Genomic DNA, 72089 nt, shown 5'->3' with positions numbered 1-72089 from the left:
CATTTCATTTCAAAACTTCATGTGGAAATGATAAAACGAAATTCAAATGGTACAGTTTATCTGCAATAGTACAGTATTCCCAGAATCCCCATCTATGGAGTTGAGCATGCGTATTCCAGTGAGAAAGAGCAACGTACGAGAGCGCTAGTAATAATAAGTAGAAACACGCACATTCACACTTCTATAGTGAAGTAAAGACTACAATTTTGATTGATGGCCTTTGCCACAAACCAATTAGATACAATTCGAAACGCATGCAACACATTCCACCGAACTCTAGAACTGTTGTTAGTTGTTAACAAACTCATTTTTAAAAACATTGAACTTGTTTATGAAAAGTCTGGAATTTCATCTACTGGTGGCGGGAAATGTCAACTGAAACCGTACACTACTGTTTGTTTTATTTTTATCTAACTTTAAATTATTATGAAACACTCTCTTTACACCTGTTATTCAACCAATCAATGGAACCAATCGATTTTAATCTCCAATTATGGCAAATATGTCCACCCTTTTTTTATTGGGTGTCATGTTATAACATTTTGAAAATAGGATGCCAGTCAATACAAAAATGATGACGCTGTAGGTTTCGTTTATAAATTCTATGCAATTCTATAAGTTAAACAACAGTTGTCCTTCTTTCAGTGGATCGGTGGGATAAAGAAAATCAGGAGGGGTGATTCTTTAACAACGTCATACTTTTCAATCCAATGCTAGCAAATTTTCTGTCCTTACAATCCAATTGATTTAATTGTTTGCTTACATTATACCACCCCCACCCCCAATTATCTAATATACATGTATTACATACCGGTATATTACATCTTCACTATTGCTCTTGCAATGCTTCCAGATGATTGACGCTAAGATCAATAGCGACATGGTAGGAATATTCTTCTCTATAAGTACATGTATGAGTTCTTACCAAAGCCCGATAAAACGTTAATTCAACCAGCTCAAATATTTCGATGTTGACTAGGCTTCAGGATCATGAAGCAAACTTAGACTTTAGTTAATTAAGGCAAAAATTTTAAACTGTCTTAATGTCTCTTGATTGGAATCACTGAAAAAATAGAAATGGAATTAAAAGGGTCTTGATACAAAATTGTCAGTTAAAAATTTCGATCGTCCAAATATGATAAATGATCATGTTATGACTGAGTGAAATTTTGGCTTAAGTCTGAAATTGCTTCATGATCCTGAGGCGCTGTCTGCCTGTCTAAGACCGCTACGTCACTTGTCCTATCTCGGCGGAACGGAAATAGCCAAACGGCTGTACTGTGCGACATGCCCTCTTGCGTCTGTTATGAAGGGCAAAACAAACCAAATACATTTTGTATTAACTTGGTATGAGGGCAATATAATTTATGATTAATGGGACCCTGAGAGAGAAATTTTGCCTCGGCCTTCGGCAACATTTATGTCTAAAGGTCCAACAAATCATATCTTGCCCTAATACCCAGTCAATATTTGTATATTTTAATATATGTATATCTGCAGTCCACAACCACGTGCTGCACTGCTTCTGTGCAATGCTGAGGTCAAAAGCTAGATAACCATGTTGACTGATCACGTATTAAATAATATGGGGTTGGAAAGTTGGTAATGAAAGCAAAGTTATGGGTTCATGGACAAAACCTAGCCCCATTTTATTTGCTGATATTCATAAAATGAATACTTAATGCTATTACTTAGAATTCAGGTAATATGTGCTAAAATGCTCTTGAAATATACTTTTTCGAAAAGTAAACATATCAGAAATAGGTGTTTCTAAGAATTTGAGAAGAGAAACATTGTTTAAGAAACAAATTAAAATTTAAAAAAAGAGAAAATTCAGATCGATCGACATTGGTTTATACTTTGAACTGTTGTGTGTAAAAATAATTCTGAAAATTGCATATAGACTGAAGCAACAAAAGGTTTACTTGACTTGCTGCATGAATTACTAGTTCATTGACTGTCTAACTCAACCGTTGTTCTATCGTCTTCCTTTTAAGTAATTGTCTGTAGACTTTATTTCAAGGTTGCTACTTTCGCACCTATAAATTTCCAAGGCGATAGTATATTAAGAAGATAACTGTCACGTCCATCTAATTAGATTCAGCTACTGAATCCTCACCAATATTAATGCAATTTGCGTTCGTCTCTACAGCAGAACCAAACATAAGGATACTTCTATTTCATACGATACCTTGTATATGATAAAGATGCCCTTCAGCTGCATGCTAAAGTCTTTTATTTCCCATAAAAATATGATTGCAAAGATAAATGGATCAAGGCCTGGTTCTACAACGATCCCATGCAGAGATGAATTCAAACAAAACATATTAAAAAAAGGTTTTGATGTGATTAACGACTTTTCCGCGAACAATTGGTCTCACCTTGGGCATTGTACAAACTAACATTGGACTGCGGTCACGCTATACCCCGAAACAACCTGATGTATCGCTGTATCGACAGCCCGCAATCAACGATGAGAAAAATACATTCCTCTTTGCCAGTCTCAATTTACAAAACAACATATTATTAAGGGGAGTATATTGACGAAATTCTTGAACTGCATGTTTGTGATAAAAATCTCCGATATTTCAAAATGTTCACAATATAAACATCACGTCAGCAATTCTTTATTTTTGTGGTTAGAGCATTGAGGGAAAATTTTATCTTCGGACATATTGCATCTTTGATATTGATATATTATTAAACAAAATAAATTTGATAGGATAAACATGTCGAATTGGTTTTCTGTTGAATAAAGAATGATACACATTTCGTTTTGAAATTTTAACTTGATTAATGGCCGCACTAGGGAACGAAATCCTACTCTGTTTCTAACTAAAACTTCTCGATATAACGTTTATCAACACTACACCAAAACCATCAATTTCACCAATAACCCTTCGATGGCAGACAGTGTGTTTTCTGTTTACAAATCTTCATCTTGTAGCATAATCATCTCGTCTTCGTGCAGAAAGGTTCTATACGTTTTTTGCCAACTCATCCGTCTACGTCCCTTTTTGATATTGCCATCAATAAACTAAACTGCACACGCTTCAATATTTTATACTTCCTCATTTGACATTAAGTTTTCGGTTATCAAAGAGATGAAGATAGTTTTGATAATCAACCGACGAGTCATTTATCATTGAAAACGGCCATTGCCTTCTGATGCAATTCGTAGTTCAAAAAGTTTGGAATTTTAATCATTATGTTCCTGGGCAAAGCCAACGAAAAGAACTTAGTAGACGTAGCATAAAATATACCTACTTCACAGTAAAAGCAAATGTTGGGTAAAATCACAATAACTTTTTTGATTACAATCGGTAGACTTGTTTAGTGAAGTCGCAATACAAACGAACACTCTGATTCAATTGTACAAATAACCCTACATTTATTCCCCTCTCTCTCTCTCTCTCTCTCTCTCTCTCTCTCTCTCTCTCTCTCTCTCTCTCTCTCTCTCTCTCTCTCTGAAATTTACCTATTCGGGTTATTGATAATCATTATGACATCTTTATATCGAGGCTTTATAAAATTTCGTTTTAAATTACTTGCGGTTTGCTTTCCAAATCGATTTTCCCATTAACTGCCCATATCACACAATCTGTGGCTACATTTCTTTCCTTAAAATATCTTACTACGATAGAGAAAATAATCCGAAGTGATTTTGTCATTCTGATTAATGTAAAAAAACAAATTTTGAAGAACTATAGACCTTTCAAAATGCCTTCATAAAACTTACATGTTTTGGTTTAAAGAATCAAAATTCATCATCGCATCCGATATCTTTATAAAATATACATTTATCACTTTAGAAAACAGTTTTAAGCTGTACACGAAGTGTTGTATTATTAATGCAAACATGGTCACCACACATCCCTTGAGAATTCTTTTAATTTTCCATCCGTCCTTTTTAATGTCCTTTCAAATCCCTCTAAGGACTATATGCAATTTAGAATTAGAAACGCAAATAAAAATCATAGACCAACAGAAAATTTCACGAATAATTTAACATTTTTGAAAAATAGAGACATCTACATGTAATACAGTATTTTACGCCAAATGTTTTCAAAACATGTTTTTATCTGAAAATTAAATTAGGAATACATTCCAGTTAGGAAAAAAAACAATGAATAAGGAATGGGGGTAATTTAAGCATACACTGTGAAATAAAATCGTGCTGTTTCAATATAGGCGATGAAAATAAATCGCCAAATATTGCGATCAGACATGCAAAATTTGATAACCAAAATGGTTCAATTCATGTAATCTGTACTCGTCTGAAAAAAACCTCAAGGCTACATGTACATTGTAGCAATATAATTATATGTGAACAGAAAAGGTGGGTAATGCTGATTTTCCCCAGTGATTGCTCATATACCTCTATTTACTAGTACTTAATAGTTCACTAAACAGATGATTTGTACATAATTCCATTACAAGATTCCTCCACTTCTGTCAACCATACGACTATTAATGTTCCCTTTTTGACGGCGGACCGTCGCCATATTTTTCTAAGCATTCCTCTTTTCCTCTTTGCTTGAGTCCATCTCGTTGTGATCTTACGGATGCAGTCTATGTGTATTCTAAAATCATTGTATATTTACCTCATTTTTTCTTTTTCTCAACTACGTGTAAGTTTTCCGTCCCAGATCCCTCGTACCTAATACAGAAGAATCCACATCCATAGCGGTGTGAGACAGGGATTGTTAATTTCGCCATTCCTCTTCTATGAGGCAGACTAGTTCATGGAGAAATCGCAACTAATTCAAAATATTGTGTTAACTCTTACAGAAATGTTAAAAGTTCTGTACAGACTAATGCGTGGTCCATAAAAGGACTTTCCGGAAAAGAATAACTCTATTTAGACAGAAGACATTATTCAAGAATGAAGTGAAAGTTAAAAAGCATAAATTTTTGATTTTTTTTCACCATGAAAAGTTTATGGCTTAACACACAAAAAAACCTTTTAGATGGACCTGGTGGGTATGTAGAGCCCCCCCCCCCCAACACTCTTTTAGATAACTTTTTATTTGTTCTTTTATGTAATCTGGATTTTTTGTTAAAAAAAAATTCTTAACTAGAACAAATCGTGAAGATTAAGAAATATTATCTCGAATACACCGATCATCACACAGACTTGTAACAATGTGTTATAGTTTTATCCTTTTAACGACTTTCATGGTTGTTTCTTTTTTCATGAAAGAAACAATTATCTTTATCTTATATGGCAAACGTGATCCGCAGAACGTGCACGCTAAACTATTTTAAAACTTAAATATAATTTAACAGCATGCACAAATTGAGAAAAACAATTAACGAGGTAAAATAGATAGTTTGTTCTACGGATGTTATTAATTATGACTAGGTAACTGGTCTTGTGACAGTTTCGGAGAATGAAGAAATATTGTGAAACTTAAATCATTCAGTGTTTAGTGTTCCTACCAATCGATAATTGCATTAACCTTATCAAACAGAACCCTGTGGGGAAATCAGTATTTAATGAACAGCACTGCCATGCAATTCATATTGAAATTATGGAAAACTGTCTATTGTTTGTGTATATGCGAACATCCGAAACAGATTCCAGGATAAATGTAAGCCTAATATGGGCCATAAAAAAGGATAAAGAATATAACATTGCAATTGTATTTAAGCGCTTCTCTGTGTTCTAAAACAATATAAAACACTTACGAAAAATTCTGTAGCAAGTGAAGTATTGTTAACGTTGTTTTGAATGAATAACCAAATAAATAAATATCTGAATGAACAAGGTTAGGTCTACACTAACAATATATGTTCAAATTAAAGAAACAACTGACGATAAGGATACATGTACATAATCTTTGAGAACTCATAGAAAAAAATTATCATAATAACTTCAAAAAACACATGTATTCCATTTTTCTAAGTTGAAATATTTTTGTGGAGAAGCGCATGAGTGAATCATAGAAAGAGACTGATACAAATAGTGGAGCATCAGATCTTGAGAGAGGGATAGTTCTATGCGTACTACACTATCCCTTCGTTTACCATCATCTTAGTGACACCGGATTTTCTCTTCCTTGTTTGCGGTGACATTTAGTCTGAGTTTTTATGCATGTAATTTGACAATGGTCGCAAATACGTGCACATATGTAGATGCAGGCATTTTATACTCTATCCCAAGTTTCTGCTTTTACCACTTTTTGCGTAATATCTCAATGATCATAAATACCTATGCGTCCAAACTGCATCTATTCAATAGAATGAAAAAAGTCCAGATTACCTGTTTTGAACCGCTCCTTCTAACGCATCATTTTTTTTTTTATACACAACCAAAAATAGAAATTTTAAGGGGATTCATGTCATGCAAAAGACATGAACGTACCCCGGATGATAACGTTGAATACTAGTAACAATTTTGCGAGGTGACACAATTACTTCCGAATGGAGAAAAGATGTAAACATTTCCCATATTGAATCTCCGTACAATGTTTGCTTTCGTTCCTGAGAAATTCTTCGGGTATAATTTGAAATGTGATGTTTTGATGAAGAAATCTTGGTTTGTTCCCTTTAAGCGATTTGAATTGTTCTTCATTGACAGCTAGGTCTATTTATTTTAACTAAAAACTATAAAAAAAAAAGTCATGGAAGCAATGACTTGGGACAGACATTAGTTTATTTATTGTTCGTTTGGTATGATTTATGTACAATTCTTGCTTATTTTATATTGCTTACTTTTTTATTTCGATTTTTTCTTTCCCTTTTGTGTATCTACTTGTGGTAGACATGTTGCGATTGTAGTGCATACATATTTTATTCCATTTGGGTAAGGCAAAGTACAGTATCTAAAATAAGGATGGTATTCTGATAGGCTGGGTAATTTCAATTTGATTATTTCTCTATTTCCCTGGAAAAAAAAATTACATTTTCTACACAGACAGCGGAAAAACCTTGTGCGAAAATTATACAATATATCTTTAGTCTTCGACGAGGAGTCATTATCCTAGCAGAAAATAGGGAAGACACTAATCGAAGTCGTAAATCGGCCTAATCCAACGGTCGACCTTTACTTATTGGGGAACGCCAAAGAAGCGTGCAGAATATTGATGGTTCCCCGCCTTGTGACCAAGAAACTTCCTGTCAGGCTGTTCTTTGTGACGTCAGCAATCCCTGCACCGGGGTGACATGCCGGTAGATGTATTGTGTAATACGTCCGGCCATTTTGTTCCTAGTGAAAAGAGCTCAATTCGTTATTTATTGCTTCATAGAGAGAAGTCACAGAGCAAAAACACACAAAAATTAGACAGAAGACATAAAAATGGAAATGTTTTTCCTTTATACTTGTTTTATTCCTCGATACAATGAAAAACACGTCTCTCTTATCACAGAGTACAAAGTTTATATAAAATATTGATTTTTTAAATGTATCTTCTTCCAGTTAAGGGTTGGATTGTCACTGGAAATGTTTCGATTCCTAGACCGTTGAGACGCCTAAACTAATAAATCATGGCTGTGTACCGACAAAACGTTATAACGTTTCATTGAATTTCCAAATCCAGCGTTACACCATGTAAACCAGTAATGCAAAAACAGCAGGGGAAATTAATAGAGAAACATAATTATTTCTGGAGAAAGATATCAAATATAAAATAATCGTGCATTGCAGAGTTTGTCCTTGCCTTATATTCGACTCAGTTATGTTATTAAATCATATGAAACATTAATACTAAGTAATTGTATAAGACTGTCATTAAGACAAATGCCATTCATACAATTATAAATTCAAAAGAGCGTTAAGAGTGTCAGACTTCATGTCGCATATTAATTTTTGTTATCATGTCAGAGTCTGACATTATTCTGTTTAATCCAAAAAGTAGCCATCTAGAATATATGCTTTCTCGTATTTTGCTTTCTTCTACACGAAAGCTGCAAATTGAATCAGAAAGGGGATAAAGATGCTAAGAATTAATCCATTTAAAAAGTCCTCTTTGGTTAACCAAAACTCACAAAGCTGTGCAGATTCAATAGGCTCGCTGCACAACCATTGGCAGTGCATTCTGTCATTACTGCAGTGAACTCGATGAAATGGAACGATGTATCATGTGCAGATTCAAAGCATAGTGCCCCCTCCCGATCTTTACATCGTTATGCGGTCCGCACTTTGTAACTTCTGTTATGAAGTTATCAACATCACATGCAAAGGTTACTGATCCTTACTGAATCCTTTAATTCATCATAAAATATATTCATATGGAGTTGATGAAAGGATTGGATTAACCTTATTTTGACTAACAAGGTTTGCAATAGCCAAACTGGTAGAGTACCATCTTTTAATTCAAAGTTGGAAAGTTGGTAACAGCCATTCCAAGCGATTTAATGTGATTGTTAGACTATTTAGTATGATATCATGCCAAAAGAATGATCATTGTACGCAATGACAATCTATATTTGAAAAATGATAATCATCTAGAATGCAACCTCAATATGCATGGACATGTTACGGATATATACTTGACAAAAGTACACAAGACAGGACTTGCAAAACGGCATAATCAAAAGGCCGACGCCACCAACTGTTAGCAGTCCACAATAAGGCTTAGGCTGTCCAAATCAAGTCTGCCGACAAAAAAGATGGGGGCTGAACATCAAGATGCTTGTCAAAATACTAAATTAGGAAAGAAATGAGCTGGTAATTACTGAAAGTAGGGGGAAAATAATGAATAAACATTTCACGTTTTGCTTTTGTTTTACGTACATCGGATAGATAGGATACGTTATGTAGAGACAAGTACAACGGATACCAATGAACCTAATCAAGCTTTCTATGCACAAAATGAACCTGAAACATGGAGAAAAAATATTTTCTTCGATTAAGGATAATAGCGCATAAGACGTTCAATTTCTACTAACGAGACACATGGTAATTGCAAATCCCAAAGTAATTTTAAGGTTAAAATTTGCTCATGGAAGATTGGGTATGATGACAATTTACATCCTGAAGTCGTTACTTCTCATTTAAACTGTGAAATCGGGGGCTGACACTGAATGAAAAGCTTGATCAATATTTAATCTCTTAAAAATGACGGATTGAATGGCCTTCACTTCACTGTTACTGAATCTGAGAAATACATGTATATTTAGGCCTTCATGAAGGAAAGAAGACAACACACAATGTTCGCATCGCAAGGAAGAAAAAATATAAGCTGTTTATAGTGGAAATCAAATTTACTGGACAAAATCACGACTGCGTTTCATGCTCAGCAAAAGTATATTATCATACTCTACATTTATTGAAAACTTCTTCGAAAGAACACTATAATATTTAATTTTATACACTTAGTCTAATTGTTGCAATGCGTTGATATCACTGATATCCATGACCAAATAAGGGAAATGTTTAAAGTATTCTAATATGTTTATAACACATCTAATTCACAAGAGCGGAGGGGTTCTTACATTGGAGGGGGTCGTTCATCGTAAGGGGTATGCCCATTATCATTCATTTATTCGATATTAATTAAGGGTTTAAAAACAAAGTCAATGCCTACATAAATTTTTAAGTGTGAAATACAAGTTTATAAGGGGTAATTCATAGCTTGGGGTAATTGAGGGCGGGAGGGGGTGTCATATCTTGTCTTATATTGGATGGAAAGAGTGCTGGATATAATCCCTTTTCCGCAACTAATTAACACAACATTGACGCAAACTAATTTATTCATGAACTTATTGTGAAGATCAAACCATTTCTAATAAGAAATTTAATCGAAAACAGTATTTGAAAAGTTCAATGAGTATACTGCTTTCGTAATAATTCAGTGATAACTGTAAATGATTCAGTACTTTTTGGTATAAGTTTTATTTTAAATGAATATATCATTTATCAGTTTATAACAACATTTTAAAGATCTTTTTATTTTTTTATCATTATTCATTAGATACAACTGCACTATCCAATAATTATCTTGTTTAGAAGATAAACTTGTACTGCGAATGTGCTCTAGTGTTAATTGTATTTTCAAAAAATTCTTCTAATATTTGACCACTACCTAGCAAGAACTGCTTTGAAAGTAAATGACTGTAAATTTGTCAATGAGTAACTTTACCACGTGAAAATTAAGTCCAGAACGTCTGTATTATCGTTAAGTGTACAGAATAGATTTTGATTTGGCTGGCAATCAGCGGCAGCAGATGAAGTGATGAGTAAATTGCTCATTCGCAGCGAATTAGAAAATTAATAGGTCTCTCCCACGCAAGTTCAAATTACAGTGTACTCGAAATTATACTCTCATTAAAAAACCCAGCCATATTTTGGACATAAAAATGCACTTAGAATGTAAAACAAATGAAAAAAACTCTTTACTATCAGTTGTATTTCAATAAACAATGTGGATTGAAATACATTCGTTTGATGAAATAAAACCATTATGATGGCTTTCAATAAGGGTAAGTTCATTCTCTGTAGGGCCTATCGGATGGGTAACGTCTTGCACAATATTCTCTTAGCATGAATTCACTTATTCGTTATATTTATTTTGATGACAACCCAATTTCCGAAATGCCCACGTAATTAAAGACATCAATTTAAAATTTCCTTTGATCAACCAGAAGCCTGTCGTGTCGCTAGCATCTGACGTCCTGCCATATATAAGTTTACTTTACAACGTTAATCAAAATGATTGTTATACAAGAGATGTTTTTAAAAGTTCGCAATTTATTTTATTATTAGAAAGGTACACAGCAGTTTCCTACAGGGTGTCATTTGACGGGAAAGCTCCACTAACTATGGAAATCAGAAAAAAAAGTAAATAATGATTGCATAATATTCACACAACATATCCTTTTCAGGTATTAGCTTTTATTGATTTTCTGTATGTGCACATTCAAAAATAAAATAGATGCATCATATTACAAATAACGTTTAATGTTTGTGTTCACGTTTAAACTGCACTGGACTGAACCTAAACCCGAGAGAGCGGTAAAAGGTCGTGGTGTTATTTTGAACCCTTTCAATTTTCTAATATTTCGTCACCCTTAAATTTTTCACGTGCCATGATTGTATATCCTTGCATCAATGACAGAACATACTGTTTTTGTATCTTAAAAAAAGAGAGAAATCACATTAGTCTTGAGATTTGTACAGTCATGCAATTCTGATACAATAGTTGGACGTTCTAACATGTGTATTTTCTTTTTAGTGTGTATATATATATATATATATATATATATATATATATATATATATATATATATATATATATATATATATATATATATATATATATATATTATATCTATAACCTTACCTAAAATATGCTTTTATATGGGCGATCCTCATCTAAATAATTGCACAAACCAAATTTGCATACTTTCACTTCAACAAGGTCTGACTCGCCGCCGATTAGCTAGGTTCTTGATCTCGAACGGCAGTGACTGAAGTTTGAAAGTACGCTTATTTCAAATAATGATAATAATTTCTTTTTACCATTTACAGTTTTCCTTCCTAGCATTACAAAATAGACGAACAGGTATTAACTGCATGAATCAAAGTTTGATAACTTCCAGCTGTAAATAATTGTGTGTAACACATGTTGCAAGTATGTTTATTTTAGGACATAAGGTCTAAGATTTTTTCCACACTGAACCTATGAAAATATAAAATAGAGATTAAAACTTTTGATGAGCAGGGGTCTTTGCATTGAATGTTATAAAAATTTAAAGAAACGAAGTTCTATCTCAACATTGTGAGCAAATGCCAATACGTGTGAACAAGTTTTGACCTCTAATGAATAAACATTCATTCACTGTACATGGTTTAATCCGAGATTCCTCTGACTCTAATCCCCGCTTTTATATTGTGACGTAGGACGTGACGCACGTCACAATATAAAAGCGTGGGTTAGAGTCAGAGAAATCTCAGATTATGCATGGTTGAATGACATAAATAAGACGAGAAAACAAGCACAGAGTTATCACATAAAAATCGTGTTGATAAAGTGTTCGGTTTTTTATATACTGATTAATTCTTTGTGTAAATGTTTTTTAAGCTATACGACATTATAAATATGCATCGCAAGGTATTAAAATTACAAAGTTTTGTACCGCAACTCTGGCCTAAAATGTTACATATAAGCTACTCTGTCCCAAGATATGCTCGATTAACATTTTGCTTAATTACCCCATATTCATAAATACCTCAGGGTTCAAATGATGTTCATTCAAAATTATGAAATATCCTAAGATTTCTCAGGTGAGACGCTTCAGTAAGCTTACCAGGTTTCAATACACGGCTGAAAAATGTTATGTCTACGGGGATTCTGTATTGCAGCAAGCCCGGATGATAACGTTGAAAAATTGCGCGAGGTATTCCGAGTGGAGAAAAGATGTAAACATTCCCCATTATAAATCTCCGTAAAAAATCTGTTTTCGTTCCTGTGATTTTTTTTCATGTGAAAAATGAAAATGTGTCAATGAAGATATCTTGAAAATTTTCCCTTTTATCGATTTCAATCGCATTTCTTTCACAGCTATGTATATTTTCATTAAAAATCGCCCAAATGGGCTACATAATATCTTGGGCCAGACTATAGAAAGAACTTACAATGCGTGAAAATATGACGTATTCTGATAAGTCCATAGAAGACAAGGCAAAAGTACATGCAAAAATACAGGTATCTATCAATAATTACTAATGACAATGACCAAAGACAATGTTTTATGTAAAAACAATAACTGTTTTAATGCAGGCACAATACAACATCAAAATGACATGGAGACCTTCCTTTGAGGCTGTGGTCAGGTAGCCTCGTTATTTGGTACCAAGGGTCGACTCCGCGTGTTTCAAAATAAAAAAGATCTTTTGGCTACCGTATTGTCCTATTATTTTAGCAACTTTTTGGTAACTTTCCGACAGTCGTCACCCCCTCCCCCCAACAAAAATCGAATAATATAATTTTCCGAGTTTGATGTCTTCTATATATCGCAACTTGTTGGCAACTTTCCGACAGATACCCCCCCCCCCCCCAAAAAAAATAAATAAATAATAAAATAGAATATGATATTTATCCGAGTTGGAAATGCATAAAAAAGATATATAGTGAGAAACACATGACATGGGTCAGGAATATTTTTCTTTAAATTCCCTGTCTCATTGCACGGAATTGCAGCTAAAAGTTATCGCTTAAGGTGCAAGGTGGGAGACATTCAAGTTTGTTATGGAACAATTTTAAACTTAGTCTTCTCAGAATTTGTACTATTGATTAAATTGATTCCCAAAAGAATAATAGTGCTGAAGGCTTTACCACTGTACATTGATACTGCACACTAAACCAAGCAAATCATTGAAACAAATCCTAGGAAAAAAAGGCTTAGTTAAAAACAAATGAAAGAAGACCATGGTAGCCAAACATAAAAAATCACGACATCATATATATAAGAAAGCAACTTGTGGCGATAAAAGCATGAAGCTCTTTTCAGCCTAGAAGCTTTTATCCCTTTCCAGGCACTGATTATTCAAACTTCTCCATGTAAATAAGGTATCAGCTTTCCTATATATATTCGCCTCTCTTGTCGAATATAGAGAGAAAATAGCTGATCCTGCGGGAAAAATGAGTTTTCTTGATTTAGATAAACAGTTCATTCAATTTCCAACATCCATTACAGAATATAATCCCTCACATTAAGTCATTTGATGTCCATTAGGATAGAGTGTGTATGCATGCCGTGCCTTAAATAAACGAGACCAGTTTCTCATTACAAGCTCTGCTTTTTTCTACTGGTCGTTATCACTTGGAGATTAAATCGTTCTCACAATGGCGAAATGCATATCAATTATTTTTTCCCCAGTCGTTTAGGCTAAAATTCGCACTAAATTTTCCTATTTGTATTTTTTAAGAATACATGTATCTCACTATTAGGGATATTTTATCACCAAACTTACATGTACATGTATGATATCACAATTAAAGAATTCACCTTCCCATTTTCCAACCATGGCAATAATGACACCACACAACATGAAGCAAATGCATTCATTGTTCTATCTCTACAGTTGAAAATATTTATCTTATATAGAACCATTTTAACAAGGCCTTGGTCTTTCAGTAGGATGTAAAAATCTATTTCTTGCGTCAAAACAAGTTAAAAATGACGTTGGTTTCTAGCAAAATAAACACCGATTGTGTAGCCTTTACTCAAAAGCTAGACAAATTGTGTTGATTTCAAAGAGCCGTGACTGAATGGCCAGCAATAAAATAGACAGGCCTACGTCACAATGCTGTTTGACACAACTACCCAAAGTCCAAGCTCTTGTTAAAACGGTTCTAATCCTACCGATGAAGAAAAACTTTCTTTTTTGAAATTTTTAAAACAGGTCAAGAGGAATATCACTGACGTCACGATGATCAAGAAACATGCATATAAGCGACGTAGTTCAATACGTCATTTATCTGTAAATATGATAATTATTTCTTTATTAAATATGCCTATGATCTTCATATTGAGAAATATTTTTATAAGATTCATAATAGTTTCATGCTTTGCTATTACCAATGTTTTCTGCTCGCTTTTACATGTTTTAGGCTTTCTACTTGTCGAAAATGACGATATGATTATGAAGTTTATACAATGTTTTTAGCAGTAAAACAAAATCACGTGACATTTTAAAACCTTACTCATCCGGATTTAATGTTTTGGTAGCCTAGAGCAACTCTAAACAGACCTAATATAAAACTTAAAAACAAGTTGATGAGTTATCATGCTGATATTTCCCCGCTGGTATTTTTCATTAATGAAAACTAAGCGTAATACTTTTATTTGATGACTTTTGGGCCTGGCGTCACCCTAGGTAGTCATCAGTGATGAGGTCACTCCCAGTAATGGCGGGATTTATACAACGTTTTGAAAAACCCTAGTCGAGTAAAAGCAAACTTTCCGGTTATATGCACTGTGTTTGATAGGAACATCATGATAGCCGGAGTTTCCTTTAGTAGCATATTTAGTTCCATCGATCGTACCCCATATTCCGTAGAACGTAAAGGGTTCGCTCGCCATCATTCTAATACATAATTTAAATTTTTAGATGATATCTTCCAGAATTTCATTTTTTCTTTGTTATTAGCATCAAATTAAATTCACTTTGATGAGAGGATATGAGATAGCCCCGCTTAAATTAAGGTAGTATTTAATACACTGATATGGTATCGATTATCTTTGAAGGTCTGCTCATTTCATTACCAATGGTACCATAGAAGGGAAATTGTTCCTTGATGAGCTTAAGTTTTCTGTTCCATGTATCAGCACGCCAGATAGTAAGACTGCATCGACATTTTGGGACTTATCCTCTCTTTACTGATCCTGAATCGTTTCTTCATCTCAAACTGAAATGGTACATGTATATCAACAAAGGTTTATCACACGTATTCATAAAACAAAATAAAAGATTATCTTTTTTACTACTTCGTCGTTGTAGTACATTGTCTATACTATATTGCGGTATAGAGTATTTTGAGATATACAATAAGACATCTGAATTCTTTGATTTGTCAGATAACATATGCGCAGATGACATTTCAAAAGATTCGTTGGAGAGGATTATACCTTTTTTGTTGAATACATGTACTTTAAATCAAACCACGCTGATAGCAAAAATATTTTTATAAAAACAAATCTAATCTTAAATGATTTTATTTTTGATTAAGTGGTTTTTTTTTTATTTATTTATAAGAATTATAACTACAAAATAAAAACACGAAACATGCACATTAGTGAAGTATTTCTGTCAAAATTTAATTTTTTACAAACTTTTTACATACATACATACGTACATACATACATACCACAAGTATTTAATCGTCTGTAGAGAACCAATTTGATAGTATGCGAAATTTCTCGTGGAATTTCATTAAATTATAACATATAAGTAGAAAAGAATCGCAAGCAAATGTGTAATTAAAAATTGGCACAAAGGGAAGGAAAAAACTTCCAGCAATTAATACCTTATTTACTTTAATGCAGGCTTTTAACATGAATGACATGAAGTTTCTAGAGTAGTAAAGTTGATCAATTATCTTCCTCAACACAAATTAAACTAAACCTGATATGGAATATTTATGACGAAACATCTTATTAATTCAACAGACCATAAATCCGCCGAGATTTCCTGCAATTTGTCGCTAAACCTTCCCCGGAAAACTGTTTAAATTAATCGTCTCTTACCCGGATGTTAAAAGCATAATCATTGTCGTTTAACTATTGTTTTGCTACACAAATTATGTCTTGCAGATCTTATGGAACTAAACTTCCTTAGAACAGGGGTACAGGAAAATAGAACTAATCTAATTGTTTCAACATAAAACATCAAATAACAAAATAGCCCACTTTATGGATTTTTCAGATTACATTGTTTATCCCCGGAAATCAGTCGTATTATTTCGGAGATTGTGCTTGATTAATAAGTCGGACTTTTTGTATCAAATCGATGCTAGTATCGCGGTTTTGCCTCGGATTTATTCTGTTATTACATCAAAAAGGGTCAAAGAAAATCCATAGAAAAGTCATGAATCAAAGTATTGGCATTGACAGTTTTAAACGAATTAACCCAACTATTGATCAAAATACCAACAAAAGAAAACACACACAAAAAAAACCCACTAATAAAACCACAAAAAGCAAAAACACACACACACAAATAAAGAGAGAAAATATTTAAAAAAATCGTAAAAGGTATTAACAAATTTATTTTTTTCAGTGGTCTATTATTGAACATAATGTTATTTTGATAAGCTCTATCGTATTATACAATCATGGTTTCTCTAAGAATAAACGACAGAGACCCAAACCCTCTCTTACAAATCTATATAATCAGCAAATTTGCATATGAAATCTGATTAAACCATAACTTAACAACTTATTTTCTGAGTAGATATTATTGACAATTTCGATTTTTTGGATAAATTTTAGTTCCATTAATTGCTCATAAAATTGATAGCTACTAATTAACCTTTATATGGGTATATCCCTTTAGAATGGGTAGGACAACAAAGTAGTGCCTTTAAGCCAAATAGTTCCTATATTTGCAGAGTGTATATACATTTATTGGGACATTTTAAATCAGAATTCTTGATATATGTCAGAAAAGAGGATTTGCAATTTTAAAAACAAGTGTCAAAATTGAATTATTATTTGAAGAAAGGAATTGAAATTGTTTGATGTACACCCTTTCTAAAAATGTGAAATTCCCTACTTTTACTTCCATTTTCAGAGTTTCTAAATACAGACGCATTTTGCGGGATAACAAATCTAACTTCAAACCACGAAATTTTAACAGGAAAGAGACAATTTGATGGGCTTTCAGTTAAGAGGTCCCTCATTGCTGAACGAAAATTAGGGCCGGAGCTATGAACCCTAACGTTAACATTACCGCCTATGGAAAATGCATTAGTGGACTATACCCATATATTTATGTCATTTTTATTATATAATTGGGGAATTCTTAAACCAGTGCCTTATAATTAATAATTAAATAGAGTAGCAATTTGTTAAAGTGAAATGTGAAGAACACCATATAATCTATTTGCAAGAGGGTATAATAGTTTAAAATAATTTTTGTCTACTATTTTATGGCGATTTACCTGCGTTTGAATCTGTGCATTCCACGAGCTTCGTTTTGAAATCTAGTTTTGAAATTTCTTTACAAATGCCATCAAAATATGTTTTCTTGAAGATGTTCCGCGTTTATTCAACAACAATTATAGGATAAATTGTATTTATCATAGGTTAAAATCATCAAACTTGTAAGCTAGTATGTAACATCAATATAAGGAAGATTAAGATTATTTTTTGGGGGTTCCTCTATCTCCATATCGCAATGATCAAAGACACGAGAATTTATTTACTTACTGCAGATATAAAACCACTGATGAGGGTTTAATTTTTTTTGTAAGACCAGCAAACGTTACACCCAGCTAAACCACAAATAGAGAGTATAACTATTTCACTGTTGAAATAATATTCATTTGTACAACATATAGTGTAAGATTGATTGATCTGATTGTAAGTCGATTAGATTTCGTCGAGATTATTTCACTCATATCGTGACGTCCTCATATACTGATGCATGTTAATGTGCGGCCTTTTATGCTGGGCTACTCAGTAAAAGGAGGCCTTTATCGAGCTGGGGCCTACCACTGGTCAATGAGGTCATCCGACTGGAAGCTTAAGACACAGAAACAATTACAGTGTTTCTGTTAAGTTTCTGTTAATTCTTGCCCCCCCCCCCACTCCCTCGGGCATTCGTATCTTCGTACTAAGCCTATTGTGAAATTTCGCTTACAATTATTAGTTGTGTATTGTAGTTCATGCGCGGATATAGAGCGGATGGGAGGAGGGGGTGGTAGGTGGGATGTCTGGACCCTCCAAAAATTCAAATTTCTTAATCGTACATAGTAAAATTATTGAAAATAGGTCTCGGACCACACCCTCTCACTGGAAAACATAGATATCCCTCGAACATCCCTCCCTGGAAAAAAAATTCTGGATCCGCACATGTGGTTACACGCAATGGTTCAGTTACCGAAACAGAAACTCTGTAGATACTATGTACTAAACATCCGTAGAATGCCTGTACTATATGAGGACACCGCTCATTAATTATTGAATAAAATGTTATATTTCAGGGTGGTACCCATGACAATTCTTTTCTGATCGGGGGCGGCTGCACGACCGAGATTGAGGAGACAAAAATCGGTCAGAGCTGTAGACTGAAATATCAAGGAAATTTACCGATTCTCAGAGAGAAAAATGTAGGATTTGTTTACAGTTGCAATCTCTCATAGAGCACAATTAAGTTGCCTTTTCCCAAAGCATTGGTGTAAGGAATGAGGCCAGAGGCTTTTGTCGAAGGTTAATTACAACATCAGAGTAAATGTTTTCGATAAAAAAGCGTTTGATGAATAGTCCGTTTGTAAACAATGTTGTTATTAAAACGAAAAACATATCAGCTGGTCAACAATTAACAAACAACAATCCCTGGAGAAAAGCAAGAGTTGCATCCATATACACTAGACCAGATGTTGCTTTAAAGTAACAGTAGGGATAGGGTAAGAAAAAATAATAATTTTAAATATATATGTGTGTATGAGAGAGAGAGAGAGAGAGAGAGAGAGAGAGAGAGAGAGAGAGAGAGAGAGAGAGAGAGAGAGTCTCTCGTCTCTCTAATAGGGAAATCGGAATGGAATCAAAAAACAGAATTTTAAATTTCTGCAAGTTTAGAAAATCTAAAACGGGAAAAGCTAACAAAATATGACATTTGAGGGTATAATAAATGTAAAGTTTCTCATTCATTCGCAGATGACATGTTTCTTGCCTGCATCTGTCAATACCCTCGTAAAGTCTGGGGACAAAGAGAATATGATACTCTTTTCATCAAATATTTATACACTTTTCAGCACCACATTTTCACCCAATTCAAGCTCACCTGGCTCTGTATTTGAGATCCAATTACAGTGATGGATTCTGACAGCAACCAAAGTTTTTTTTCAAAACCTTTCTATTGATGCATATCCCCCGCTGGAAAGTAAATAATGAATCCAGATAATGGGGACCAATGATTGATTTGACTTAATCAGGCAAAAAATAGACCAGTTGCGCGCCCATTTACAAGGGCATGTGCACTTACTTAAGTTGAAGGTTTCCTTGCTTAAGCCACAGCCTGGTGCTGATAATTCAGTGATTTCCCCGATGTACATGGTTATATAAAACAAATATTCACACAATAATTTTCATAAACATTATGTTTTATGTTAAAAAAAGTTAAAACTACTTGTAGACAAATAAACATTTCTAGCGTCTGCATTTCTAAGAATCCAGCAACTCCAAAAATTGGTATCCGCTTATCGTTCCTGATTTTGTGGTTTAATTACGTCAAAAGTAACCACTGATGTTAATCATACTTTAGATATTGTGTATCTTTACGGGATTTCATATTGCTTATTTCTTGTCGATAAGTATGGAAAGCCAAATGGTTCAAAATTCTATCTTTGTAATTATGTAGTTGTATTCTGTAAATAAAAGAATTTTTGCATATAAGTATAAACGGTTCTCTGATTTCAGATTAGCTGTTTGATTTTGTAGTCCAGTTGACTCATAGGATCAGTTTTATGTATTCGTATTGTCGTTAATGATTAACTTACCAAATATACACCCAAGTGTGATTTAGATGGATTCTATACTGGAGTGAATACCTTCAAAATAATTCTGAACCGTTTGTTATATCTACATATACAAAAAAAAATATGTTCAGACTAAAGAAACTATATCAGTCATTAATAAGTCATTCTGTTTAAAAAAAAATTAAACAGAAACTTCCTACTTGATATTTCAACAAACATAGGGAGTGATGAAATCAAAGCTAAAGCTGGTAATCAGAAAATTAAATTTATCCAAAATTCCATTACATTCTAACGCGCCAATGTCAATTGAATGATTTAATGAGAATGTCAATGTAAATACTAGTATTAGAATCGCTTTGACTTAAAAGGTTTGGTTGTCTGATAGGCTAAGTTAAGTTTTAGAATATCTGTTTTCGAATGCCAAAAATAAAAAAAATAATAATCCTTATAGATGTGAGAAAAGATGTATGTAATGTATATTTCTTATGTTATGTTTATTCTTGTGTGTGTATTTCTAGTGCTTGTTAATCATGTGTAATTAAGTACATGTAATATGAATATTTTTTCAGTATGGCTTAATAGGATTTAAATGTGCAATTTGCTGTGTGAAATATGATATATCATATACTTTTACAGTGTTCATGTATAGCGCACTATTTAGACAAACAACATTTTTTTAATAATTTGTTTGTTATACACAGAAACACACTTTTTGGACACAAAATGAAAACCAATTCACTTGGAGAATACATAAATGTTAGGGAAAACAATGAAAATTTCAGATTGTACAGCAGTTGAAATAAACAAGACACATGGATACCCAAACATGGACGAACCACTGAATGCCACCGGAGTATGGGTTGATTTTCCAGGAGGTGACCCGCAATTTTGAGAAGTCAGCCCATATGTACTTGAAGGTGTCATAACAGTATTTCACTGAAGGTTCACGTCAAAACATGGCTGAGGCAAAATAATTCCCGAATTCCCCTTTGAATTTGGGCGTTTCCGCACGCGACAGGAGCTGGTTTTTTATGAGATGAAAAACAATGTGTAAGAGGTCTAACTATCCCAGTTTTGTAATAATATAATACGAGGTCGTTTGAATTTTTGATTCGTGTTGTTTCCGGAGGGAGGTGTGAAAAGTCCCGGGCTTGATTTTCAAGCACATGTGTAGCTTCGAGGTAAACAAAGTCTCACGCCTTGCTGGATGCACGTGTGTATTTTGCTAGAAAATTGTAAATGAAGCGTTGTTTAAAAAGATGTCAAGAGAATTTTTTCCAGAAGTTCGTTTTGAATTTTTAATCTGTATCTAAAGTTGTGCAATTTTGATAAGAATATGTAGTAAAATTTAATACTGCAGTGGCACCTTCAGAAAAACAGGTTTGCTGTGTTAATAATTGTTTTACTTGTGTTTTAGATGTTGAATCAGTGTGTTTAGACGAAAAATGACAAAAAGAGGGTTTTGTAGCCAGCAGCACGCTAATTTTGTTTTTAATGATGCATACAAAATTAGCCCAGATTTCCTCTGTAATGTTCTGCCACAGGAGTCGGCGATTTTATCAATTTGTTGTAAATAAATGAGAACCAGGCAAAATCCTACCAGTGAGCTTCGCGAGCGTAGCGACAGGATGGCAACGAGATTTGTTGAATTTTTTATTTCGATATTCAACCGATATTGAACACCAGACATCAACTCCGTGGTGTTATTTTTTCAATTCCTTGCATTTCTTTCCCTAAAATTATCCTTCAAAATCATTTTAAATCAATTTCTGCACATCTCGATCTCAAACAGCGGTCATTGCCATTTTCGTGTGACGTCACACTTACTGGACTTGTCAATATTGGTTCTTTTCTCATGCGTTTGACCCGTTTATAATAGATCGGGCTGTCTTAGATTTTCAGCAGATCAAATACGATGTAGTATTCATCGTCGTAAACAATAAAAATCTTCTACGGGGTGTGAATTTCAAATAAAATCGGTTGTTTAGGCTCTTGTGTTACAGTACGAAATGTTCAAATTATGTCCAAAATTGAGAAATATTGATATAAAAGCTGAGATGTATCAATCACGGAAATTAGATTAGAACAAAGGTGCTCGCTATGTTCATAAATTGTATGAAATAATCATGACGTTTTCTCTCCTACCCCCCCCCCCCCCCGGTCATCGGATTTTTGCAGACATAATTTCTTGGGTCCACACGATATTAATTAATTTGCGTCATTTAATTCAATTTCATACATTACTTGTCAATTTAAAACCAAAAAACCACTGAATATGAAAATACCATGTAAATGCATACAGTATAACTTTGATCGTATTTTCATAAATCGGTGGCCACCGTGTACACCGTCGTGTTGAAAAATCGCTCATAACTTTCTGAAATTAGTAGATATCTTCATAATTTTTTTTAGTCACACAACACTATTGAGTGTTAATCAATTTAGTAATGTTAATTTTGCGATAGCAAAAAATGAGTTACATTGCAATCAAATCAAGCTGAATCGCAGCAGAGATAACCCCAAACACAAATCCGTGTTCATTTAGAATTCAACTGAACGTCTCAATAAGTTTGAGAAATTATTATGGTGTAATGTGTCGAGAGGCAGGGTAGGGGCGTAATTAAGTGAAGGAACATTTTTAAGATTATTAAAGGGATATGATGTTGGGGGAAACATCAATTTCACAGATGGACAATGGTTGAAATTGATGAAGATTCGTCCGGAAGCCAAAGTAGTCCACTTGATTAGCACTGTTTGAATAGTAGTCCCTCATCATGAAAACACGTTTATTTATCGGAAAAGCTAACCAAAGAAAAATTCTTGTGTTTTAATTACTTTGGTAACAAGCTCTTCTTTCTTCGCGCATGCGGCAATTACAATCCACACGCACAATTACTTTACACTATCCCGTAATGCTGCTGAATTTTCCTTAAAAGCAAATGATTTGTACAAACAAATCCCAGGGCAAATTCGGCGCAGTAATTTCCCAAGGGACCATACTTTCAAAAGCAGATTAAGATATCTTTCAGCAAATTATTTACCAAAGAAAAAAATATATCAACGTTATTAACGCAATCCATCCCAAGTATATGGGTGCATTTCCCATTATTTTGACTCCAGGGATGCATTAATTTTTTTTTTCAAATGGAAACTGCCGATTCCGCCACTGCATCGATCTCTGTAAAGTTTCTAACAAGAACTTCCACCGAGTTTCAATATCATGAATTTAGTGGTGCCCTTCTAATTCGCGGATTACACATGGTAATATATGTTATAATAGATTGTAGACCACGTATTTACCCGTTTACTTCTAATGAGTCTTAACGTTAGGACGTCTTAATGTTAGGATTTTGTTTTAATCAGATTGAAACGCATTAAAAACCACTTTCTCTTATCATTTACTAAACTTCTACATATGACAACTCACATGATAGGTCATGGCTTATAAAACGAGTTCACCATCTTAATGTCAATGGTGATAAATATATGAATATGCAAACTTTTGTTTTGCCAACAATTCTATTATATAAGAGCAAAACACAAGAATGAACCCTGAGAAAAATTTTTGTTTTATTATAGTACTGAAAACAAGTATAAGCTCTTTCGATTGTCATTTTTAACCTCGGTCCTTAGATGCAAATTTCGTTTGTACTCATTTGTATTGATGTATACTTACCGGTTTACACTTTCCCTGAAAGTTGATACAATTAATACAGAAAATTCATTTTCACATTCTACCGGTAAAAGATTAAAAAAAACCAAGATTGTTAATTGATTACTGCTATTGAACACAACGACTGACTGAGTGAAAAAAGTGATTTTCGTAAAACTGTTATATGTTGAAAGAATTTGCATATATCAAGGCAAAGAGCCAAGGAAAATTTCGTCGCCAACCTGTGAAAAGTGAAAGATTTACGGGAAAATTTAACGTGCAGAACAGCCAGACTGAATGATGCACTGTAATTTTGAAATTGTCTAGACTATATTTTCTCGCTTCTAAAATACCATCTTAGTCTGTCTACACTTTGTACTTAAAGAGGCTGAATAGTGCACAAATTGACGGTCAGATCTATGCTACCTTAAAATTTGAATAGTTTATTATATCTTTATAAAATGCACTTCTCTCGGGGGTTATTATAGTTTTTATTATTGTTTAAGAAGGGCACCTGCTAAAATTTTGGAACATGAAATGATGTGTTGGTAAGTTCTTTATCATATTGACATGTGTTGCAATTATAAAAAAGGAATAAGTAAAACTTTTTAAAATACCTTAAGGGGCATGAACAAAATTGAAAATTGCAATTTATGGAATATACAAGTATTTATAATCAGAAACAGACGATTGCATACTGTCACTGAAGAAACGTTCTAGCCATATTGATTCTTGCTTATATCGTTGTCTTTCTGTTGGTCCCACTGCATTTGCTTGTAGATGTCACTCAGACCCTAAGACAGAAAAGGACAATATCCTTACAGACAAGAACACTAAAACAAAATTAAAAATTCAATATCATGCACGAAACATGTATCATTATATTGATGTTACATATTCTCGGTTTTTCATGGTCTAGCTGAGTTCAAAATGCTACATAGTTATGAGAACATGTATTTGAAATTTTTTATTGTATGACCCTTGCAGGTATCGTTAGAAAAAGAAATGGAAAACGTCACTATGAAAGAAAAAGACGCAATCTGACATATATTTGTAAAAAAAGGCTTATCATCACAGCAAATGCATACCCCCCCCCCCTCCCCTCCTTTCCTTTACTCAGAAATTAAAAATTGAAACACGATTAAAGAACTGTTTGATCAGGAAACCGTGAAGCCTAGCTCTTTTCAATGAATGTTTTTGGTACAAATAAATTATTTAAAACTCGGTGCGTACTTTTATGTTTCTGTATTTTGGTTTTTATTAAAGAATATGCTGACTAACACTGAAAAAAATACACTTTAAAATATTCCAGAGAAATGAAAAATCTAGAATATTAAATATCCTGACTATTTTGGTCACATTTTGAAATTTTGAAACTTCCATGAAAATGCAAGTCACACACAATTTACATTAGCCCCCCCCCCTTTTTTTGGGCAAAGTTAGACCTAACCATTAGGAGTATAGCATCAAGGAGGGTTCGGCCCCTCCCACTTTTTTCGCAGTAAGTAAATTTACCTTCAAAAGATTAATATATTAATAGTGATATTGAAAATTGGAGTCATAGATATAGTAGCCCCCCCCCCCCCCACCCGGATTAGGAATTTCATGATTTGGGAAATCGTTTTTGGCGAGTAAGAGTGGAGTTATAGTGATAGGTATACCAGCACCCCCCCCCCCCCCCCCCCCTTGATTAGGAAATTCATGACTTTGGAAAAAAAAATTGGGCAGGTAAGATTGGAGTTATTTGTATTTTCATGATTTTTGGAATTCTGGTCAAGATTTCTGATGATTAGTCTAGCCCCCCCCCCCCCCCCCACACACACTTTCAATTTGCTTCCGACGCCACTGTGTGACATGTTTTATAGGTCCTGTGTGACTTGTACAAAACTTAATTTTGAGAGAGTGATAGACGTTTAGCATAATATCATGTAAATATACAGAACATGTCTGAATTTTTGAAAGCCAAATTTTGCGAGAATTTTACCTTTGAAGCCATATCTAAAATTTGACATCACTGACCCCCAGGTTTATTATGTCGATATATTTGTATTTAAGGGAAAAAAAACCGACACGGAAAAAGACCTGGAGATATTCAGCACCAACAACAACGAAAGCAAATCCGGTAAAACAAGAATAGGCTGATCAGCACTGTTCGGAACCCGAGACCTAGCCCGAGGATATGTACACTGCAGTAGAAGATGAATGAAGTGCAATGATAGGTTTAACACCATAGTGTTGCGGTGTTGCAGTTGACACAATGATATATAGCACAGTCGTTAGTACATTCACACATATCACATATATGTTCATCGTTACAATCAATGCTTCAACCGTATTGGTCAGTGCTATAAGGGTATTGTCGCTCTTGCAATATTATATGTAAAGATTCTTTTTTATGCTGTGACCCTTCAACATTGTCAAGTCTTTTGTATTTACATGTACCGAGTATGTGTCACTTATCCCTTCATTTATAACTAATAAAGCCCCGCCCTGGGTCGAGTTTCCCCTGTCCATCATTCTTATATACTTATTTTTCTACTTGATGTTCGGTAGTAGAGAAGAAACATTTTGATCAATTAATGACAATGCAACAACCTGTCACATTTCGTAGAAATTTTGAGGTATTAAAAACTATTCACAATATTTAAGCTCGATGGATGAAGAGGACAAAAACTGAATGGGATAGATATCCCAGTTTCTAAGTGACCTAATATTTATGTGACTATTGAATATATTTTTCTCTATTGTGTTCTTAACAAGCGCTTAACTAAATGTTGATTTTATCATGCACCGCGTTATGATAGATTTTCTGAACAAAAAGGACTTTAAGTTAATTTTTTCACCCTTTGGTGTTTAAGAATTGAGAAATTTTGAGAAAAAAAATCTGAAATTCACTAGTAATTCATGTGGGTCGTAGATGAAACGGAAAAATGTACATGTACGTTTTGTATTTTAAACATCAACGATGTATTAAAAAAGCCAGACGAATGGTATTTTTTTCAGTGAAATGAAACAATATACAGAAAATTTTCTTAATTAAATTCTATTTGAAGAGGTTTTTACTTATTGATTTGGAAGAATAATTGTTTGACACTCAAATCTGGCATCGCATGGTATCCGATATCTGAAGATCATGTTGGATAATAGTCGATGAAACAAATTCAATTTTGTTTTTCCTGAAATCTAGGATTTGCTTCAGGCCACGAACAGTTGGATTCACATTGCATTTTACACTATTATTGTCTAAGAAATTGACATTAAGAAGTAAATTGCAGAAGTTACATTATCGATTTGCCTACGGCGTGTCACAGAATTATGCAATCACATTCAAAATAGATTTTGTGTTCTCTTTCAAAGGGGTCGGACACGTGCTGTTCAAACGAATTATGAAATTTGAGAAAAAAACTCTAATAGAGAGAGAGAGAGAGAGAGAGAGAGAGAGAGAGAGAGAGAGAGAGAGAGAGAGAGAGAGAGAGAGAGAGAGATTTTTCTTATGTAAATAACTGCATTGGTGACGTCAAATTGCTGAACAATATATCACTTATGCCAGCGATCATCATTCATTATGCATATCAAAGCAACATATCGACTTTTTTTTCCACTTGGTCGACGTAAATTCATATCTTGGTAACTGAGGCAAAGTCAAAGTAGTATCATTCATGCTTATTTTTTTACTATTACAGCATCAGTCGTTAATTATTATAAAAAAGAAATAAAAGGATAGTTAAAATAGCTGTTTGAAAAAGTATAGCCACGAGAATAATTCAAAAACTGAAATATGAATATTCTAAATCTTATCGTCATTAAAATCACTTTTAGGCAATAAACAAAATTAAGATATGAATTGTTAAAAAGTAAAAATCATTTTACATTATATATTCTCATTGTGTATGAATACATTTTGATTATATTTTTTCAGTATACCGCTCTTAGTATTAGCTTGGTTATCCGTATCATAATGTTTACATCACGGAACAGTTAACATAGAATAGTCTTCTTTTGCCTTTTTACACGTGGAGAAATATTATTGCACTACATGTAACATGAAACGTAAACTTTGCAAAATCAAGATATGATTACAAAAGAAATCGGCATCCCATCTGTCTTTGATTAGTGTAAACCTTTCAGGGTTCCTCATGCGTGGAATATTACGCAAAACTGTCTGGCTGTGGCATTCACTATATACAAGGTCATTGTCAAACGCTCTCGGCATACATGTACAAGATAAGATACAGCAGATGACACTTGATTTCGTTTTTAGGTTAAAAAAGCCAAACAGTAGCTTAGGACGAGGATTTTTTTGTATAACCTATTATGTAAATATGTTCAGATTGAGAATGAAAATCCAAATTAACATGAATATCTAATTGAAATCTTTGAACATTTTTTGGGGAATTTTGTAACTATTTAATTCACATGATCATTGACACATGCATCTTGTGATAACGTATACGGTGCCTTTGTTTAGAGTTTATTTTTTACTATAACCCTCAAATGTCCTTGCACTTTGTACGGATTTGTTTTTCCTTTTGGTGTTAAAAGCATTTTTTTTAAAATATGGATGTTAAAAGAATCAGGAATAAGAAATCTTTTGCTTTACATGTCTATGCAATTTTGAGAATAATAGAACCATTTTAACAAGTGCTTGGGCCTTCGATAGGACGCAACTATATCTATTTCTTGCATTAAAACAAGTTAAAAACAAGTTGCTGTCCTTTAAAAAAGGACTACAATACGTGGACCATTTGCATGTGTTTTCAACGAAAACGTGAAAGTCTTAAGATTATCAGAGATTCCACCGACTCTAGCCCTCTGCTTTTAACCACTAAATTTGTACGTTGTATTACGTATACATGTATGTATAGCCCTGACTTTTAATCTCAGAATTTAAAGGATTCATACTTCTGAAATAATTATGATCTATCTATGAATGAAGTTTGCATGTATAGTATCAGGCATTTGGTGAATTCTACTATTTGCGCACACATTACGATTCGCACTACTTTGTTAACTATGCAGTGACAGCTTTGTGTAAATTAAAAATTTCATATTTTGATGCATTTTTCTTGAGATTTAAACTTTTATAGTGAAATAATTATTCAATCATACTTAAATGCTTAAAAAAATTTAATCGGGAAGTTCTCTAGCCTCGCCTACTATAAATGTAAAGTTAAGTTACATGTGTATTCGGAAAACAACAAAACATTGCAAATTATGCTATTTGATGCATGTTGTAGTTTCGGCATAACATAACCTTATTTCATAATACTGATTGTTCATATCACATGCCAATCATTTCTTTAAAAGGAATACTTTAATTGTTTCTGTACTGTTTACCGACAACTTTACAATTACAGCGCTTTTGAACTTATGTGTGCATATGGCACGGAATCCCGATCCCGATTCAGATAAACGTGTGCTAGCCTGGTTCCCTGAGCTACCCATTACCCACAGGAACCAGACTAGCTCATGCGCAGGCTGAATTTTCCCCCTAGCATCCGGTTTAACCTCGCTTATATCTATTTTTTGCGTGGACCTCAGGGTCCACGCAATGATACTGCTTTCGAGTGAAATATGCATAGCTTGCGTAGTTTTAGCTCAAAAGCCGGACAAAACTTGTCGATTTCAAAGTCATGGCTGAGTGGTCAGCAATGAAATGGACAGGCCTACGTCACATTGCTGACACATGCAACTTCCCAAACTCCAGGCTTCTAATATGGAACATTCTTAAAACTGCTTGATCCGATTTTGTATCAACTTTTATGTACGCTTTTAAATTACTCACCTTTGTGTTTCAATACTAGAATTATTTTTAATAATACTCTGAATATTTCTCTCTGAACTGACGCCGGTTCTGTTGATGTAAATAGGTGAAGGTCCATAACTTTCTAAGACAATTTGATTGTATGGAAAGTAATGGCCAAAACAATGGACCAAGCAGCTTAAAGAGTGATGATGTTAATATTGTGATTTTACTGTAAAAGTGACATTCCAGAAAACAGAATTAAATTTTGAGCATTATTCCCCAGTCTTGTAACATTCCTAACTGTTAACGGTATCAAACTATTGTCATTTGCATGATCAGTGGACAGAATGACTTGTGCTATGTGGTTTAACCATTCATTTGGCTTCAAGGGTAAGGTTTGAAAACATTTTCTCGAGAGAGAGACAAATAAAACTGGGCGGAATGATAAGAAGAGATTATTTTAATTATTTTTCTTTTCTTTTACTGTCTCTGTGCAGGTTATTACAGATGCTTAATGCCAAAGCCTTCAGGTATTTGTAATGCTGAATCAGGTCTTTTTATGACAGAGCTGCAAATCTTCCTTCGATCATCAAACGATGTTTTAAAGAAGTTAAAGAGAAATATAATTCAAATTAAAATCCAGGACCCATTTTCTTTTCTTTTTTTAATTTCTGATTGCTTAATTTTTATGTGAAATTTGTCTCTTAAATTCTAGAATTCAAAATATCTTAACATAGTTGAGGATATTACTAGATTTTCATATCTCTCACTCACAGACACACATAGAAAGCGTATTTTAAAAGTGATGAAAAAAATCAGATACCCATTTGACGATTGGTTTATAAAATAAATCTATTTTCATTGGATTCAAGTAAATGCTTAATCATTCACGGCCGCTTTGTGAGTCATGAGCAACATTTGCTGTCACGTAAAGCTTTTGACATCATCATATACCTAAACAGTGCTGAGGGAAACAAACAAAACTATACTCGTTTAATAAATGATGATTGTCATTCTCCATATTACACAACAATGCATCGACAATAAATACCAGTTTCGACACGAAGAAAATTTTACAATAGCAAGCGTTTATTTTCCTCCGAACTAACTTGAAAGATGAACAATAGTTTCTATTTGATTATAATAAAAACATACACAGTAAACGTTTTTGAGTAATTAAACATCATTATTTAATCCTTTGATACAAAAAATATTTTGTAAATCTCTCTATTACACACTTTTTTGGTTAAATCTTATTTTTTTATGGGAATCCATTCCTCTAAATTAAAAGAGAATTCATTCTTCTAAATTAAAAGGGAACCGATTATATCCCTTAAAATTGATGTTTACAAATGATGTCCGCCGAAGACTATAATTTCAAATTTCATTAAAAGGTCAGTCCTCCAAAGCATGCAGCATCATAAAGAAAGAAGTTTTATAATGAATTTGTTTTAATTCTTTAACGTTTATAATATCATTTTAACCGGGTTATCGCATTTTCAACTTATATTCATGTCGACCCCGATGCAAACCAGGCAAATATCGAAGTATGTACCCTGTCAAGAATGACCATGACAAATTCTGGCGAAAGAATAATTGTTGTTTTATGGTAGCTGGCCTAGAAATCAGATATTATTTGTACTATATTTATGGCAACTGCAACAATATTTTATATATAAACGAATGTTTGGAAAAGAGGGTATTTACATGTATATATGGGCAAGTCTTTACGCGAGACATATAACGGTGGTTTAAGCCAATCCTCCTATCTTCAGACGGTATGTGTGGAATTCTGCTTACTTCGTATCTTGTGTAATTAATCAAAGAGAGACTATTTTTAACAATTGCCCATAAAAGAGTTCATTAACCTTGGTTTTTAATTACAGTCCGGATCTTTAATAATGCACATCCTGACATATAGTTCATTAACAAAATGAAAGCCCTTTGCGCATTAATGCCTTTTCCTCCGCTATTTAACGCCAAACTCTCTGTTGTTGCGATATCGAGAGCTTCATTTGATACTCGAGTAAAAGGAAAGTAAAGAACTATCAGAGATTGACGGTATGTCTCACGAGATTTAATAACGGCCGTGACATACAAGTAAAATGCTTCGTTTTTCTCGACTTCTAACAGAAGCATTAAGACCTTAAGTAAGGGCTACCTTATTACTTTCTATACGACTGTGAATGCAAAAAAGTAAAGATTTAGTTCTGGTATTATATACAATGAAAAGAGGCGTTACGGTTAGAAAAAATGGTGTCCCCCTGCCTCAGACAGAGTAAAAAAGATACATATAGCTAAGATCCATTGTTTTCATTGGCTGTGAACGCTAAAGGTTGAATAATTTTACGGGCAGTAACAAAACCTTCGTGACTTTGATATCGTGATCTCGACGGGGTGTTCAACAACACCAATTAACTAAGAAATGTGTATGAACTGATGGACACAACAACATATCATATATAATAAATAGATCAAAGAACCCTGATCGCCTGAAATACGAGATACCGAAATACGAGATAGATGTTTCCGATAAAAATTTTCCTCGTGAAAATATTCTCAAACTATCTAAGATTTTATAAACCCCAGTCACATAAGCCAAGCGGTCACAAATGAACTTGACAATAACGTGTTCATCTAATACAAGTACTGCGTCACTGGAATTGCAATCATTAACATTGGCAACCACAGCAAAGCAAGGGCATTGTTTGAATTATACTCTAAATGTGCATGGACAATTTGGATGACCATGAAAAGAAAATATCTTAAAAACCTTTTGGATATAAACATTTATTGTATAACTTTGTCCAACATTTCCTCACACATCTGTACACAATAGTCATAACAAAAAAAAAAGACAGGTCACAAAATTCGGACTGACATATGGTAGCATGGACAGAATAATAAAACAATTAACTATAAACCTCATACATACTGCGATGAGAAATGAGTATAATTACATATTCTTCTATCATGAAAAATATATCTGACTATAAATAGAGTATTTATGGTCCTCGTGGGGACAAGAATGATCTGATTTCACACTAATGTTTGACGTAAAATGAACGTGCAAAGCGTAAGATAAACTTTATTACACTGCCGCTTTCTGACAATGAATGATCAATTGCATTGAAAACATCGACATCTCGTATCTATAAATTTCCTCACACCAATTTAATATGATTGTTCTTAACAAAAAATATAATTTCTCGGTAAAATCAGCCGATATCAAACACTATAGAAAAATCTTTACACAAACACGTACATGTAAGATGTATATATATATATGTTTACCTACATGATAAATCATATTAATTTTTGTCTCACAATTAAATAATGTTATGTTTAATGATATTGCGTAGGGGTCGATGCCTAAGTAAGGACATGCCCGTATGGTATGGACTATAATACACAGCTTACCAATTTACATATAAAAGACAGCGCACATCATCTGGGACTTGTGCTACAGACAACGTGCCTTGTGTAATCTGTATGTGGTGCAGAGGGGGGACGAAACAAAAAAAGGATATAGGTTATTTCTTTCAGAGGAATAAGGCATTGAAGCTTGAAAATGAATATCGACATTTCTTTGCGACTGACAGATAGATGAACTGACTTCGCTTTAGGCGTTTTTGATGGATAATTGTCCATTTGACCATGGGCCATCACATTCTATGGAAGTCGAAATATTTCTTTGCTGTTCGTTATGTCTTATGACAGTCCAATCTCAAAATTCTAAGGAAAGTTTTCTTAAATTGTTGATTGGCTAGTGCGTAACAGAACGGATTAATTGGGCTGTTGAGGTAACATAACCAGTATGTAAATTGGTACAATTTCATGTTCACACAATTCCAACCGCCGTCGCAAACTCCAATGATTAACACCATTATATGATAAGGAGTCCAGCACAGAATGTAAGCTCCAAGAATGAATGTTATAGTCCTCAAAGCTTTCCGGGCCCGATTTTCTGTTTTAGAGTTCACCTTTTGGCGAGTTCTTTTGCTTTTCTTCCTCTTAGCTCTCATATTTTGAACAAGATTCTGTAGAGGAGCCATTATGCTTGGTTTCTCTCTATTAGCATCGCTATCAACGTCTTCATCCTCATTTCTGTCACGTGAGTGCACTGCAGAGGTTCCGTTGGATGGTATTCTCTTTGACATTTCATCATCGTTGCTTGCATGACGAATGCTAGAATCCCCTTCCAGAGTTGTGGAGATAGTATTGCTCGAGTCCTCTGCAATTGGGATGGGTAGATACCTTCCCTCTCGCCGTTTCCAAACCGGTGAGCAACTTTCATCTGTTGTTGCGTCAAATGAGATACTTCCATCAGGATATATCTTCAAATTATCGTTTGATGTTAGAGTTTTCAGACTATCCTCCTCGATATACTTGCAACCTTCTAATACATCGTTCTCAAGTAGTTTATCGGTCTGCTTCGATGCCTTTTCGTAGGTGTTTGGGACTACATGATTATACGGTGGGGGAGGTTCTTTTATAAGGGCTTTCGTGGCATTCGTATCCTCGTTTCCGTCTGTTTCGGTTTCCGAGCCTGATGTTCCGGTTATAGTAAGGGCTATTTTCGATACATGATTAAATGACATACCCAGCATTCCTTTCAAAGATGGCCGGTATGTCGTGTCGGTTTGAACCGCACTGTTAACGAAGCAAGTTTGTTCATCGTCATCAACATCGGCGTGTCTGAAATGGGTCTTGGAGGAACCACAAGCTCCCTGGCTGCTATTGTTTTCCTCATCAGACTCAAAGACGGGGGAGCTAGAACGCTCTTCTTCGGGGGCTTTCGTAAAGCTCGTGGACTCATCAGGCCGCATTGATCTCCCATTGTTGTTTTCAGTGCCCAGAGTGTTGTTGTCAGCCCCTGATGCGTTACGGTTAGATTTGGAGGACTGCTTGTTTTTCGACAATTCCATGGCTGTTGTCATCTTCTTATGCTTTGCCTCTGCTTTCCATTGTAGTGTCAGTGCTACATAATAAATACCCCCATAGAGTCCAATCATAACACAAAGTGGGATCCAGTAGTACCCAATCGTCAGCAAAAATGTAAACAAGGGGTCACTCATGAATTGTACTTCACACTGTAAGGGTTTGACAGTTCTCTTACCAACGAAGTACTGCCATCCCACGATGGAAGTGAAGAAGATCAATGTAGGAAAAATCCATGTCAGTGATACCATAGTTACCACTTTTTTCTCTGTCCGCCAATGTCGGTATTTGGCTGGAATTTTGACGGAGAAAAATCTGTCCACCGTAATGAAGAAGACAGTATATTGAGAGGCAAGACAGACGGTCCAATCCAACGCTAACCACAGGTCACACACCAATTCACCGAGAGGCCAGTATCCCAGAAGCAGATACAGAGTAAAACATGGCATGGAAAATGATCCGATGAGCAAATCGGAGACAGCAAGGGAAGCTATGAAGTAATTTGTAGGTTGACGAATTGTTCTTTCTAATGCGAATGACAGCAGTACAAGAACATTTCCAGCAACCGTCACAACTACAATGAATGCCACTAAAACACCTAGTATAATGGTCAGCCATAATTCGTGGGGTGGGGGGATGTCCGCTGCTACCGTCACACCGCTGGTCGTACAGTTCTCAGTCGAGTTCATATCCACGACTGAAGTGGACATATCTGAGACTGGAGCTGTGGTCAATAGTCCAGCCATGATGATTTATAATACACTCCCAAGAAAGGTCCGAGCATTGACAAAGCAGTCCGGTGTCATGATTGTATCAGCTTAGCGCCGTTTCTTCAATCGGAAAATGCATACACATTTTTGATCGAGTGGAAATGCCAAAGTGTGATCGGGTTCAACTGGTCATCGTCTGTTCATCTGCAAAATACAAAGTAGATTTTAGCTTAATAACTTGGATACACAGAAAGCATTCTATACTGTGATTATTATTTGAGGGATCAATACTGTGGACATGGATCAATCAACTGGAAGATAATCGTCATTTCTATGTAATGGAATGAAAAATCACTCGCTGGAATCTCGAGTGCGAACTGATGTATCAAAGCGAAAGATTGTCAGCAGGAACAATGAACCTAGGTTTAATGGTAAAAACTTCAATTCAAACTCTTCTTTTAAACTGTGCGCTCAGTATTATGTAAATAATTGATCCATGGAATTATACTACTACACAGCAAACTTTTCTTTGATTCACACAACCATATTGTTAAATTTCTGTTTTAAATGGACGGGTGATCTGCAGATCAAAAAACACTCATCTTATTTGCATACTGCATTGCAACGAGTAATAACGCGTAATTGTTGAGAGAGAGAGAGAGAGAGAGAGAGAGAGAGAGAGAGAGAGAGAGAGAGAGAATTTGTTTTATGACCTGTTTGAGCAAACATCTGCGCATCACACAGTTGTGAATATTTCATGGACCCACCAAGAACTATGCAACTTTGTATAATCCTCAAAAATTGATGAAAGATGCACGAAAAAGGAGAATGTAAATGAGTCCTCTGAGACGGGTTATAATTACAGCCTTTAGAACGTTCTATCAAACAGAATTATAACTTTTATAGACCCAACAGATATAATACAGTGTTCTCTTGTTGTTTCGTGTAAGAAAACCATTAGATACAAAAGAAGGGATAATAAAAGTAACAGGGTCCCCGTTGGTTCTGTGTAAGAGATTTCACACTTCTAGGAATCCAGATTTCTTCTCTGGAAATTCAACATTATTCTATTCAAAAACATTGATTAAGGAATATGATTGCCGTGATCATATCCATTGGAAGTTATTGTGTTTGTTTAAAAAAAAATGTTTTATCAACTGAAGATTCTTTAGAAAGGCACTGGTATTGTTTTAAGCATTTGCTATCATTTCGATTTTGCTTCGGAAAAAAATCTGTTTAAAGTTATATAAATGAATATATTTACATATTTTATGTCCACAAGGTCCTTTGATGAAAGAGCATCAATCTATATCGTTGCCATAAAGATTACTCAATTTATTCAAGTGTTAATAAAAGCGAATACCATGCATCTAAATCATAAAAAAAAAAATAACTTAAATTTCATTAATAGGTAATGAATGTATAAACTTTAAATTTGAGCAATTCCTCTTTATTAAAAAAACAACAACCTTTTATCCTCGAGGAAACATTTTCTCTACATCTTTATTTAAAATTTATACTATAGTTAAAATATTCAAATTAATGCAAATATTTTCTGAAAATGCTTATTCAACATGCTTTATAAAAAGAGAACTAAGTTGTTTTGGATAACGCCATAAATGATTAAACATTGTACAAAGAACATCGGCGCACCAACTGTGTCTTCCATTATTCATTGCATTGCTTCCCATTTGACAGAGCGTCAGCGTTGTGTTTCATGCAGTCATTATGCCTTTTCGTTTCTTTCTTGGAAAATTTAGCTTTAAGCAAACTGCCATTATTTCGAGATACACTTCCGCTTTTCAAAGGGAACTGCATGATTATTTTTCTTTATCATTAAATAAAAATCAGAACCAACACCCGAAGCACCGGGCCAAAAATCAATGGAAAAAAAAGAAACTGTTTTGTTGGGAAAATGATGATTACGGACAATCCCTTGCGCTTTCGTTCCGGAGCTGGGTTTCCTTACATCATCATACAAAACTTAGCAGCGGTCTTCAGAGAGTTTTTTTTCTTCTCATTTTGATATTAATGTCAGCGCCTTTAATTCCCTTGCCTATAAAAACCTAACTTTTATCTTGACTCTCTGTTTCTGGATGTGACAGTTAGTTTAATATAATCTCATGGAATCGTCATTGATGTAGAACGAAAGATCCGAACTCTTTAGAGAGGTCTCATCTATGATAATACATGTATTATCAATACAGTTGATACCAGTTACTTTCACTCAGTTACAATTTTCAATTGTTAATGAAAACATCACTAATTTAAAATAGTTAAAAGGCACCTCATATTAAGTTGGAAAGTGTAAAAGAAAATATTACTAGCTAGATGAAAGCCCGCCCACGAGTAAAAACTTTGAACTCCTACGTGCATAAAAACTAAAAAGTAATAATTATAAAATGAATATGCAAACCGCATGAAATGTTTCATAGATAAACCAATTTCTAAAGAATAAACATATCACTTCCATCAATATTATATTACATGTATATGACAGAAACTCTCAAACCTTTTAAGTTTCCTTCCAGGAAGAAACATTCCCCGATTAAAAACTGTATTGCCTGATAATGTATAACCCGACCTCTCGTTTGATGCTTTGTATTCAGTTAATAACAAACGAGTTCTATCATCATATAAATTAAACGCAGCCCATTCGAGCATTAATATTTCAGTCTCTTGTCCAAAATCAAAGGCTTTCCTCTCAATGAAACCAGGCAGATTGCATACACTATTATTTTCTACATTTGAATAAGAAAAAACGTTCATCAATACCGTTTAATCTTAGCATTATCTCTTTGCAAACTGTTTATAGATACAGTTTCTCTGAGGAAGTCTATGACGAAAGTGGCTAATCTACTTAAGGCACTGTCCAGTCTAGTTTTCATTTCAAACCATGCAGCGATGGGTAATTGCGATGCGCCATACGTCATCACCAATTGCGGGTCCTTAATATTTCAGTGAATTATCACCTCCAAGACAAGTTACAATCAACGCGGACACGCCACCCTCGCAATTTACGGTCACGAACGATGCGTTTCAAGTTTAGGTACCCCGAATTCTCGTGAGGATTCCCCGAGCGTGGCAGACGACACACCAAGCAACCGCGGGAATTGTAAATCGATCCATCATTCCTCCAATGGTCATATATATTTTAGTGCTTGACAATCAATTGTCGCTAATGAATTCACTGTTTGTTTAAGTGCAAACTCAATATTTGAGTTTGCAATCGGGGATTTTATCTTTACATTCATATGTTGACCAAATCCTAGCTCATTTCTGTCTCTTAAGTAAATCCTGTGGATCGAATCACGCTAGGCATGAATAAGTTGTGTCTATCATTGTTCATATCAAGCAGCTTCCGAGTCTAAAACTGGCACCAATAAAGGGAGGATTGCACTTTAAAGAGACTGAACGACAGATGTTGCCCAAATGTCACCGTATTATGTCAATGTCACATTTACTGAGTTAAATAGCTACCTATATGTCTTTTGAACATATAATTATAGTCTTTTAGAATAGTTGGAGAACACACAATTTACTTCATTGTCACGGAAATAACCTCAAAACAGTTAACGGTTCGCTATGTTAAGATAGCAAACACTGCTTTAATTTTGTTGACCGTACATGCGATTAGAGAAAATTGTTAAGTGCAATGATACCTTCGAGCACCCAATTCCGCATCAAACTGATGAAAGCGCTTTACAGTGCACATAGACATAATGTAAAGAGATGTCATTATCCTACAAAAATTTATTAACACATAGTTTTCCTTACACAGCCAAAACCAGAATCAAGACACCCCCTTCCCTATTACCTGAACAGTCTAAAACAGAACAAAGATATATCCCCCTTCCCCATTCTAAACTTTGGAAATTTCATTTCTTCAAAAACATGGACGTAATAACTTTTTCCAAAGCTTTAGTAAAATAAAAGAGACTTGGGTTTGTTAATTACACATTTTCATCAGTATTTCAATGGCTAATTTTAGGGCACAATAAATGCCGAGCCTGGACATAGAGGAAATGAAAGAGTACAGACAGTGGGGCTTTTATTGATTAAAATCCTCGTACCTATCTTGGAACCGAAACGCAAAGATTTTTCTGTCAAGATACATAAAATCAAAGCATGCCTGGGTCATATGCAAATCTAATCAGGCGAATAACATTTCTTGAACTGTAACTCGGCGATAAAAAAGGGAAAGGCGTATAGCATGAAAAAATGCTTACGTGAGTCAAAATTGATGAACTGCTGCAACAAAACATGAACATTTTTATACATTTAAAATGATTGCCACGGTCCTTTTTTCCTGTATTGCGAATTACATCAGACTAAGTATTCACAGGGCAAAATATGCTACTTCCTCATTTGACTAAAACTTGATCCAAAGTCCTGCACAGATAAATTCAAAATAACGTTGCGTACGACACTAACACCCCTCCAAAATAATATATCCATAAACTAATTTATTTATGTAATTATTGTAATATCTTGTGTCACTTCTCCGCCCTGAAAAACTAACAGAAATCGATCGGTTCTGGTACTAAAATTACCTTACACAGGCACTGCGTTTGAATAATTCGACTTTAAAGGACATTTTGTATTCTGACCGAAAAAAAAATCAAAAGACAGGTGCCAGTAGAAAGGCCAATAGAGAGTTAGTTATTTTGTAGGCGATCTCTAAAGGTTTTTTTTTTTATTTTACATGTAAATTATTGATGAAATGCTGATGAAAAGGGAACGAAAAAAATATAATACTGTATGATAAAGAAAGTGCGTGAACCGACACACACTAAAAGGGGGTGTTTTTAGAAGTATGATCTATTATGCATTCTACCTTGATGAAAAGTTATTTGGCATTCTGTTGAAAAAAGTAGGAATTTTCAATACTACATATCATTTGTTTATAAGAGAAATTAGATATTTAAATTCACGTTACTATTGAAACAAACTAGTTGATAAAAAAGAATATGCAAAGAGTAGTCCAACGTTCATGTTGATCAAGGTTGATACAAATCTTAAAAGATATTGAATTTTCGTGCACCTTGAATGAATGGTTCACTGAATATGAAAGATAGAAGAATACATAACGTTCGTCATATAAGAAATATATTGATTAAGCAGTAGGTAATGTGCATAATATTTAACCTCTATCAATTTTTTAAATATAGGCTGCTTTTTTTTAACGCAAATAAGTACAGCTATAACGATATTTGCAACGCAGCGCAGATAAGAGGTAAATACTTTTGTATGATTGTTATAACGCATTAAATCATTCATGATTTGTCACAAAATACATGTATGATAGAAACAAAAATAAAAAGCGTCTGAAAATACTCTTACCTTAGAAACACTGAGAAATATCCCAACTTATAATTCAGTAAGACAAATTCGCATTCAAATAATAGAGCTATTAAACTACGCCTCGTCATCATATCTAAAGGGAGCCAAGCTCAGAACTGGAAGGCCGTGTAAGAGTTGTAGGAAAAAGTCCTGAAAGAGGTTGTGAAGCCCATGCTTCTTGTGGCAGAACCGCGAAGTCGCTAAACTAAGCATCGATTGGACAATGCATTGATTAAGTTTGTACTTCACGGATGCTTCACAAGCTAATCAATTGGCCGTCACTCACCCTGAAAACGCCTGATCATTGTCAAGGATTTAACTTTCAACTTGATATTTTGACCAAAAGACTCGCCACGACTAGGGCTAATTGAAAGATATTGGTAAGAAAAATCTTCTGAAAGTCGCATTTATTTGAAAAGATCTAATTATTGATTTTTAGATCAGAATTAATCGAATATCGAGGACAGCCTCTGACGTTATCGTCCATGATGCAACAAAGAGTTTTCCTAAGGAATAGTGTTCCCCTCTGATTTCTTGAGATTTAGAATTTCAGTTTTAATGGAGACTGACGTCAGGAAGGGAAATGGATCAGATTGCTGGTCTTCTTCAAAGTGAGAAGTCAGACACTCAAATGTAATACAGTGCCCTCTACCGACAATTCAAAGGGGAACGCCGACAAGATTATAGGAAACCATTCAACAACTGTTGAAAAAATTCAACGGAATCTTTGCTGAAAACGCAATGCTATTTTTATCTCGTAAAGTTGATACATTAAACAGATTTGTATGTCAAGAGATTGAAAATCGTTAAAAAAAGAGAAGAAAAAAGGGTAGTTAAACTTTTTTTTATGCATATGAGATAATTCTTGACAGTCAAGGCACTCGTTATAGAACATTGAGTGTAATAGATAGAACTTAACTGTAGTGGTCATATCCTTTATTTTTTGCTAAGAATTTAAAATTATTGCTTATGATTCACAAACATTACTTGTTCTGGATTTAATAAAACCGTCAGTTTTCAATATATTATCACTGAGTTTGTTTATGAATATTGCTTGAAATTAACTCATATTTCAATAGCGTGTGTTAACAGATTCAAGACGTTTTAACTATGCTAAATGCCAATAGCAGTTCTGGATTATGCAAATCGTTCGTCCGCTTTTTGTATGAAGGCGAGAAACCAATATCATTCGCGTTATTGGTAATGACAAATCTGGATCATTCAGAGGATCTTCCATCAATAACACAATTTCATGGATTTCTGTGACGTCGTTTGGATTTTGACAGCTATACACGATGGTATAGATAGCCAAGAAGCTTGAGTTGACGAGTCTTCATTACGATAAGTTGCTGTCCGATTAAAAATTATTCTTACAAAAATGCTCACTAGCCAAGTTATACCAACTTATGCTGTTTTAAATTAATTCAATCTTTCCAGTTGAATACTGGCTCTTAAACATAATGAGCAAAATATACGTTATTATATACTTTTGGGGTATATCTCCAACAATTCCATTTTAAATCCAAGCTTCCACACATATAACATAAAGATTAAAAAGTTAGAAAACTAAAACAACTCTTTGTCATACAGTCAAGAGAGGTTGACATTTGACCCATTTTGAACTTATCTTCAATTTCGAATTGATTATCTGATAACCCAATCTTGGAGGCTGCTGTACTAGACTTTATGTCGACTGTCTTGATAAGTAATGCAATAAATAATTCAAGTTTTGCTGAAAATGGACAACACTTTATTTTAAGAAACATCAAGTTATTCATCTGCTAAATTTTGCCATAGATATGATAGTAGGTATTATGGTGAAAGTACATCATTAATGTCCGAAGATATATATTCATAATGTAACCCAACATGAATATTTCCGAAAATGATCCATCTCAAAGACCTATATATCACATATAACATACACTATAATAATAAAATGAGGTGATTAAATAAGAATTAGATCTGGCATAAATCTCGAATATTACTTCTCAGCAGTAATTTTGGCAAGTGTAGCGAGACAAATCATTCTTTAATTAGGCTCTGATCACGGTTACTTATGATATAAGACCTATATAACGGGAGGTTGCGATTATCTTTAAAAAATTCCCATAGATATAAGATTTTCTTATACGATACTGCTTATTGCCTGAATATTTCGTCTGAAAATGTACTTTAAAAATATAGCTCGGTTAACTTCTTAATGTTTCTGTGAACTACACGCGTAAACATTATTTGTCGAAGGTCTCGATAACCTTGGGTACAGGGCTGATAAAAAATTAAGCTTGTTTTCGCCGAAAAGCTACACAACAGACAGAGATTTGTTATCAAAGATGAAATTAGTTTTAGAAAAATCGTAATTCGTGTAAACCATGATGCATGTTTGTCCTTTGTCAGATAATCAAAACTTCAAATAAATTTCGGAAATTAGAAACATTATCTTAAGATGTATCGAGTTTATTTATCAGTGTAATGAGTGTTGTAGACCTACAAACATGCATCCAAAAATAGGGCAACAAAATGACTGAGCAGTGTTTTTGAAAAAATTGGCCATATCTTCTAAATCTTCAATATCGTTTCAAAATAAATAAATGTTTTATAATGTTTTTTTTGCTGAATGTATTTAAGTTCATACGTCAACCTTCACTACAAAGGGACAACTACCTCATTAAAGCTCTTACGTGGAATAAAAAAAAATAAAGATAGTTTGACTGATATTGAAAATTGTCTCTTAGCAATATTAGAGAGTTTTTGATGGAATATCATTAAACCGGGACCCCTGCCACTGTTCGCGGAAATCCGTCATTGTCTGTTATAGACAAATGTCAAAAAGTCGGTAATAAATGGCCAGGATTTTCAATATCGTCATTATTTTCGTTTATTCTTTTGAAAGCAATATCGGAGCTATCCGATCGAAAACCTCGTATATCCCTTCACTTACAATAGGTTAATTATTGTTTTAATAATCTTTTCGACTCCAGCTCTGGGTAACATCAGGAGATGACGGAGACAGAAAAACAATGAATTTATTCATTACCTGCTATCGGAAGATGGGTTTAACTTTTGGGGATTCATATTACATTCTATTGGGTTATCGAAAATAATTTTAAAAGACTTTTCGATCCCTTATCGAATCTGATGCTTATCTACTCTGATGCTCAATAATAATTTAACAGATTGATAAAGGATGCTTAAAGTTCGTGGTCATTTAATAGAATTTTTTCTTCCCCGTCGAAGGAAAAATGTAAAGTATATTGCAAAATCTATTTTATAATTAAACGGGATTCAGTGCAAATTGTCAATTGTGATTTGTACCAAATTTGTACCTCGTCCCCACACCAAAGTCTGTCCAAAGCCCGGTTCCTATGGTAGGGATGTTTCTTAGAAATGATGAATATATTGATTGTTGAACGTCTTATCAGGAGATGTTTTCATCACACAAGTATTGACTTGATCGGCACTATGGTCAATCAACCATAAAGGGACGTGACGACTTTCACTGTTCTACAAAGGAGAGTTTTGTCTTTTAATTGTGTCCAAGGATTCCTCTCGAGCTCTGCTAGAAAATAAGTTCTCTTGTCTCAAGATTCACGTAGTACTCATCAAAATATTACAGCAAGCGTCACTATTTGTACGAATTATTTGGTAATATTTACATATAAGTATCCCGTAAGATTGATCGCAACGACTTGTCGGGTATTTGGTGTGTCGCAAATCTGTAGAAATTACAATAAATCAAAGATTTAGAATGCCCCCCCCCCCCTTTAGGTAATCATAAATGTAAGCAATATCACAGTTCATATACAGAAGCCCTAGTACTACATGGCAATATTGACCATCAAAGATTGGGCCAATCATGGCAACAAGATGGTGAAGTCTGATGGAGTCTCGTACAGACAATACTGGACAAGTTCCAAGTCCTCCCTCAGCCAAATAGACAGCGCCAATAACGCAGTAAGGATACCATTTATAGGAATTACAGAAATATAACATGATCGTCGATATAATTCTGCCTTAAGTTCGTCTATTTTATCTATTTTGTTCTTTATCAAAGAATGGAAACACGATTTCATTCTGTAAATATGCTATAATTTTCTATAGTGCGAAGCATAAACTACTATAGTACATTAATATGCTTTTTGCACTTATCTATGCTTTTGTCTCTTAATAAACGTCCAAGTGTGCATGTAGGGATCGGACATAGACTCACCATCAATTCTAAATTCTATATTAAAGCTGCTTGGTCCGATTTTTTTTGTAATTACAGTATCAAAATTTTGTCCATATAAATCATTTATCTTAGAAAGTTATGGACTTTCTCCTATTTACACCAGCAGAATCAGTCTCCTTTCAAAGTTAGAAATATTCAAAGTAATCTAAAATAATTTCTCTTTGGGCAAACGAAAAAACAAACCAAAATGCATCACGGGAATGTTTAGAAAAGGAAACCGCTTGGTTTCGTCTCCCGAATGATTGGGGTTATTCAACCCGCATGCTATGCATCTATTGTAAAGAAAGCAGACTTTGGAAATATTAGCGAACAAAACGTACACATGTTATTTGTAATTTGTCTGATCATTTCGACCATTATTTAAAGCTATGTCAAAGTCGTAATACAACCATACCCGTCTCGTCGTCAGTGGTGAAATTTAACATGAGGCGAAATAACGCAGTACCTTCTAATGTCGTTTGTTTTGTTAGCAAATTTTGTACGCATTTTTCTTCATTGAAATTTGGCATAATTGATGGGTAAAACTACTACAATGTCTATTATTATACATATACTAAGCATACATATACTAAGCATAGCCATTGTTTAAAAGCGTGCATAAAATTTGATATAAAATCGGACCAAGCAGCTTTAACTTAAAGAGCCACGAGTTTTTTCAAAGGATATTGACTGTACCTCTTTTTAAGTTACTAATACTAGTATCCTTTAATCCCGTCACAATAAAGCCTCGCTGGGGAACACAGAGGCATTGTTGTACACATTGGTTGTACAAAAATGATTTTGGATATAAACTGTTAAATGGCGTTTAAAGATATTTAAGATGTTGTGTAATGAATCAAAAAACAGATGGTATTGACAAGTTTATGGTAAAAAGTGTTTTATTTTTTAAATGTGTAAATACGATATTAGATACATGTATTTGTTCATACATTCAAATAATAATCGATAGCGCTTAGTTTCATAGAGCAGTGGGTTTTTCAAAATAAAGTAATAACTTGACAAAGTGCAACGTGTCTGCTGTGTGTGGTACACATACATGGAGAACTCTATGACTTAAAAGTTGTGTAAACAACAAAATATAATAGTTATTAAATATAATAATCCTCACTGAATTCAACAGATAGTGTAGCCATTGTCTGTAAGCTCATGACTGGGAATTAAGTATTTTAGATGGAATGTTACGGTATCAGATATATATATAGCGTGTTGAGTTAATGCCGAGAAATCAGGCGCTCGCTATTACATTATGTAGTAGCACATCTTGCGTAAATGAATAATCTCGTGAAATTGTGTGTTAAGGAGCACCTTTTTTATTTTATCTCTTTCCTGGGCTCTGAAGTCACGCTCATTAATAGGAAAGATTAACAAAAGACTTTACATATTTATTTTTGGCATACCTTTAATTATAAAACCTAGATGAATTTGTTTTTGAAAAAGAAGCCATTTTGTAATAGATTTACTGTAAAAACTTGTACAGTAGTTCACAAATGTCGCAATCCCCCCCCCCACCCCTGTTTTATTTTAACAAAAATATCTAATCAACGGAAAGTGCTGATATGAACTGAGTCATAATCGTGAGATCTTGAAAACTTTATTATCATGCTTCAATATTGCATTAATTTTGATAGTGTATGCTTAAAGAGCAAGTGCATGTTGCATAATATGTTTTATTAAAACTGCAAGTAAAAATTTCGCAACGTTTAAGTCAACACGACACGTAGGAGATGTTTTACGAAAGAGGCATCAAAACATTAATATTAATTGCATTGTAGGTTTTACTGAATATTAGGACCATGGTTTTTCTTTACATAAACCATGAACCTAAACAAGTGCAATTTTTAGATTTTAAATAATCCTTATGAAGCTAGATGGTTGTTGCTATAGTTCATTAGATAACTAAACAAAGTTCAGACGAATTAAGCATTTACAAATATCATTTATACATGTATTTTTGTATATTTATTTCAATATTTTCATTCTATATGGATATCGGTAAAAACACTCTGCTTATGTAGCGATAAATAATCTAATGTATATATAAAAACATGTTTCGCCTACATGTTAAAAATAAACAGCCATGTCTTCCTAACTTCTTATAGGATCGTAAAAATTAAGTAACTGGAACCTAGTCCTAAGATTCAGACCCCCCCCCCTCTCTCTCTCTCTCTGCCGTATCATTCTTAGGATACGTCTCGGAAAGTGAGGATCAGTCTTAATGTTGACATAATTCGTACAGGAATGACAGTCAACCAGATAACAATCAAAATGGCTGTCGGATCCCTCGTCCCTTACAACCATCAGTGTACATGGCTGCAATTAGCCTTTTGAGCTTGAGTTCCATATCTCCAATATGGTATCATTACTTTGTTGGTTCATTTGATCTTCCAAGAAATTAACAAATGACAACTACAGCAAACATCAAATCGATGGTGTCCTAAGAACCGCAATAGAACTTCCTGCAAAAAGCTTTCATCAATTTCCGGTGCTTATTGCATGAAAAATCTTATCCTTGCATCCTACTTTGGTTCAGTAAACCTATACATCGATAGGGAATGCTCAACAATTCATGCTCACCACCAATTACGTGTACTTGTCACAAACAACCATTAGGGCCATAACCTAACACAGAATAAAAAATGTCGAGCTCTAACATGAATAGTCAGGATTGCACAGCACTCGCGGAAATATCCAGAAACTGTATAAGGGAACAAAATGGTTTCAGTAAAACTCTCTCTCTCTCTTTCTCTCTCTCTCTCTCTCTCTCTCTCTCTCTCTCTCTCTCTCTCTCTCTCTCTCTCTCTCTCTCCGTACTTTAATAGTAACGAGCAAATTGAATCAATATGACCTACATCTCAACAAAAGAAGGTTCCATATACAAAATAGTAGTGCTTTTTTTTTGCTGTTTCTAGAATTGTTCTTCGCTATTACAATATTGCAACGATCTTCAGGCACCGAGACAGATAGCTTCAATTGTCACGTCCCTTTAAGTATAATGTACTTTACAGCTTAAAACTTGTGAATACGTATTAAAGTAGACCTGTAAAGAACACATCGAAAAGTAGCTGATGGCTATTTATAAGTCCAGTTAATAGCTCATCTAGCACGATGTCCATCTACCATCATCGTTTTTTCTAATTATCAAGGCTCTTATTTCAGTATTGTTAGCAATGAAGCCCTTGCGAAAGGTTCATAATTTCTCATTTGAAGGAGTTAGTCTCCGGGTCATGTAAGATAAGGTCTCGGCATTTTATCTCATTTATGGCACTAGTAAGTGTAAACTTCTATTATGGGAACTTCCGAATGATGAAAAATTGCGAAGCCTGATTGGACGCCCTCTCGTTCCAATCATCGATCTGGTTATATCCATGTAATCGCCAAATCTGGTGCTGTAGTGAGAGCGGTTGTATGGGCTACAAGCCAGAGGATAATGTAAAAAATAAATTCATCATTCGGTGTTTGACGATTAAATTTCCTTTCTTGTTTCTAATTTTTTGGTCACCGTTGACGTACATTTGAAAAAAAAACCTTCGTCTTTTAATTTTGTTTATCCAAAACCGAGAAAAACAAATTAATGGTTAATTTAATTTTTAAACATTCGTTTCATCAACAAATGACGCTATCGGTTTTGGTTAATTGATATCATTCAGCCGTTCATTCATGAATTATTTTTTCTATTACTCTTTCCTGGGTGCTGCACTACATTTATGTTCATCAAGCAGATATATTTAATGCCCCTTGCCATGAAGACCTTGGTAATAAATTCATTTTGATGACTACTTGCTGCGTTTTGATTTGTTAAAATTAATGAATTACCCATATAAACAGTTATTGAATGTAAAATAAAGGAAATTGTTCTATCTTGCGCGGAAATTGCTCGCAGAAAACCAAATTAAATGTCGCTCAAAAATCTAAAGGAAATACTTTAGTTTGAATAAAAAGAACACGAAAATTGCGTAACGCTCAATGAGGAAAGTAATGCAGGCGGTGACAAAAACACACCGTCCAATATGATGAAGAAAATGAACATGCACGCGATGTTACAAAATTGTCTATAAAAGATTAACACGATGGCTGAGTAATGCATAAAATTGTTGCACACCAAAGCCTCAAATGCTTTCATGAGCCTCTGGTCTGGTCTAAAGCGTGAATTTCAATTTAAAACCGGGAAATAAAAGACACATTTTTGGAAGAGATGTTTCGAAATACTCCAAAAGAATGTAAAAAAAAAAGCATAATATTGTACAACGGGTGTCAAGTTATGTAATCAACATCTGAGAGAGAGAGAGAGAGAGAGAGAGAGAGAGAGAGAGAGAGAGAGACCGGCCATGGCTACGATAGCTGGAAAGCTATGGTAATAGCTGGGCTACTAACAAGCGATCCAGTGATTCTAAACAGAACCAATTGTACATAAAGCAGTGTCAGACTTTTTGTTCTGATTATCTATTGTATTGCAGAGGCAGAGATTGTGAAAAGTTGGTCTAAATAAAGGTCCTTGTCCACAGGAAGTGAATATCATCTAATTCATGTCATACAATCAACCTTTTACAGAGCTGCTCTTCAGATAAGATCGAGGATGTCTGACAAAACTTTTCGTGTGATGCTGTCAAAGAAACAGAGAATGGGCGGAAATTGCTCAGTCGGTCAGTTAGGTACCCGAAATGAAGTCTTTGTGATATGACACAAGCGACGTTAATGTTCTATTAAGAGAGAATTCTATAAACTTCTCCGAAAAATAGGAGAACAATTTGGAATCAAATCATATTTTGAAAATAAGTGCAAAAAGAGCTCAATTTTCATGACGAATTCCTTCTTTCAATCTTACAGAAACTAACTTTGTTAAAAAATGGTTCAAAGAGGAAAAATACGAGATTGAATACGGGAATTTTTTCCAGGTACTACTATGGTAAACGACACAAAAGCTTGTCTGAAAAGTATATTGTTGACAATTAGTTTTTTCAGGGTAAATGACGCATGCATATAAAAGGGCTGATGTCGAAAAATATGATGGCATTTAAGCCTATCAAAAATTCATATTCATTAGGGAACAGCCTATATATACATGATATCTTGTTAAAGTGAAATGTGTTTTGGAACAATGTGACATTTTTACAAAACGGTTATTTATTGATAGTAGGTCAATCTCCTCTCCGGCGAGTTGTGCACTATTGAAAGTAAAACCAGGACAAGGTTGATGGTTAGTGAAGCTAATTAATCGATGCCAATAAGACGGGACCAAAAGAAACCGAATCAAAGCCATATAACACCTTCACACTCTTGTTCTCAAAAACATCGATAATTGGAATCAAATTCAATAGACAAAAGCTTCTCGGCATAGAGAAGCTAGTTTTCTTGAATATCACTTCATCTCAAGTGTTAAGTAATTCAAATATCTAAGGAATCAAAATTTTAATATCTGTTATATGTATATATTTTCAATATGTAAGGTCATATACTTCTTGTAATCAGGAACAAAAATTATATAAATAATACTGATTTTTGGGGTAGAATATAAAACAAATGACAACATTTGGATCAAGGGATTATATGCCATTTTCAAAACAAAGTGGGAATTTAATCAATAAGAAACATAACGGTACCTGCTGCTCAGTGGTGGACTACGGTACCAAAATCTTCTCCCTCTTCACACTTTCTCCAATGAAAGATGATCTGGTGGGGAAAAAAGATTGGGCATGTGAATACATCTTGTTTTCAGTGATTAAAATCGATAAACATGACAGACACAAATATTTTTCATCTTAACGGTTCCCGATTCAGGTGATATCAAAGAGAGTGAGACAGAGGGAGAGAAAACCCTCACAAAAACGGTGAATGGGACACTCCGACCTTCAAATATTACATTGTATATTGCTGCCTTATCAGCAAGCACATTCCCTGTGTCTCGCATCATCCTTCTATTTGATCCAAGCAAAGGTTTTGCAGATGCGAATAATTATCGATGGATTTTTTAAAACCAATGACTCGATCAATCTAGAATAGCTAGCCGTAATTGAGCCACTATCTATTGATCACAAGGTCTTAGGCACAGTTATGAAACTCTATATATGTGATACCCAATACTTTTTCGCCGTGAAATTTAGATTCAATAAACGTTGGGGCTCGTAAAATCGTTTTCTTTGATCGGATGTAAAGTGTTATTCTTTTGGCCGGAAGTTGACTTCCGGTAGAGACATGCGTGCCGGTGTTTTGAAACTATTTGTATTAAAAACTGTGATCCATAACGAGACTAACACATTAGCAAACTAAGGTATAATAAATCAAATCGACATGGGAGATTTGCCCCTATTTTCTACTAAATAAATATGATTATATTAGTTTCAGACAAAAAAGTATTGTTGAATTGGCGATAATTAAAGAATTGAGTTTTTTTATAAAGGAAATTTGATATATCATCATTGTAGTTTAATTGTACTAGATTATATGTTAACCATGAAATAGTTTAAACAATCAATGTTCAGAAGAAAACAAATTTCAAATCAAATAGACTTAAAGACATCTAATTATCTGGATAGCAGCAAATAAAATCACTTTACATGTAATTAACCCAACCCCACCATAGAGCAATGTATAATGTTGTTGAACATATATATAGTCAAAGTTTCTCATTTTTCATATTAATTGTTCAACTTGTCAAATTCACGTTATCACTCCATGGCTAATTCTTCAATGTCTACCGAAGCTGTTACATGTTAGAGCGATACATAAATTACAGCATTTAATTTGGTCAGTTCCCAATGAAGTGATTAAAAATTAAATGTTTGTAAATAAAAATTTGCATCTTCTTTCTCAAAATCGATTTTGTGAATCATCAGTTTAAAGAGCAGCTCGGTTCAAAGAAATTTAAAAAAAAGAAAGATTTTCAATGACAGGAGAATATATGAGAAACATAACAAAAAGAAGATTATTTTGACGCTGCTAAAGTGTATTAGGTCTTATTTGACTATGGCACCGATACCAGATGGCAGTTACTGAAAAAAATAATCCCATTTACACCCTTTTATAGAAATTCATATGCGAGTGTGGCAATGTGTTTCAGTTTTCGCACCAAAGTTAATGGTGTTAGCTACATCATTACTTTTGTTGTCACTCTAGTGTAATACGTATCATAGCTAGTGTCTCATTCGCTGAGACGATTTGAGGATTGGCACAAATAATGTCATTATATATTAATATGTTTTGTGTCAGGATTACATGTACCTGATGACTTTAGTCATTGTTATAGAATTATTATATTTATATAGATATTTAGTTTAAAAAACAAATAACACTTCAAACTTTTTCCATATTTGAAAGTTACTCTAGATATCATTGATCACTCAAGCTATTCGTTTTTTTAAGCAAGATATAAAACATTTTTAAAAACAAAACTTCACAGTTACAACATATTTCATAGAGATCGAGACAAAATTAAAACAAAAACAAAAAAGCAAACAACTTGGACATACAAATATCCCCCTAGCAGTCCATTGATAGATCTTTACATTCTGAACAGAGAATGCTAAACTAAATCACCTACAGCCTACATCCTCTCACGATTTCTGGGAAATCCTTACACTAATTACAGGATTCCGTTGTTCTGTAGACCGTAAATTGAATAAATATTTTGCGACTTCTATAAACACCCAAAGACTAATCCCAGAGATCATTTGATCTGATCAAAGAATCACACATCTTCTCCGCCATTTTCGCTAAACATGAATCGATGTTTACATCTTGATTTCTGCTCTTTCTTGTATGATGAGAGCTAGAAGTAAAACTCTTCACAACAAACCTCTTAAAATACCCAGGATGTTTGGGTTTATGACGTGAATCAAAGTCCATTAAATTTTTTTTTTAAAGTTAAATGTCACACCTTTACTATTTGTTTACTGAATGTTTTGTATAGTTGCGTCATTATATTGTTTTAAGTGCAATAAAATTGTAAGATCAATTTATTGAGAGAGAATCATGATATTTCTATCAAAATAATGTAGAACGCACTTACCTTACTATAATGATGAACACATTCTGATATATTGTACATTTACAAAGTATGAAAGACCGTTTAGCTATCTAAGTTAGCTTACGACACATTTTATACTGCAAAAACGATGTTTAATTAAGAACACAGTTTACAATAAGAAACCCTTGCAGGGAAAATCTTTCAAGTGTCATGGTGTATTGAATGTGTTTGTTTGATCAAATAGCATAGCGTTGGTGGCGTAATCATCGGTTTCTTCATATTAAACTACTGTGTAGGTCCAAATGTGATCTTTCAAACCCTTTGTATATCTATCAGACATCAAATGCCATACGTTGATTAGATGCATATGTAACGCTTTCCGGATGAAAACGCCAATATTCCCCTTTTTGAAGCTACGATCGAAATCAAAATTGGTCCAAAAGATGGAGATAAGGCAATGATAAATGTAAATTTCCTGACCTTGTTTTTTCTTATTTCAATAATCATGACCTGGGGGTCATTGCTAGTTTTTGTCTCATTTGTAATCATTCAAAAATTTCTAAAGGCATGTATGGAAATGAAGTATGGAATATTTCGTATATTGGAAATCAAACATACGTTAAATTGACCATTATATGCCTTAAGATGTAGGACAATGACTTAGGATACAGTTAAATCATATCTTAGGTTTTTTTCTACAAATATTTTTTAAAGTAATAAAATCCTTATATTACAGTTTTTTTGTTATGTTGCAAATTAAAATGCAATGTGTTTAAATTAATTATTATACAATTCATACAGTTTATGGTTTTTTGGAATATTTCGAGTTTCAATAAATATTTCAAAGTTGATATAATCAAACAAGTATACCGGGCATTGACCTATAGTGCACTATAGCATACTTTGATAGTGTACATACATTTTTCATGCGCGCATGAATGTTTTACAATACAAATGTTTACTTTGTCTCGCAAAGCGATTTCAGACAAACTGTCAATTTAAAGTGTGTTGAAAACAAGTATAAAATTCTCATTATCAATACTTTCGGTACTTTGATTTTAAAAGCATTTCATTGAAATTCGTCTCATGTGATTTTAAAAGATGATGTTTTTTGATAAATGATATTTCTTAAAGATAGAAAACATTCATAAAAGTTTAAAATAATAATTGAAAATGCCTGAAATAGAAATGGCAACCTTATTGAATATTTTCAAAAATTGAAGACAAAACTTACATACTTGTATACAGTAGAAGCAGGTGTGAACAAAGCCGACATTACCCGAATAAGAAATCAGTCCACAACATCGTTCAGTCCGTAACGGCACACTATCGAAGTTTGCAAGGTATATCAATTATGTATAAAACAATATACTGAGGAAAAAATCGATACTTGTGTGCTAACTTCTTAATGTTCGCCTAGCTCACTTGTACAACAGAACAGGAATAAGTTTGTGACTGACTTAAATGTGTTTACTCCACCTAGAATGGGTGGATGATTATCACCTGGCAGTGACGAAATGTACTATTATGCAAATCATAGAAAACAATACAGGCAAAACTTAAAATAATTGGCCACTTTAGTATATTTTTACATCAAACATCTCCTTTTAAGAGCAAACGTTTATTGAGAATATAAAGAACTGTTGTCCGAAGTGCGGCTTCCAGCTATGATTGACAATGCTGTGCATCATTTGCATAGCAAATTAACAAAGTGTAAAAGCGAAAGTGATCCCGACAGTTCCGTTGCTTTCCCATTAATTGCGCGCTCCTGTAACGAGGAATTTACTTACGATGGGCATTATTGCAAAAAGGATCAGCGAAAGTTTGCGAAAAGAATAAACAGTGGAAGACTGGCTTCGTCATATTAGCCTCGGGATTGTCCTCAAGTGAACTCAATATTCCAGAATCTATGGACCGTCTGACTAATCATGGTCGAGCTATTTGGCAAAGAAATGCATTGATCCTCCACCTCCCTTCTATTGGTGGTCGTATAGGACAAGTTTTGCAATAAATGACTTCTAGAGTCACCCAATTTAACAGCTTAGGCCAAGCGTTAAAACTTATTATGCCAAAGAAGTTATAGGATAGGCTTGTAATGAACTATCCTTAACTTGGAAACCTTAAGAGTAGTAATGGCCACTTCATTTGGTCCACGGCTTTATTAAACATTTATGCATTATTTGTCTTATTGCCATCCATATCCCGTCAAAACAAGAAATGTCCACTTACGTCACGCAATAAATTAATGGCCAGGGTTGGATATGTTATACTATCATAAAGCGAGGTACCTGTATGGGCCAACGACAGGTAAATAACATACTAGGAATTCTTAATCAACTCCAATTGCCGAGTTATGGCCGTAGTAACTTCAATCCACTGGTATTCACGTCAGCAGTTTGTGTGCTGTTCATGTGACGTGATACGTTAACATAATCAAATATGACATGGTCATACACCTAAGGACTTTTTTCCTCGAAAGAAATCGTCCAGACATAATTTGATAAGGAAATATAATATGAAGGTAATTTCCACTCCAAAAATAAGATCGTGCACATGTGCAGTATCTTTAAAACATGCACCATAGCACAATTATCATGATGATAAACAACTTGAGAAATATTTAATCTATTCTGATAACTTGTTCATGTAACACATACAAAGGTTTGTCGATATTTACAAGCTGGTCAAGGAATTCCAGTGCAGTTCTATCGCTCTACAAAAGCATGCACTTGTCAGGGTTATGTACCACAAATGTTACTTGGTCTCTCAATGTTTTCATTGCTCAAGACCAGCTGTTCAACAGGTCTACGTCAAGCCATTCGACCTAATACCCCACCCCACCTTTGCTTTTATTCTTAGTTTCTTGATTTCAATGTCATTGGTTGACCTTTATGGTTTAACGAAAGTGATCTCACTCTGTTCCATTTGGCATTTTGATGTGGCATTTGGTTTCTTTAGTTGTCAAAGTTATTAAGTTCCAGGATAATCAGCTATATCGTTTATTTATTTTGGGATTTATACAAAACGAAATATTTGTTCTTGGACGCACGATATACAAGTGCATCATTGTGCTTTCAAGCCTGAGGAATTTGTTCAGAAACACTTTAAGATTTTCCATCTTTTCTGATCCCTCTAAATTAAAAAGTTATAGGCCTCACCCCGATGATGTCATGTTGAAAAAGTAAAACAAACTTGCAATATAGCAACTGTCGGATTACTTGGCCACTCTCAGTCCTTTGTGAGATCAATTAGAATATACCCGACTTAAAAAGATGACAATAAAAAAGAAGAATGATGCGACATTTAATAAACACGTTATAAAATTCGTTATATGAGTAATTAAGTAATAAAAAAAACCCCTTTTCATTGTCCTAAAACCCGGTAGCGACAATGGCTTTGCAAAATAACACTTCATTTGCTCCGGAAGCGAATTTTGATAATTCGTTTTATATAATTGAAATTTGATGTTAATAAAAAAAACGGCATATGTTTTTATTTCGATTTTAATGACATGTACTCTCTAGTGTATATCTTTTGAGCTTATGATATTCATCTCCTATCTAAATAAATCCCCTGTTGCGAAGGTTTCCTTGTTGCAGCTGTCGCCTAAATATCGCGATTTATGCGATAAACAACACCATTTACACCTAAAGCTTTGAAGAAATCTGTATCTACATGTCTTATGTAAATGATGAAAAAATTATCAATTCAAATTAATCACAGATCAATCGGTTTTTTCTGCTCCGATGAAGCGCTCGTGGTGCGAATTGATTTGAAACAAAATTCAATGATAATTTATATAACTCAAGGTCAGCCCGCACAACGTGCAAAAAAAACAAAAAAAACAACCCAGGGGGAGGGGCCCAAGGAGTGTCGAACCCTCGATCTTTGGCAACTATATTACCATATCTTATGCCTTAAATAGCGTGACAGATAGACCCCTGCTTTTCAAACTCTATGTTTGTTGTCTGAATTTCTTCTTTTTTTTTTTTGGCATTTTCCTTAACCCCTCCTGACAAATTGCTTCAAAGGTATGACAAAATTGGGTTTTTGGAACTTTAATACTTATAGATTAAAATGATAAGAAAAAAGTACCATAAAATTATGTTGCTGTTTTATCAAGCTTCATGGTTCTTTAAAGGTGAACTAAGAAAAAAAAAGAACCAGTTTACTTTAACAAGCTCGAAAAACTTAGAATTTGTTCTTCTAGGATACAAAACCAAGATATCGTAACTTTATGGTGTGGTACATTTCCTTTGTTTGATGGATCTAAATTAATCACCTTTCATATGCATTAAGATACAAGGTCATAAAATAGCTTGAGAACACCTTTTGACAAAATCAAGATGTGTCGCGAATTAGGGATCGTGGTGCATTAATTCAACGCAAATCTAGAGAGAGATAGAGAATGCATGAGTGAATGCAAAAAACAAGTCTCTTGCTGTGTTGTCTATCATATGCATTACAAATTGTAAACCAAGCCGTGTGAGTACTATTCATAAATAAATGACTGCGCGGGCTCTCCTATTCACTGCAAACTGCTCTCTGTAGAACACTGAACCTCTTCAACAGTTTCGTTTTCAAATCAAGGGTAAAGTACTTTTGATTCCCAGATATTTGATCAAACCGATCTCACGATAGTCTTCCTGCATTGTTTATGCATGATTGCATATGAGGAATATTACATTGCTTAGGAATATTACATTGCTTATGATCGTCGACAACCATCCTTTGAAAAAAAATTTCTCGTAATGCAATATTATTATTTAAATTACACGGATCACTTGAAATAAGTGGAATACTTTAAAGTGTCGGATTTTGGCAGTTTTCATTTTCACAGATATGATAGTGAAACTTATACAACCATTATCTACTTAAACGTATAATAGCATTTTTATTTCGGCATTCTATTCATGGCGAAAATGTCAAATTAAATTATCATCAAGTTTAACAATGGTCGCAATTTGACATCTTGGACTATATTTATCCGAATCGCGATATTATATAATAGTATGCGTACTTTCCTTTAAAATTATCTATCTAGAAGTAACTCTTTTTTCATTAAGAGAAAAGAATCAATCGGACATGAATTTAAAACTCATTTAGTTGATAGCATGTCTAAACTTTCGTCAAGAAGACGCCGAATAGCCAATGAAAATGCATATATAAGTGGTTTACTATCACTGAGAATCTCTTGATGGAATTAGTGAAATAGAACTCTAATATGATGCAATTTTACAACGTTTAGAAATTAAAGCGTTGACATTTACGATATTGAGATCACTTCTCATTTGGGAAAAAAATCGATATACAAATAATTACCGGTATTTACAATCATATCAAATTTTAAAAACGGGAATAAAACCTACCTTATACATAGAAGATATTCTCCAAAAATATTGATCTTTAATGCAATGCAACGTGATTCTCAATATGGTGTTGAATTCGAATAAAAAAAGAATTAATAAAAAAAAAACGAGGGAAAGTTAATATTCTCCACAGATATCACCTAGCACACACCATCCGAGAGACGAGAACCTGTTGAGGCAACTGCGAATTCCGAATTGATTCCGCTACAGGGTCCCTGGCCGATATGAAAGCGTAATCAGTGAAACTTCTTCATATCGATAAGCTATTTATTATTACTTCTAGGGAACAACTGGCATTTCAAAACAATGCAGTCATAAAGCCCGGTGTTGGGAATAGTTTTGGAGAGAGTGGGTCCTACGAAAATAATTGGAATTATATCTAGATAAAAATCTGAAGCTAATTACTTTTCATAGGCTGCTTTGCATGGAATTAACCCTGCAATGTTTATAGTCAATACCGTTCATTAAACGGCTCATTGTGGAATTTTTGTCGTTAAGATAAAGAAATTGATTAGAAAGAAGATATTTCTGTACAAAAGATTGAGAATTTATCCGCTTTAACAGAAAAAGCCATAATTTTATATTACCGGTAATTCCAAGGAAGGGATTTTTACCAGTGCTCAACAGATTCATGAAGTGTGAAATTGTATGTACCATCAATCAAACTGTCAGAGTAACCCAGATGACTTGTACTACGTGGTTGCATGGTTCAAACTCTCTAAGTCACCCAATTCACATGTATTGATCTATGTACATCATAGTTAGATTTATTCTAAATTGTTTTCTTAAAAAATAATTCATGGTATTTAAAGTTGTATACAGACTTATTTTACGAATTTTGGTGTATCTTTATGCACATATATGTTCTGAAAATTAAGATTAAACTAGGTTATATAAGTAAAAGAAATAGTGCCATTCATAAGTGACATAAAAACCTGAAATTAAGTTGAAGACTGGAAAGAAATCATGCTCTATCGTCACGACAAGAAAATTAAATTATCATATTTACCATTTCTGACGTACATACGTACATGTAGAACAACTGTTTCCTCTACGTTTTCATACATATAGGGAATGCCAACACTGAAAGACGTCTTTGGTAAACAAATATCTTGTCGATGGTTGGTTTGTTCCATTACATGTATAACATACATAACAGGAAGTGGGAGTCACAAAGACCTCCCTGTGGTGACTCCATCGTATTTTTCAATGTTCTTACTTGTGAAATTCAATCACAGCTTTGTCATCGTTCATCATATTTTTATTTTATGAATAACAATTTTTTGTTCAATATAAAATCTGTTAAGGCAATAATGTGTATCATGGTTTTTTTCTTCTTTTTAATCTTGGTGGACATAATAAAATGAGCCAAAAGTCACCCACAATCATTCCTGAGATGCTTTTTTATTAATACATGTATATCATTTAGTTTCTGGTCACTGACCTTCCTGAATATCTGGAAAGTTCTCTGCATGTTTTGGTAAGTTCCTTGGACAGCTGTTGAATTCATGTATAAATCATTCAGGGTTTACTATGGTCTAATAGCCTACATTTCGAAACATTTGCTAATTTCAACAGAATTATTGTTATCAACGCTAATGTATACCATTACTGCGCCGCCGAGTATTGTCCCTGATCTACAATATGTAAAATGTAGCACGTCTCCCTCCAAGATACTCAAACTTTCCACTTAGATGATTGAGTTGGATATGATCATGATATAATTACATTCAATTGGACTCGAAGAGCAAGCTGGTTTACATGTAAATAATAAAATGAATGTTAACGTATTTCGTCTATATCATTATCACCAATAATTTCAAAGAAAAACAAATTCTTTGTAAACAAATTATGTGGGCATGCCGTTTGGTAAACACGGATGCTAAATTCCCCGTTAATGTGAAATTTACTGCAAAATAATACTATATTTCTTCAAATGAAATGATAGCTAAAAAAGTTGAATTTGCTATTGTTGTTTACAGGTTCTTGATGTTGTTCGGTCTTGATGACATCAACTCTACATAAATCATTGGCAAAATGGATACAACCAAGGACCGTTTGACAGTGCATTAAGTAAATTTGAAGAAAACCTCTATTGATATACAAGCAAATAAAAGTCAATTGTTTTAAGTGACTGTGTTTAGACCGCTCGGATTTATCACATTTACGCAGGCTTCGTTTGCGTTTAGCGAAAAACTTGTCTATAACGGGAAAATTACGCGTAATTTACGAGATAAGGCGCTGACGTAGCAGCATTTTTTAAGGTCTTTGGGGAACAATTCAAAAGACGAGACTTTTTGGGAGTTTGATCAAAACTTTCACTGTTCATTTTCAATAACTATAAAAGTATATCAAATAGTACACTACATTAGTTTTTTCATTTAGAAGAAAAACAGCAATATATTAACAAAGTTTTTTTTACATACAAGTTTGTTAGTTTTTTTCATTTCTGACAATAAATATAAAAGAAAAAACTTGCAACTTTCGGTAATTAGATACATTGTTGGCAGTTCAGCGACCAGTCATGAAATAAATCTTTTATTTTTTAGATTACCCTTTGAGGTTATCGCCGACTGCCCACGTGCCAGGGATTTTTAAGGTGATCAACAGCGATACAAATGCGTTATGGACAGTATGACGTGTGTTGAATAAGTGGCCCTAAACGTGAGAATTTTTCTAATAGATCATCTGTCATGTAAATATTCCCGCTAAAACTGGTCATGGATACTAGTAGCCACACTAAATCCAGTCTGTTGTTTATTTTCACCTTAAGAGACTATGCGGTCATTTGGCTTGGATTTCTCCAACTAACGAATAGAAACAGTAACATTTAATCCAATTCATGGAATATATTCCCTTTAATTTTGAAAATTTTATTTGCAAACAAAATGGTAAGTTACAATAAGCATACATTTGAAATCGTTTAAATACATATGACACGTTCAACGTTGTTTCTTTTTTAAACTTTTTCAATTCAAAGAATTTCACCAATCTTGTTTGATATATACATGGTTATGCAAATTGTAGTGCGCTTGTTAAATTAAGAACTCGCATAAATTTAAAATACATTAATAGAAATAAATTATGCAAGAAGGATAGATAATTAACAATGAAAAATATTGACGTATTCGAGATGAAAATCAACACAAATTTAAACATAGTGCACATATATTAATCGTATGTTTACAAAACAAATGAAAATATATTAAATTTACACGTACGTACTTTAGATAAATAATTGTATGTCCAGAAACAATGTAGACCTAGGTTAATTAATTTCGGGCATAATATTAAATGTATCGCTTTTCTTTGTTTAAATTAGAAAAAATTGTAAACTATATGTAATTTCGAACCAAGTGAAACAAGTCAAGTTTCCTGTTAAAATAATTCAAGTTCAATTCAGTACAGAACTTCTTTTGCTTATCTTAAGTTCTCTCATACTTTTTTAGCGCTGTTTACCCCTACAAATCGAAAATGTCCATCATTCTGTCAAAATAATCGTTTGTCGATCAGTTAGTATCTGGCTAGAGGAGCTCACTTTGTTTTCTAGCTATTCTGGCTTAGGAGAATCAAGTAAATTGCATGTCTGGACACTCGTCAAATGTAAATTGCTTTGGTTTGTTTACTCTTTGGTTCCTTTGAATGCCTTCCCATGATACCCCATGCACTTCTTCATTGTTATCTCCTGGTAATGAAAAATCGTAAGGCAAGAAAAGACGTGAAATATAATAAGTTATTTCAATAAGTTTACCAGAATACTTTCAAACTAAAGAAACCAAAAAAAAAAATGACGTTTTTTCCTCTTTCTTATTGAATGTATCCTGTTAAATAAACTAGAAAATGACCCACAAACATTGCAAAAATATACTATTACGAGAGATGTAAAAGGCACACCAATACTTAAATTTTTCCTTTCATAAAAGTGTGAACTGCAATCAAAAAAGCCGTTGCTAGTTGTATCTATTTCTGTGTCCATTCTGACTGCTCCGTACACCGTCCTTCCATCGTTTGCCTAGACTGCCTTTCCCATTAATGCTTTGAGATTAATACACTTTACACCTCGGAAATGCAGCCCTGTCAGCTTCCTTTTGTACTGTGAAGTAGATTATTACTGTGTTCTATCATCACAGTGACCTTGGTCCTTGGACGTCGATGGACTCTTTGTTTTTGGTGCCTCGATCCACCAGTGATTATCATGTTTGCTAATTTGTTCCCATCTCGGTCTGCAAACAATGTCTCTGTTCAAAAGGAAATTTTTTCTCACAACTCTTTCAACAATATTCTCAAGTGCAAATGCACTTATTCATACCATGAGAAGCAAGAAAAGTTCATTAAGTTTTAAGACAATATACATATTTTGCAATTGTGACAAGTTCAACATCATACAAGATGAATAAGATTAAAAGTTAGTAAATAAAAAACCCAGATCGGCTTACAATACATATATATCTCTCGCACAAAACATTTTATTTCAGTTTAAATCAAATGAATGTTCGTTTTTTTTAACGAAGAAAATGCATGTTCATTTACACCACAGTACTTCGTGAATACTCCAAGGCAGACAAAGCTATTTTTTGTCTATCTTTGATAAGGGAAAAAACTGATATAGATAACCCACCGATAGTTATTTTTATGCGCCATTCAGACGACCAGGATAGCTTAAAACAATTCTTAAAATAAGCAGAGCGTTTTGGGTGGTGGATAGCTTCGTGCAGAGAATCAGTGAGAACAGAACCAATAGCTGATTTACTAGATAAACCAGATTTACGTTAAAAACCAACAAAGAAATTCGTTCTGCAAAATAAATATCGGTCAAACAATGTCCTGTTTTTTTTTGTCTTTTACTTAATTGCACACAAATATAATGCATCAGCTACAGTACCTCAGACGGCATTTGCAGACCATGTTTTTTAACTTTGTTCTTAATTCAACAGAAATCGTCGATTTCTAACACCTGCATCGAATAGACAAAGACCTTTGAAATCCGTTCGTAACTTGCCTTTTCCTGCATCGACGCTCTTTTGAAATGTTAGATGTGAAATACAGACATAAACAAACGAATCTAAAAGAGAATGGATGCTAGCTGTAATATTCTGCAACCTATTTTGATTATTTTTGCTGGGTTGTGCTGTATTATTATTTTGATTTCAAAGTTTTTGTTTCGTCTTTCGGTAAACCCCTCGGAATTCTCCAGTTGATTGCAGTGAAATTTTTCTGCTGTTTTATACAATTACATGTACTTTATGGTTTCATTAATAGACGATGCCTATATCCACCCAGGCTTATCAGATTTACATGACGAGGCAGCTGGCAATGAAATCAGACCAGAGTGATTTTAAAAACAATTATCCAATCTTTCAAATGCCATCATAAAAGTGGTGATTGATGAGGCAAGATGATGGAACAGTTACTCTACCCTGCACTGGGAGCCCTATTCTGGGTTGTGTTTCATATTTTTTTTCTTTTTGAAAGATCACTGTTTCAGGAGGTGAATATCCTTGTGGATGTTAACTATACGCCTTACTCTGAAAGTGTGGTTATTTACCAGAATACGAGACACAATATTGACCCTCATATCAATTCTTTAAAAACACTAAATGATCAGGTGTTTCGCAAACAAACTACTATGATATCTGAAATGCTAACATTTAAGGAAAAAAGTTAAATAGCCTTAATATATGATCGATTTTACAGCTGAATATTGTTAAAATGTTTTCCAACATAAATTTTCAAAAATGTCACCAGTTGTACATGTTACCAGGCATTAAATAATATTAGCTGATACTCTTTTGTGCTACCTAGCTATCTATCATATCATGTATTCTATATCCCATTATCTGGAAGAATATACTTTGACAGGGCAACATCTTTATTGATGAAAAGCAATTTTGTTGCAGTTACTTGAACCAAAATAGGATAATATTTCAGTGCACTATGATGTAAACTAACAAACCACTTATCGAATAGAAATAATAGCCAACATTAATTTATAGCTTGAAGCATACATTCAGGCAACTGATATAGATTTCGAGAAATAATTCGTAAAATGTCACCGGTCGAATACAACCCAGAAAAAATGTTCATATAAATTGGTCCATAGAAAATAAATATAGTAGTCGTTATTCCATCTCGATGTCATAACATTAGCACTTTAATTCGTCTTGGAAATGTTATCACTTAAAAATTAGATGTAGACCTTCAGTATGTTTTTGTAAGATAATAAATGATAAATTTGACAAGCATGCTGATGCGTCATAATACGGAGCTGAACGAGATATAATTCATTACTGTTTCACTCTCAACAAATTGAATGTCGGCGTATTTTGATAAATTTACTTCAACCAACAACAACAAAAATCCAAATGTTGATATACATTTTTGATTGCATATGAAATAGCTTCTTATCATATTTTGAATAAAAATAACCGCAGATAGAATCCATGGGCACAGTTTGATAGCAATAAGTAAACGAAGTTCTCACAAGACGTAACCGTGTATACACAAAAAAACAAACCCCGCAGTCATTGCTATCAGAATGAGACCTATCTTTTTCACAAACAAATATTTATATTTTCTAGTGTTTTTTACTATGTTAACACTACGAATCAAATTTGTAACTTATTGTTCAGTACATTTCACCAATGACGCAAAAAACGCACTGTTGCGGACGCAAGCGGTGTTTGCATAATTATGAAAATTGAAAAAAAAGAAAATTGTCAATAATTTGAAATTAAATCACACTATTGGTGGAAATTGTAAGATCGATAGTCGCCATTTTTACATGTAAACAAACCTAAGTACTTTACTTTACGGGGCTGGTGATGGCATTAAAAAGAATTTCAGCGGCAAGTAACTATAATACGATATTTGTATTAAAATGTCTGACGGAAAATTTTGGATTCAATATTTTTAGAAAGTATGTAAAGTTAAACACTAGCTCATTTTTTAATGCGCCGTAATTTGAGAGGTTTCTTTAGTGTGCAAGGTATTGTAGCTCTACGGCATGTCAAACCAAATTTTCCTGTAGGTAAGCTCCTATTTTAGGTGAAGCATATATATGATTTGAACTTGCGACACTTGGATTAACTTCTCTATTATTGGGCTAGGCAAGCGATGAATATGAAATTTTTGTCTAAAATTTATATCCATATGTATTGGATTTTCTTAGGAAGAGGTTTCTGGAAAACTAAAAAATATCCCATTTACCCTTTTAAAACTTGGACGTAAATGGCATTAATCTCCTGGATATTTTTTGCGTTAGAAAAATCAAACCCGAGAGCGTATTGTATGATCAACGTTGGTGGTAGATACACCTTGATTGGAGCCAAAGGCACTTGAATATAGAGAGTATGTATCTAGTCTTTAATTAAAAAATAAAATGCTTGTAGGTGGTTCATGTGGCTATGGAAGGAGCAAAGATTGCAGAAAAAAATCTGAGGTAAGCAGATTAATTTTTCTGGAATGATCGCTTTGCCTTCAAAGCCCAGGGATTCCGTGCTTCTATGTACATGTAAATAATGTTCGATCGATCATAAGCCAAAGTTTCTCTCCTTAATTGTCACATGCTACCGAGTTTAAATACTAAAAACCGGACAAAACTTAAACTGGTTAGATCGTGTTCGGTTTTGTCAGTAGCTGTAAGTAAACAATCGGGTTTCTTAAGAAATTGTGTACACAGCAGTAGAATAAAAATTAACTTCCATACTTTTTCAAAAAAATCACAGGAAACAGTAGCTGCAGGTCTGTAGCTTCCGGTCTGGAAAAATTCGGACAGACGACCTGGGAGCTACTGTGTCTCAGACCTTCTGCAGAACACGCTACCGACCCAAGAAATCAAGTTTTATTAAATTTACATCAAGATCGAGAGTCCCCATTTTTAGATGAAAACAAACTGCACCACTTCAATTTACAAGGCTGGTGATTGTGTTTAAAAGACTATCACAGGCAAGTAACGAGACGATATCAATAGTTAACTGCACGAAAAATATAATGGTACTTATTGTTTTTACATAATTTGCGCATAAATAAGGTTAATCAGTCCAAAACTAGCGCACATTTTTTCCAATAGGTGGCACTGTAGCTCCCAGGTCGTCCATCCGATTTTTTTTTCAGACCGGGAGCTACAGACCTGCAGCTAAGGAAACAGTACTGATGTATGTAGTATTGAAATTTTTTTAACAACCATTAGTAAAACATAACCTAATACCATAACCTATTTTTCTTTTCATTTCAACGCAATTAAGAATTCTAGTATTGAACAATAAAAACACAATTAAACAAATCAAGCATATCGCTATATTTCGGGAATGTTTGTGAGAGAAAAATAGTTTAATCGAATAGAACATAAAACTATCATATCTAATTAGTGTGCTGCATGAATCATCAAATACTTCTGTGTATAATTTATGAACTGAAATTGATTGTAATGCAATAAAAAGAGGGAAAAATATTAGAATTAGATTAAAGTAAGAAGAAACCAACTGCTTCATACTGCTTTGAAAAGCATATTTCAATAGACCTTGCTTTCAACTGCATAAACATCTTAAATAGTGCACGTGGGTGCATTGAAAACTGGGCGTTTTTCGTGTAATTATAGAAAATGTACTCAATTTGATACCTGCGTCTATTCATCAAATAAGCATGCACTTGATCCCAGTGGCATTGATTCTCCATTTCATTTCATAATTAGTGACGTACATTTATATATCATATTTCGAACACCCTTCAGTTAAGTTTATTTTTGCTGAAGAAAAATACTGGCGAGTCATTATGGAAATTTAATACACCAACAAACAAGCGATCAGTTCACACTACCACATTTCTGAATTTGAAACCAGCTCGAAACTTTCTCGCGCTCAGAACTGCGCTACTGCGCTAAAATCAACACTAATTAACCTTTGAGATATTTACAAAGATTGCCAATAGTCAACCGTGTTAGCTGAGACTAGAGCAAATATCGAGAATATTTCATAAATACATACTTTTACCGAATCTGCAAAATTCCCAGAATGCCATAAATATGTGCAATATCTGAAAGCCACGTGATATCAGTGAGAATAATCTATAGATTTGTGAGAAATGTTTTTGCTGTGCGGCGACATTATTACCCCATTCATTTTACATGAAGTTTCCTTATCTGATACCCCCTATTGGATTCATTGAAATTGTAGACTTGTCCTTCCCTGGTAAAACAATGCTGTTCCTAAAACAACGGAAGCAATTAGCAGCCAAAATAAAATCAACGTTATTCAATGATCGTCAATTTCAATTTTTTTATTTTTTATTTGTTGTTGCGAAAACGCAGGCAGAAGCTGTCCTTTGAAGTATGCGTTGATTCGCTTATTTTTCTGATGTTTATGTTTACCCTTAGAAAATTATCTTAAAAATTTGGAAATATTTTTATCATTTGGGAAATATGTAATGCTTCATATATCAGGGAAATGATAAGACGATTATTTATTGATTTGATTTACAGTACATTTGTACATTGTTTTACGCCAAAAAACCGATGATATTGAGTTCATTTCGAGATGTCTATCTAATCTAGGTACCGAAAGTAATGAAATTGTTAATAACTAAATTAAATATGAATAGGGAATAATATATATCTACATTGGTAAATCTTAATCAATTAGATTATGAACAATTCCTTATCTCCTTGGTTTCTGTTCATCTTTTCAACCAAGTTGATGTGGTAGATGTATAGAAAACCAACCAAAACAAGTTTAAATCAGTTTAGGAAGCAAAACTTCATTACGTAAAGTCTATGATGCACATTGAAACGGATCTAATATTCATTCGACATCTGAAATATCCCATAACACTTTACCTCGATCTGCATTGTAAGATTTCTTAATCACAGTGTTACAGCTTCTGAATAAACATTGTCCACAAACCAAATTTGCACAGCAGATCAAGTTAATGCAAGATTAATTCCAAACTCTTTAATGTAACCTTCATGTATTTCGCGTTTTTATTTTACGTCATTACAACTTTTTTGCAAACCATGGTATTGTGTAGACCTATTGTAAATTTACGGCTTTGTCATGGTTACCCAAGAGTATTTTCTAAAAATGACATATTAAAAGCAAAAGACAATAAAACGCAGGGAAAACTCAGACGCCGGTCAATTTTATGAGGGATAAATGTGATTCTATAACGATTATCTAGGGTGTAGAAACAATATCGGTCTCCCACAAGCCTTTACTTAGAAAATTGCTGAAGCACAATAAACGGGTTTGGTCCTATCGGTCAGACACCCAGTGAATAAGATAACATGATGCTATCAGACAAGTAGAACAATCCTGGATAGATAGACTTAATATTGTTAATAGACAAGGTCGTTATTTTAGAACTGACAGGAGTTGGTTTATAGTTTCTGATAAGAGTAACGAAGTAGAACCGGAAGTGACATCATTTTTTTTTAAATGGTAAGTTTTTATATGACAAATGTTCTCATATACAAGTAAGGCATGAAGAAGTTTTTTTTTAAATCTAAAATAACTGAGATTTAATTTCGGACAGATGCACATTTTTGATTTTTTTCTAAACAGTAAAACCATTGAGAGATAGCGAGATACATACTTACATGTTAGCTTTGATTTTATATAAACCGTTGTATGAAATCAAATGAGTCTCCATTCTACGAACTTAGTAAATCATTATGTGAGTGAGAGAGAGAGAGAGAGAGAGAGAGAGAGAGAGAGAGAGAGAGAGAGAGAGAGAGAGAGAGAGAGAGAGAGGTTGTGTGACCAAATGAACAAAATAGGCCCTAAGCCAAAGTCATCGTGTCAGAAAAGACAAAATAGCACCAGGATAGGGCCTTGAAAAGCTAAAAAAAAAAACAAACACCCAAACGTTATCAGCAAAATAACAAATGCTAACTTCATGGGTCAACGAATACATGTATATCTACAGTCTTTTAATTTAGATTCAAATTAGCATGTGGTCTCATTTATTTTTATTTCGTACATTTATAGAGAAGTGGAGGGGTCATTACAGGATTGTACAATATAATTAATGGTGTCAATGAAATAGTTCCTTGAATTTTTTTAGAGGCGTTTGAAAAATTACATCATGTATATACATATCAATAGTTATATGATATAACTACATGTACATGTACTAAAGTCTGTCCCAAGTTATTGCTTCCATCAATTTTTGATGATTTTTAATAAAAATACACATACAGCTGTACCTGTGAAAGGAATACAATTGAAATCGATGAAAGGGAATATATCCAAGATATCTTCATTGAACAATTATCCCTTTTCACTCATAAAATTTCACAGGAACGAAAACAATTTTCTTACGGAGATTTGTAATGGGAAATGTTTACATCTTTTCTCCATTCGGAATACACTCGGAATACATCGCGCAATTTTTTAACATTATCATCCGGGCTTATTAATGGCTGATGCAATGCAAAATCTCCGTAGACTTTCAATTTCTGAATATGAATTGAAACCTGAAGCGGTAGAGGGGCGTTTCAAAACAGATAATCTGGACATTTTTCATATTAATGGATGAACGTAGTTTGAGCACAAAGGTATTTACTATTATTGAAATATCAAGCAAAAAGTGGTGGAAGCAAAAACTCGGGACTTAGTATATATAGAGTACCGGTTGTGGACCATGTTTCTCCTTCACATTCTTATATATTGGAAATAATTGTAATGCATAGTAACGGTATATTACAAATTACAGTTTAATGATGATTGTTATAACACACAATCAAATGTTATTTACTAGTAAGAGTGAATAATAATATTTAGTCTATTATTCATTGGTTTTGCTGCATGTAAAATTAGCAGACAAATTTACAAAAAGTAGTGCCTGACAAAGCAACCACTCAAAATCATCCTAATAGGTGTTGCATTACACGAAAAAACACGAAAAAAAAGAACAACTGTGCAGGAGTGACGAAGCAGAATTGATAATGGTAGAAAAGCTGTTCGATATTTTAACAAACGCGAAGGTTGGTTTATCATTTATTTCTTTCATCCTTCTTAAGCCTGGATTTGCTTCCGATGGGTGCTTGCATGCTCATAAATCACACCACACTGGCAGATATGATACAATGAGAGAAAGTTTGAATGAGTTATGAAATTCATTTCCGGCTTAACGGGAGGACCGGCAGTGATCGTGCATTTATCACACACTGTGTCTAAAATTTCTTTATTGGCATCGTTCAGAATCTTCTATAAATTCCTAACTGATCGCAATTTTATGTCACTTTACACGAACCGATCGATTATTAATTATGAACACTTTTTCAAGATTTTTTATAAGGCTTGTTTTGCATACATGTACTAACGAGCCCCGGAAATCAGTTCGTAATGTAAAAGCTTGTGATCAACAGCATGCCATACCTGAGTTTAATTTTAGAGTGCTTGTGTCATATTTTTTTGCTGGAATAAACCAATTCTCATGCTTATATATAATAGTCATTTACCAAGAGAAGAAATTCTGGGAAATCTAATGTACCCTGCCCCATTTGAATGTTAATCAACTTTTTATTACCCAGAACTATGTCAATATGCTACCGGACATGACGTTACATTTTTTAGCAATAATTGTTCATTAACATTCAGAGATATTTGCAGTTGTTTGCGTGTGCAAAAAGAGTTACGAGTGGCCATCACTGACCTGGTTTTGAAATTAATTGGTTTGTTGCTTGAGTCACGTACGAGGTGCTCATCATGAATAAAGCATGGTTTCATCAGCGAACGTAGCTACCATGTTGACATCATGGCGGCATTACTTTTCAGAAAAAGAGTAGACTGTTATTTCATCATTAAAAATGTATGAACATATGCAAAAAAGATATATACGACCTTTCCGATTATGCAGCGCATTGTTTCTATATCTTTGCACTTTTTTTTCCTCTTTTTTTTATTGACGCCAAACTATGATTTAAAATGTTCAGACATTCAAAACACCACTGCTTTAAATAGATCTATAGCATAAGCAAGCATCTGCCCGAACTCATTTCGTGTTTGATATTTAAAATACCAAATATAATGGAGAGAAATTTCTATTTTAGCATAAAAAATTGTTTTATTGTCGCCCTATTGGCCGATCGACCATAAATCGCACACTGGTCTCTCTTTGAACTGCCCTTGTTTCATAGGAAATTATTTCTCATCCTGACACATTGATTGTGAAATATTACATTGTTTTTTCTATAAATTTTGTAACATGCCATTTTCATAAAAAGTACGGAAATCTTCGACCTTACTAACCCACAAACTCACAATGGAAGAAGTTCATTAATTTGAGATACATGTTACCATTACAACAGTGTAAACAAACAACCAAAAATGTGAAAAAAGAACCGTGTTTACGATATCAAATTCTGACGTTGACACATTCACATATTCCGTGTATCGATCTCGTGAAAAGTACAGTTATGTACTTTTAAGTTTGAGATGCATGAAGACCACCGCCTGAAGGGAGCCGACGCCCTTTTCGAATCTAAGAGGCATCAGATTATATACACAGAATATATTAGTAAAATGATTTAAAAGGAGTTGTTCTTAAACAAAGGTATTTTTTTCATCAGACCCCACCCCAACAGAGAGAGAGAGAGAGAGAGAGAGAGAGAGAGAGAGAGAGAGAGAGAGAGAGAGAGAGAGAGAGAGAGAATAAATAAAATAAGTATCCAAATACTGTACACGTGCCGTGCAAAGAATCGTATACGTATTGCATGATACTTATCATTTTACATTTATACTACTAAGCTTAAGTCCTGCAGCGTTCAAAATTTCTTATGGTGTTTACATAATTGTCAAAGTACAATTAAGCGCTCAGGGAACCGTCATGAAATCATCGTCTGACAATGCAATATCTGTTAGCATTACATGTTCTATTTCATTACGTATCTCGACGACGGAAAAATGTATTAGTGATTAACCGCTTTTGATACTTGGGGATTTTCCTGTCGTCAGGAAGCTAAGAATAAATTCCTTTGATATTTTTACCAAGAGCC

General features: G+C 33.9%; 1 protein-coding gene and 1 long non-coding RNA gene across 9 annotated transcripts; both read right to left on the bottom strand.

Annotated features, from left to right (window-relative positions):
- Positions 1 to 10601: 10601 nt before the first annotated feature.
- On the bottom strand, positions 10602 to 12650 carry LOC136275886 (uncharacterized). Its single transcript, XR_010714396.1, has 3 exons — positions 12175 to 12650; positions 11286 to 11412; positions 10602 to 11078 (listed from the first exon to the last, which is right to left on the bottom strand). It is a non-coding gene; the product is annotated as an uncharacterized lncRNA (long non-coding RNA).
- A 19666-nt stretch (positions 12651 to 32316) lies between these two features.
- LOC105339808 (muscarinic acetylcholine receptor gar-2) lies at positions 32317 to 59130 on the bottom strand. Of its 8 annotated transcripts, none has more exons than XM_034449221.2 (3): positions 59109 to 59130; positions 50368 to 50437; positions 32317 to 35400 (listed from the first exon to the last, which is right to left on the bottom strand). In XM_034449221.2, exon 3 carries the CDS (start codon positions 35230 to 35232, stop codon positions 33250 to 33252), a length of 1983 nt encoding a protein of 660 aa, XP_034305112.2. In that variant the 5' UTR covers positions 35233 to 35400; positions 50368 to 50437; positions 59109 to 59130; the 3' UTR covers positions 32317 to 33249. The 8 variants fall into 8 exon arrangements, with proteins under 8 accessions (XP_034305112.2, XP_011443835.3, XP_011443837.3 ...); XM_011445533.4 differs by lacking the exon at positions 59109 to 59130 and adding an exon at positions 58100 to 58354; XM_011445535.4 differs by lacking the exon at positions 59109 to 59130 and adding an exon at positions 53965 to 54126.
- Between the last annotated feature and the right edge of the window lie 12959 nt (positions 59131 to 72089).

This window comes from Magallana gigas, chromosome 5 (genome assembly GCF_963853765.1).
Source record: "Magallana gigas chromosome 5, xbMagGiga1.1, whole genome shotgun sequence".
NCBI lineage: Eukaryota > Metazoa > Mollusca > Bivalvia > Ostreida > Ostreidae > Magallana > Magallana gigas.
The sequence above is the reverse complement of the archived record's forward strand: the minus strand, read 5'-3'. Positions and strand labels throughout refer to the sequence as shown.

Coding starts and splice junctions, on each gene's coding strand:
- LOC105339808 (XM_034449221.2), bottom strand. CDS start 35,232: ATGGCTGGACTATTGACCACAGCTCCAGTCTCAGATATGTCCACTTCA.